The following is a 66,024-nucleotide window of genomic DNA, read 5'->3' as shown; positions in this document are numbered from 1 at the left end:
TCAGGAAACGAATCACCCAGAAATGCAGTATTAAAACGGATGATTATATTTCCTCACTTAAGGAAAAGCGTTGACTTTAACGCTGAGCCCCCGTACCCACCACCGCCGAGCGCCGGCTCCCAGCTCCCCGGCAGGAGCTTGCCCACAGCAACTTGCTGCTGGAGAGTAAATAGTGAGATGAGAAAAATCCCTCCTTGGGACGCGAGCCATCCGAGGCGCCTGGCAGGCTGCCGGCCCCAGACGTCCTCCTGTGCTCGGCCAGATCCCCCCGAGACCCCTCCGACACCCCGGCTCGGCCGCAGGCACCTCCTGGAAATATTCACATAATCCCGGTTTTCTGCTCTTCCCCATTCCCTGCCACACCTGATTGAATACCCAATATTACTAACGGCGTAAATCCAGGGCAATTCAGTCCGTCCCAGACCCAGTTATCTTCCCGAAGCTTATTGCAGATCTTTATGACACAGGAGGGGACAGAGCTGGGGACGAGACCTGCCAGGACACCAGGCAGTGCTGGCCCCGCCACAAGCCCTCGCCGGGGTCCCGGAGAGCAGCCACCTGCGTTGGGGTCGGTCTCAGGGGACCTCGTGCGATTCCTCGGCCACGGGGCTGCGATCGCCCCCGGGGACGGCTGCGGTTGTCCCCTCCCCGGCCAACTCAAGGCTCGGAGTAGCTTGGAGACACCTCCCTGGAGTCCCTGGGGGCTTGGTGTTACCCAGCTCTGTTGGGGTACACTGGCAGGACCCGGGGCAGCCACAGCCCCGTGGACGGGGTGGCAGCCGGGGCCGCCCATCCTGCTGCACCCCCCAGCCCTCCCCAGCTGCTCCCAGGGCCACGGGAGGAGGGTCCCCAGGGAGCGAACCGGGGCGGGGGACGGCAGCCATCTGCTCGGGAGCCCGGGGTCTGTGGGCTGTCGTGGCCGCGCCATGCCGCGCTGCGTCTGGAGACAGCCGAGTGACAAACGAGGTTAATGTCCCGCGAGCGGGAGCTGTCACTCCGCGTTAGGTCCCGGGTTTCACCCTCTGCAGCATCACGCTTCGGCATGCACAGCGCAGGGAAAGGTGCCGGCGAACCAGCATGGGGCCGCTGCGGATGCCGTGACCGAAGAGGCTGCTCGTGGTGACGAGGGGCATCATGGGCATCGGGAAGGGCTTGTCCCTCCCGGCCGTCGTGGTCTCTGCCCTGTGTGCCACGCGATGCCTGGGTCTGGTCCAGTGGGGATGGGAGGGCAGGGAGCAGAGCTGGGCCCTGGCAAACCACAGGGTCCCAGCGCGATGCGGCTCGGAGACCGGCACCGTGCCAGCGACCTGAGCCGCGCTCGCAGGAGCTGAGCTGCGGGGTGTTCATTTATTGAAGGCGAAGGCAGGGTTACCGGAGGGACCAAGTGTCGTGTTTCTGAAAGCACCAGCCCGGGAGCATCCAGCAGAGCCGGACGTGGCTCTGGGAAGACATCGAGCGTTGTGGACGCCCTTCGTCCTTCTCTTGTGGCCAGGATGTCACCGAGGACCGGGGTGGCCCCAACACGAGGGGATGCCACCCGCCTCGGCCCAAAGCCGCAGCTGCCGCGGGAGCAGCGCCCTGTGCCCCCCGCAGACGCACACACCAGCACATGCCGGGCACAGGCTCCAAAGTAAAAGCCAACTTTATTGTCGTATAAAGTAAGAAACACACATTGGGTCAGATGGTCCCGGGTGTCCCCGCACGCCGCGGGCACGAGAGCAGCCGCCCGGGGATGCCCACGGGGGAGCAGCGCCTGGGGCCGCGGTGCAGCCGCTCGCCGTGGCTCGGGCCGGTCCCCCCCCAGCCCCTTTTCTCTGCAGCCGGTTGTATGAGGGGGGAGCTGCCGTGGGGCTGCGGGCCCAGGGGACGCCTGGATTGGAGCTGGGATTGAGGCGCTTGTGCGTTGCAGAGCCCCTGGTCTGCGCTGGGAAGGTAGGCACTTGTGGAAGGGCGCGGGCGCCGCTCCCGGCCAGCTCCGTCCCACGGCTCCCGCCGGCACCAGGGCGTGGGAGGACAGGCAGCAGCCAGGGGCCGGAGCCCTGCCTGCGCTGAAACGCGCTGCCCGCACCAGGGTCCGAGGTCGGTCCCGGCAATAAGCCCCCGCTGCGCCGGGCTGGCCGGAGCCGGGGCTGGCCTGGCACAGAGGATGTTTTGGTTGGTGCTCTTGGTGAATTAAGGCAATTTAGCTTCAGTTGGTTTAAAAAAAGGGCAAAACCAGCAAAACCAGCTCTCTCAGGGACCAGACACTCGGTTGGAAGAGTCTGGGTCTGCTCTGGCTTTGCTCTGAGTTGCTGCTTGGACCCCGTGCGCCCAAAGGTGGGCACTGACCCCCACCCGCGCCGGCCCCCGGCGCCCCAGCCTCGCCTCTGCCTACCGACGCCAGGAACCTGCAGCCCAGTACTGGAAGTGTCAAGAAGGGACGTTGGGGCATTTTAGGGGAGATTCAGGCTCCTGCCAGCGGCACGGGAGTGGGGAGAGGGCGGAGGAGCCGCGGCGGCTCCCTCCTTCCCCACTTCCCATCACAGTGACCGGTCGGCAGCTCGTGAGTCCTTGAGTGAGAGGTGGGAGCTCTCCTCCGGCGCCAGATCGGAGCGGGCTGGTGAGGGGTGCTACACCCACCCGCGTGGTCCCCGGGGAGCACCGAGGGGAAACCCGCTCCCCCCGACATCCCGGCAGGGCTGGACCCACCGCCTGGACCCCTCGGTTCCCCTCCATCAGCACCTGCATCCCTTGGCGGCCCCGGAGGGCTCAGCCCCGGGGGAGCTCATTTCCCATTTGCTTCTTATTTCCCATTTGCTTCTTATAGGAACGGCGCGCTCTGAGGGGGAAGGTGCTGGCGTTGCCCACCAGCCGCCCCATCTCCGGGTAGGCCCCCCCATGCCCCTCGCTCCACCTGGCCCGGGGGTGTCGGGAAGGGAGCGGGGAGCAGCGGGGGCTGAGACGGGAGATGAGGCGGCACCGGCCGGCACGAGAGCCGGAGCGGGGCACCCCCGGACCTGCCTCTTGCCTTTCCCAACCAATGCGTCCCCACCTCCCGGCCTGTCCTTCGGTCCCGCCGGGCTGGGGGTCACAGCCCGTGACCCTCCCGGGGCCGGTGACCCGGCAGGGCACTGGCCTCGCAGCCGTACCGCTCCTCCCCGCGGCCCAGCCCCGCCCGTTGCCTGTCCAGGCAGGGAGCCAGGCCCAGGCTGCCCCGCGCTGCCGAGAACATCCCTCGGGCAGCCGAGGGTAAGCCGGGGAGGGATTAAAACACTGTTTCATTAATGCCCCAAGGGATCTCTGCAAAGGAAATAAAAAAGTTTTAAATGAAGTCTGAATGTCCAGGTCGGTCGGAGCAACGGCCGCGTGCCGGGGGGGATGCTCGGGGTCTCTCTGCTCCTTCATAACGCAGAGGCAGCGGGCGGCTGCCGCGGCTGCTCTGTGCTCGTTGCCGATAACCGTCCCCGGCCGCAGCCGCTTCGCCCCTCGCTGCGCCAGAGCCAGGCACTCGCCGGCCGTGGCTCCCGCTGCCAGACGCCACTTCCCCGAGGAGAACAGAAACAAATCCGTGGCTATTTCTGTGAGGTGACGGTGGCTCGTGACAGCTCCTGCAGCCATAGCAAGCCTGCGGAGCGGCCGATCCCCAGCTCCACGGGTCCCCGTGTCCTGCAGGGTGCCGGTGCCTCACACCACAGTGCTGATGGTGGACGACTCCTCCGACCTCCGCTGCTTGCTGGGCAGGGACTTGAGATACTCCAGGTGCCGCCGGGCATCCTCCTGATTCTGCCGCACGTAGTAGACCAGGTAGGAGATCACCATGGCGAACCAGCCGAACATGGTGACCAGCATGGCGATGTCCGTGGTCTTTTTGTACACGTTGCAGAAGTCCGTGTCGGCGATCACCTGCAGGAAAGCTTTGCCGACGTGCTCCTCCTGCGCGGAGGAGTCGCACACAATGCCGCCTGAGGAGCCGGCCGCCAGGTCCACTGTGCGGATCAGCTCCTGCAGCCGACAGTCACACAGCCAGGGGTTGTTGGAGAGGTTGACCTTGGCCTTCAGGTTGCTAAAGGCGTCTTTGCTGACCGACACCAGCCTGTTGGAAGACAAGTCCAGAGAGTGCAGGTGCTCTGCCAGGCCCCGGAAAGCCCCGCTCTCGACGCTGGCGATGGCGTTATGGGACAGATCCAGCTCCAGCAGGAGCGGCAGGTCCCAGAAGGCATCGCGGGGCAGGAAGGGGATTCGGTTTGAGTCCAGGTAGAGCTTGTTGGTGTCATTGGGTATGTCTCTGGGGACCTCAGTCAGCTGAGCGTTGCTGCAGCGGAAGGTCTTCAGCCCCTCCTCTTCCGAGGGGTAGCAGCCCTTGGGGAACGCGGCGGCCAAGCGGAGGCAGGAGGCCAGGAGGAGGAGGCTCTGCAGGAGCAGCCACATGGTCACCGAGCGGAGGAGGACCCTCCCTGCCGCAGGCATGGTGCCGTGCTGGTTTTATCACGTGGCCGCCGGCCCGGCGGCTCTCGCCCGTGGTGGTTTCGGCTGGACTCGGTGCATCTGAGACAGAGACAGCAAGGGGACAGCGTCAGACCGGGGGTGCCAAGAGGCAGAACCGCCGCTGTGCCATCTGCGAGCATCACGCCTGCCCCAGCGCAGCCTGGCCGTGGGACGGGGAAGGGGACAGGGACAGGGATGGGGACAGGGACGGGGACGGGAACAGGGCCAGCCAGCACAGCTCATGCATCCCCCCATCCTCTACCATCAGCAGCCTCGCTCAGGGTTCCTGCGCGGCAGGATCAGGCCCCAAGGGGCCGAGCGAAGGCTCATCTCCTGCGTGCCGGCAGCTGGGCTGTAGCAAACGGAGACGGCTCGGGCTGAGCCAGAGGCGGGGGTGAGCTCCCGCCCTGCCAAGGTCACCGGCTGTTTGATCGCTCGCTCGCAGAAGGCCGATACATCCTGCAGCGGCGGCCGGAGGGACGCGCCGGCGGGCTCCAGGCAAGCAGCCGCTGCAGGCAGCCCCTGGGGAATGCGATGGAAAACATGTGTGGGCAGAGGCAGAGCAGGTTCCCACTGGCCGGCTCCGCTCCCCGGCAGTGCCCGGGGCACACGCAGACACACGCCGGGTTTTTCCCTTTCGAGGGGACCGGCGCAGGTGGGTGGCTGGAGGCTGCTGTCCCCTGCCCGGTGCCACCCTGGCCGCAGGGCCAGGCTGCCCACACCACCCCGTAACCATGGTCCCCATCCAGCCCTTTATTCCGGAGGGGAAAAACGTCAGCAGGAAAGAAACAAAAACAGAAAAAGGAAATTCACTGGAGCTGAGCATGTAGCCAGTTCCCAGGGTGGTGGCAGCAGATAAGGGCCACGTCCGAGCCCTGCGAGCGCGCTGCCCGGCTTTCCCGGCCGTGGGTCCCGCCACGTCCAGGGGCCCCAGACCGTCCCCGGCAGGGCCGCGGCAGCGGAGCCATTGAGGCAGGATGCAGGTGCTCTCCCACCATCCCACAATTAAAGACACCGGTGTAAAAGGGCACCCCGTGGCACCCCGTCAGGCAAAGCTCTGTGCTGCGGAAAGCCCCGCGCTGTGCCGCCCTGGGCAAGCCTGCCTGCTGGTCCCACCATCCCCCCGCTCCCCGGAGCACCCTGCCACCGGCAAACCCGCTTCTGGGTGCCGACCGGGGCTCCCCAGCGAGAGGCAGAGGTGCCCGCCCAAGGGTGGCCCTGGTAGCGCAGCCTGGGCGAGCACCCTGACTACTGGGCACCGTAACGCAGCCCAACCGTGCCGAAACACCCCAAGGTCACACCAGTGCGGAGCCGACTGCGCTGCCAGTCCCCCTGGGCTCCTCGAGGTCCCTGAGTGGGCACCAGGGCTCAGAGCAGCCGAAGGGCACCAGGAACCCAGCCCCATGCTGGCACATCAGCGTGGCGGGGGGACCAGCCCCCCAGGTCTGCCAGAAGTAACCTGGGGCAAACGCTGCCCCTTGGGACCATCCTGTCGCTGCTCGGGGGCGAGTGCGGAGCCGGGCACGGCGGGAAACCCACCGGACTGAGCCGGGAGCCGGTGACCTGGGACAGGGGGTGCTTCGTCCGCGGGACCCGGGGGGCCGGGGCACCCCCGCGGGTGGGATGCAGCTCTCCAGGGCCCCACGGTGGGCTCGGATGGTCCCCTGCCACGGTGCTCCGGACCACGCACCGCAGCGAGGACGGGCACAACCAGCCCCCTGCCACAACGCCGGGGGTCCCCAGCCCACAGCAGGACACGGGGGTCGCCGGCCCGACCCCGGGGGTCGCCACCAGCCCCGGGGAGGGCGGTTGAGGTGCCCGGCGGCAGGACGGGCTGCCCGCGGCGGGGCTGTGCGGGCGCCAGGACCCGCCGTGCGCCCAGCGCAGCCGGGGATGCCCGGGGTTCCCCCCGGCCCCGCTCCAGCGCCAGCTCCGCTCGGCACCGGGGGCGTTGCGGGCGAGGGAAGCCCCGGTGCTTCCCCGGGGGAAGCTCAGCTCGGCGCGGCGCTGCCGGGGACCCTCCCCCCCCCCCCAGCCTCCCGTCCTGCCCGCTGCCGGCGCCGGGGTCCGGGGGGGGTCCCGGTGCGGACTCACCTGCCGTGCGCAGCCCCGCGGCGGCGGAGCGGCCCCGCGCCCCGGGCCGGAGCGGCCGCGCCCCGCACAGCGCGGCGGGCCCGGAGCCGGCGGCGGCGGCGGGGCCGGTGGGCGGGATCCTCCGCCCGGGCCTCCCCGGGGCTCCCCGCCCCCGGCCCGCCCCGCCGGGGGGGGCCGCGCAGCGCCGAGCACCCCCGGCCCCGCACCCGGGTCCTTTCCAGCCCCCCGCCCCGCGGGAGAGGCTTTGCCCCGGGTCCCCAGCCCGGGGCGGGGGGGGGGGAACCGGGGAGACCCGGCGGGGAGCTGCCGGGATCCCCGAGCCCGGGGCAGCCGGGGCCAGCGGCTCCCGGGGAGCTCCACGCCCCCCGCCCCGCCGCGTCCCCCCCCGAACCCTCGTGGGAGCACCCCCGGCACCCCCGGCCCCGACCCGCCCCCCCCCGGGCGCTCGGCGCTCTGCACCCCTCGGCTCTGCCCCCGCCGCCCCCCCCGCCCCCTCCCCAGCCCCTTGGGGAGAGCGGGACCCCCCACCCCCGCCCCGGCGGGGTCGAGGTGCCCCCTCCCGCCCGCAGCCTCCCCGCCCGGCACCGGCATCGATTACCCGGGGAAACCCGAGCCGCGGCGGGCAGCAGGGCGGGCGGGAGCCTTGCCTGCCCCGCCGGGGGGGCCGGAGCGGGCCCCCAGCCCAGCCCCGAGCTGCCCGGGCCGGGGATCGCTGGGCTGGGCAGGGGCTCGGTGCCGCGCGGGGCCCCGCCGCCCCGGGACACCGGCGGGGCCGGCTCAGGACCATGGAGAGCGGCCGCCGTTACCGGGCCGGGCCGGGCCCCGGTGCGCCCGGGACCGCCGAGCGGGGCGAGGGCTCCCGCTGCCACGGCCGGGCCCCCCCTCCCCCGGTGCTCGGGGCACGGCCGGGGCTGCTCCCCGCAGCCCGCCAGCACCCCGGGCTCGCCCCGGCGGGACAGCGGGCAGCGGGGCCGAGGGCCGCGCCCTTGCCGGGCCGCAGCAAGGACGGCGGCGGCCGCCCGCGCCCCGTCCCCGGTTCTCCTTGGAGGGAGAGCCCAGCCCTGCGCATTGACATTCTCCCGCTGCTCAGGGAGGATAAACCGTTTACGAGGCGCCTGGCCTGGATCTCGGCTCAATTAGGAGAACAAAACCTGACGGGAGAGGCGCAGCCGGGCAGGGCTGGAGCCAGACGCTCCCCCGGGACCCTCGCGCTCCCCGGGGAGACCCCCGCCCTCCAGCTGGGGCCAGGCAGAGAGGCCGGGGCCGGGGCTGGGACCGGGACCGAGCTGGCAGTGCAGTGGCCTCGATGTGCTGCAGCCAGTGAGGGTTTGCCGGGACGGAGGGTCGGCACATGCCGGGGCGGCCGCTGGATCGCCTCCCGCCCCTGCACCGGGGCCGGTGGTCCAGAGGGGCTCCGGGGCTGCCGACAAAGGCCCGCGCTCAGGATGGTCCAGCCAGTCTGTCCATCGCTGGGGCTGGGACCAGAGCCAAACCCGACGCCGGGCTGGGGCAGGGGGTCGCCCAGGCAGGGCTGGCCTGGGACACGGCCGGGAGCCCGGCAGGCGGCAGCCGGGGAGCCACGGTCAGTGCTCTTGGGCACCTTTGCTGGCATCTCTGCATTTGGCCGGGGACCAGAGAAGCCCTGCGCTGTCCGTCACCGGTCCCAGTGCCGCCGGGAGCTGTGCACGGAGCAGGAGCGGTGCTGGGGCTGCAGCAGCACGGGGCCGGCTCCGGATGACACAGCCGCCCGCCACAGGACGGGGCCTGCAGGCATCGAGGGCCGGGGCGGCAGGCAGGGGCTTGGGGGTGCTCAAGCTTTCGGCGAGTCCCAGCTCACGCTGGGACTTGGAGAGGTGAAGGGTCACAGCTGCTGCGGCAGCGGGCAGAGATGCCGGGAGCTGGAGCAGCACCAGGGCTGCGCCCCGCGGGGGTCCCACGTGCCAGGACACAGCACCCGCCAGCCCAAAAACCCAGCGCCTGCAGTGCAGCACGACCCCGCGTGGACCCTTCCCCGCCGCAGCCACGGCAGGGATGGCTAAAAATAGCTGGCACCAGCTCCTCGCTGCCATCACGGCGCTAAATATAGCCGGTATCGACTGGGCAGCGGGACCGGCAGCCCAGGAGAGCGGGAGGGGAGCACGGCCCCCCAGCACGGGGGGAGGCTGGGAGCGAGCGAGGCCTGGGAATCCATATGGGAACAGCCCCGCCGAGCACAGGGGAAACGCTGGTCCGGGCAGCTGCCGGCCTGGGCTGCGGATGCAGCCGGATCCCCCCCCCCGGGGAACCCCCCGCCCCCGGTGCTGGCGTTCCCTGGGCGGGTGAACCCGGTCTGGGGAGCCCAGGGAGTGGGTCCCCCCGTCCCCGCGCTCACACCGGCAGCGAGAGGCTGCCTGCTGCATCACTGAGAGGGATTAATATTTATGGGCGTTTAAAAATAGCTGTCGCATTGTGCTTCCCCCTCACGTGCGGAGTCAGCGGGGTGCGGGGAAGCTGCTAAATTAGATGTCACCGCGCAGAGGGAGCTGCTCAGTCAGGCAGGAGCGGGGATAAAAATAGAGCCTGCCGTGCGTGCGTGGCTCTCCTGCAAAGCAGGGCCAGCTCCCGTGGGATCCCCCGCCTCCGCACGCCGGCATCCCCGCACTTTGTCCTGCCGGCGAGGGCACCCCGGAGAAGCTGGGCAGGGACTGGGTTCTCCTGGCCGGCGGCCACAGCGCCCGTCGGCGGCCCTACGGCTGCTTTAACCGCGCGCGTGTGTCCCACCGTGCCCAAGGCCCTCCAGGAGCAGCCGCCGGGGAGCTCCGGCTGCAGGAAGCAACCCCGCGCCCTGCCAGCAGCACGGTGCCAGCGCGTGGCACCCAGGCAGCCCCGGCCCTGGCAGCCGGCGGGGTCTCCACGCCCTCGCCGTGCAGCCGGCACACAACCGCCCGCTGAGAGGCGGCTCAGGCCTGGAGCCGGATGCGCGGCTGGTGCCGAGGCCAGACGGATGCACACAGGGTCAGGAGGCAGAGCTCAGCCTGCGAGCCCTGCAGGGATGCTGGCGCAGGGGCACCCACCTCTGGGGAGCGCCGGGGGAACCCTCGATTTCTTCCGTGCAAAGCAGCGCTGCGAGCCCACCCGGGCCAAAACCGAAATCCCACAGATGGGCTTCGCCGAGTGGCCAGGGAGGGCCGGGAGCGGCCGTGCAAGGCTGGGGGCTGCAAGCGGCGCTGGCAGAGCAGCACGTGCAACGTGGGCAGCCGGGGAGCACCGCGCTGCCGGGTTCCGCACACGGGGCCGGGGTCTCTGCTCGGCCCGGGACCCCAGAGCAGCTCCGGGCAGGGGGTTTGCAGCACAAAGCGGCTTCGCCGTTGGGCGACGGCGCTGCACCCTCTGATGCTCCTGGGCGGAAGAGCTGGCGGCGGCCGGCGCGCACAAAGCCCTGCACAGATGGCTGCGCGCACCGAGGGGCCCCGGCAGCACCATGCTATTAGCTTTGATCGTTGTGCAAACAAAAGCAGGGCCAGATGGTCTCCCCCCGCGCCCCAGCGCAGGAATCCCGCGCTCCCAGCCCCTGACCTTGGCCGGGTGTCCCAGCAGCACGGCTGCTTGCACAACGCCCCGCTGCCGAGGTTTTCCACTGGGAGGAGCGGCAGGGGAAGGGAGCCGACCCTCCCCGAGCAGGGTGGAAGCACCCAGCTGGGTCTGGGCCCCCCCCCAGGGTGCAGAGCGGGGTGGCTACAGCCCCGAGCACTCTCCCGGGGCCGTTCCCCCCAGCTCAGGGAGGGCAGAGGTGGGACCCCCGTGGCCAGAGGAGCCACCGGCCACGAGCGCAGGGCAGTGGTGGAAGGGCAGAGGACCCTCCCTCGCCTCCCCAGGGTCTCACCCCGTCCCTCAAGCGCCTCCGCTCGCCCACCCTGCCGTGCGCGGTAAGCACGGCCCCGTCCCCGCCCCCGGGCCGGCCTCTCCCGGGGCGGGCGCCGGTGCTCGGCGCTGCCGGGACTACAGCTCCCGGCGTGCCGCGGCGGCGGGGCGGGCCGCGCCGAGGTGCCCGCCGGGAGCGCAGCCGGGGCGGCGGGGTGTGCGACGGAGAGGAGCCCCGGCCCCGCCGAGCCGAGCCGGGCCGGGCCGGGCCGAGCCGGGCAGAGCAGCGGTGAGTGCGGGCCGGGCGCGGGGGCTCTCCTCCGGCCTCCCCCGGGGGTACGGGGCCGGCCCGGAGGCCGGCGGGCCCAGGCGGGAGGCCTCGCCCCCTCCCCGGGAGCAGGCGGCGGCCGAGCCCCGCTCCCGGGCCCGCCGGGAGACGGGCGGGGAGCAGCGGGAGCGGGGGAAGGCGCCTCGCGTGGGCCCGTCCCGAAAGAAAAACACACACCCCCCCCCCCCCCCAAAAAAAAAAGAAGAAAAAAGAAAAAAAAAGCGGCTGCTGAGATGGAGCCCGAAAGCTCCGGGGGGGGGGGGGGTGGGGGGTGGGGTGTCCCCGCAGTCACGCTGTGCACGGCCAGGCTGGGTGGGGGGAAGGGGGGGAGCGGGTCCTGCCCCAGCACCCCAGGGCGCAGGTCCTTGCCGGGCCTTTGCGTCGAGGTAAGCGGGGTCCGGGACCCCGAGCCTGAGCACCCACGTGCGCCCGGAGAAACCCAACGCGCAGCGCTCCCCGCGCGTCAAAGCTTTCCCTCTAAATTTAGCAGAAATGGCTGAGGGGGGGGGGCAGAGCCCCAGCTGCTCCCGGTCCCCTCTGGGACGGCTCCCGCTTCTCCTCATCCCCGTGCCCGGAGCTGCACCGCAGCTCTGCGGCCCCCACCTCCTGCTCGCTGCTCTCCCCGTCGGCTCTGCCAGCTCCGGGCCCTGCCGGCCGCCCGAGGAGGAACCTGGGGGGCTCAGAGGCGTTGAATTCCGTCAGCGACTCCGGGCTGGACCGGGACACAAGGCAGCGCTGCCTCAGTCTAACCTATCGCTCAGCTCCCTCCCCTATCAGCTGCCTCTAAACACGGCCGCCTTTGCCAACATCTTTGATGTACTTGATGCTCTGGTTCAAGGCTGATGCCATCTTGCAAAGAAGGGTTTAAAATATGTATTTGCTTGGGAGACGGTGATTGCTGTTGCTGCCGGAGATAGGGATCTCGGCTCCTCGGTGGCTCCACGGGATCATAATCGCTTGCATTCCGGGAACGCTCAGGAAGATCGACCGAGATAAGCACCTGCAGCCCTCCTTCCCTCCGCCGGCCCAGATGAAGTGCCTGCAACGGGCCGAGGCAGAACGGGGTGCCGGGCCCGGGGTGCGATCCTGCGGCGCCCCGAGGAAGGGCTGTGGGAAGAACGCCGCCTCTGCCGAGCGCTGACGGGGCCGGAGCGCCGCGGAAGCGCGAGGGGACGGGAACAGACGGTGGTCACGCTCCTCTGGGGGCAAAGGAGCTGCGCCTTGGGGCGCTGGTCGCACGGCTGTAGTCGGAGGTTGTGGGTCCTCCAGCAGCTGATGGATGACAAAGCGAGCGGGGAAACTGCTGACGTCATTTTGTTTCCCCTTTCCTCAGAAGTGGGGAGACGCTGTGACACCAGACGCTGAGCTGGCAGCCCCGATGCTTGCTTTGAGCCCCAGGACGAGGGTCTTTCCCAACAGAGCCGCGGACAGGGAGCCGGCGCAGCGGCAGGCGGGAAGTCGGGAACAGGACGCGAAGGATCAGGCAGAGGAAGGGCTCGGCTTCATCACAGCCTGCTCTTTGCTTCTGACCACAGTTAACGACTTTTCCCCTCCTTGGATGGACGCCGTCCAACGTCAGCACAGTCCCAACCTTCACACTCAGTCCAGTGAAACATTAAAGCTTTTCTGTCCCAAAAAACCGCTGCACAAGTGGGAAAGCAGAGCTTCGCAGCCAGCTGCGCCGGGGCCGGGGGGGGGGGGGCTGGAATTCCTCCCGCTGTTGTGCTTTGCCTTGTTCTTCCTGCAGGTGAACAAATCCCCAGTGCAAAAATCAGAAAGCAAACAATGTGGGATCCGGGATGGGGGTAGGGATCGGAGCTTTGAGAACTCCCGCTCCCTCAGCCAGGCTTTTGCAACACTGCGCAGAGCTGTGTGTGCAATCTGAAGTGAGCACAGAGCTTGGGCAAGGGCTGCAAACACCAGTTGAGAAACGGGAAAGATTCGCAGATGAAGTATTTTTAAGGTGGGGAAAGACGGAATATGGAGAAGCACGCAGAATTGTCCTTGTCCTCATCGTAGGACCCAACGCTTGACATCTCCATATCTCTCTTGCAAGAATGAATTAACCTCTTGTATGTTCTAGCATTTCACCCCTCTAATCCTCATTTTTACAAGCAAGGAAACTGAGGCACGGGGAGCAGAATCGCTTCACGTACGGCTTCTAAGTTTGGCCCTTTGCCACCCAGCTGCAGGTTTGCAACTGCCCTCGTTCGCAGAGGGGACCAAGGAGAAGCTGCTTATTCGTTTTTGAAAATTACACTCGTGGTTGTCCTCAAATGGCAATCCCACTTTATTACTACACAGGCAGGGTGCACCTCTAGCTCTAGGCCTGCTAGCCTCTCTAGCCTTTGGACAACAGCATCGTTTCAAGAAAAGAGGGCCCTGAAGAGGCCACCTGGTCACCCCCCCGTTCCAAAGAGGAATCTTAATCTTTTAGCTGTTTATGAAACTTGATTTTAAAGCCTCTGGCGAGACCACCGATCACTGTCCGTGGGCAGTCCGTTCCGACATCAGTCCTTCTGCATTATCGAGTTGCTCCCAGTCCCAGTCGTGCAGTTAACTCCACTCACATTTGTCTCCCTTCCCAGCGCAGCTATCTGTTGGGCGTTTTGAGGACTATTCCTCATGCCTCTCTCCAGCATTCTCTAGACAAAACAAACCCGTTTCCTTCAATCTGTCCTTGCAGGTCATGTTTTTCCTACACCTCTGCTCATTCTCACTGCTCTCCCCTGGATCCCCTCCAGCTCCTCCCAGAACTGGACAGTATTCTAGCTGAGGCCTTACCAGTATCTAGGAGAATTATTTCCTATGTCTGGCAGACAGCGCTCCTGTTTATGCATTCCACAGGGGTGTTTGGGTTTTGTTGTTGTTGTTGTTGCAACAATATGACTTTTTTGACTCATGTTATGCTTCACTGCAGCCCCTAGATTTCCTTCTGAAAGCCCTTAGGAATTGCATCAGATTAAGGACGGAGCTGCTCCCCCTGCTAGGACTGATGTGCTGAACTCTGGCTCCGAGTCCTGCTTCCAGACCAAGCTCCAGGCTTTTCTCTGGAATATCCAGTAGCCGATGTCCTTTGACCCAGGAGAGGGGTGACAAGAAAACGAGCACTCCGCAGACCTGCGAGCCTCTTTTCTGGTAACAAAAACCTTCTCCAGATATAAGCCCCCGGCCTGACACCTGGGTAGCAGAGGCAGGCGAGCATCCGTTCAGCTCACCCAGCAGCCCTGCCTCACCGGATCTGCCTGCGACACCGAGCAACAGCCGTCTGCGCGGCTGGAAGAGGCTTGGCAGTTACAGCGAGCGTCCCAGGAGTCAAGCGTTCGCTTTGTGTCCTAGCCCTGGGCAGGAACAGGGGAGAGCGCCGGCTTCTGAAACAAGCCAGGCCCAGCACTCTGCGAGGGAACTCGGAACAGCTGGCAGCGACATACAGAGCGTAATGTTAGATCTGGCTCGGACTCGCCTCCTGAGACCGAAGGCTGCGGGAGCTAGAGAGAACGGCAACGCCGTCTTCCAGCTGTGGGAACCAAAGCAGCAAACACACAAGGCTAGACATCAGGAAACAGCCCTCGCCTTGGGGTCCTCCGTACAAGGAGGGACAGACCGTATTATCTAATGAAACTACATTTCCATGGGAAAATGGAACAGACAAAGATGACTTTACGCAAGAACTTCCCTGATCTCGGTGTAAAGATACTCAGCTTTACAGCGGTTCTAATTTGTGCTGTTTCCCGTAATCCCTGAAAACAGGTAAACCAGAGCTCTCGTCTTCCCAGAAAGCCTTAAAGCTGACCGATACCCGCTGCCGCTATCAGTGCGGCAGTCCAAAAAGCCACTCCGATACCTGCGCTGTCCGCAGGGCACCACTCCAAAGACTCGCTCTGAAAGGGTGACACTGTCTTGCTTCCTCACCTTTCTGGTATTGTTTAGAAAAACATTCCTCCTACGTGGCAGCTGTTCCTTCCAGGTAGGGGAAGAGCCATCTCCTCTGCAGCTCTTGCTGCTGAAATATCCTCCTAATGCACTTTTCCGTGTTATCTTTAACTTTTTATGTTCCTCAAGAAGAATCTCACTCCTTCCCTGCGGGGGAATTTTTTTGTTACTTTTTCCCCCCCCTCCTCGTAAGTCTTAAATTGGAGACCAGGAGACCAGCAAGCCTCTAGAGCCGCGCAGAACCCTGTTAATTTAGTTGAACTAATTAGGAGATCTGTTGATATAGAGCTGCCGTGCCTTTATTCTGCAAACACTTGTGTTCTCTTTTTGAGTTTAACGTATGCTGAACCCATAAACATGTAAGAAGCTTCACGTGCCAAGTGCTTCCATGATTAACACCGTAATGATGATTTTAAAAGCGCTTAAAAGTATTCGTTTGAGTCTTGTCAGGCAATCGCGGGATTGAACCTTGACTTCTTGGTTCCAGGAAAACGTTTCAGCAGATCACAAGTAGCTTCTGTCACAGACGGGCTTCCCACACATTATTCCCAAATCTCAACCGCTCCCGGATTTAGCTTCCCCTCAGAAACATCAGCTCTACAAATGGAAATAACGAGGTGCAGGGAAGTGAACTGACTTGTGATTTTTATAGCAAACAACAGATTTCTGGTTTGCTTAACAGCAAGACGGTGCTCGACCCCTGCTGTGCTCACCGGAGTAATTTAGAGGGAGGGCTACCGCGATCCGAGTACTGACCTGACTCTGCTTTAGTTTCAGGGGCGCCCGTTTGACACAAGAGCCAACATGAACGTGGGAACGGCACACAGCGAGGTGAATCCCAACACCCGTGTCATGAACAGCCGGGGCATCTGGTTGTCCTACGTCCTTGGAATCGGCCTGCTGCACGTCGTACTCCTGAGCATCCCCTTCTTCAGCGTCCCTGTGGTTTGGACTCTTACCAACATCATTCACAACATGGTAAGGGAAGAGCGTGGCTGGCTTGACTTCCTGGGGCACGGAGAGGTAATCTCTCAGCACCAGCTGTTCTTTTGAGAGCAATCTAGTAAGATTCTTTTTGAAACAATTCCTTTCTCTGTATTTCCAAAGATGCAGGGTAAGTTACTCAACCTCCACCCCTCAGACTGCACCTTTGCCTCTAGGTCATATATTTAAATCCAGCCTAGGTACTGATGAGACAGCAAACATCTGGTGAGGCTGCTCAGAGGGGACACTGAATTCATTTGCCTGCAGGGTAAGTCCCTTTGTCATGTCCCCCTTAACAGAGGAATAGCTGTGACAGGCCACAGAAACTGGCAGGACAGCTTTCCCTTTGGTTGATACAATCTGAATTGGCCTCATCGGAGTTAAGAAAACAAGATTAAAACCCAAACTTTGTTCTGCTTAAAGTAAAAGATTAGTCCAGGAACAGATTCTCCCCTTCCAAGGATCAGGTACCCAAACGAACGGGTACGTTCACACAGAGAGTGCTGTGCTAGGGGTGCAGAGGTAAGCAGAGCAGACAGACGCGCATGCAGACAGACGCAGGGCACCTGGGCTCTCTGCGATGCCAGAAGCTGCTGTGTTTGCACAGCGCTGTCCTGTGCTGTGCCCTGACAAAGCTGCGGCCACACAGTGACAACTTCCCTAGCGAGCAGGAGAAAACCATGCTCTGTTTAACTGCTCGCTTCCGTGCCTCCGCCATGCCACTGCGCAAGTCTTGGCATGCTTGGGTCCTAGAGCTGAGGAGCAGACCTCTCGGCAGCCGTTCACCCTCAGGCATAGGGGACAAAATACTCCAGAGAGGCAGCAATCGATTTTGTATCCTTTATTTTAAATAACATCTCAGCCCGAGAATATTCCAGAGACAAAAATGACACCCTCATGCTCATGTTATTGATGTCTCTAGTGGGGAAAAAAAAAACCACAAAACGACTGACTAGAGCTGCTCGGGGCTCAGTTCACAAGCTGCCTGCTCTTCATCCAGCTCCTTCCCCTTCTCTGGCAGCTTAAACGATTAGGTCCTGGGAAGAGTTTAAAGGCCAGCAATGGTATACTTAAAAACACGTGCTGTAGCCAGGCACTTGCTGTTTATCTGTGACTTGTGTTCCACTTCGAGAGGTTAACTCGCAATCGGAGCGGTAACAGACCCTCACGGCCTACGGCTCTACCAGCACTTTTTGAGAAAGCATTCAGCATTGCTGTTGCACAGTAGAGCGAGTCCACGCTAATCTCCTGATCCCAGATCTCTGAGCGCTGTAATCTTGCAACCACCTTCTTGGCTCACGCCCAGGAGTTGAACAAGAGGCCTCACATGTAACAGCCAAGCCTGAGCTAGCCCCGGCTAGCGGCCTTCCTCCCTAACCGTCGCTGCTTCGTTAGCCGCTGCGAGTTCCAGCGCATTTTCCAGCAGCGACGATGTGTCCCTCTAGCGGAACAGGGCGCTGGTGCAAGCTTGCACAACTGTGCTGTCCTTGCCAGGGCTGAACGTTTCTGGTGGTGTGGCGAAGGGCAGAGAGAACACTGTGTGCTTCACGCTGCGTTTGTATTTGCTACAGAGTATGTACATCTTCCTACATACCGTGAAAGGAACTCCTTTTGAGACTCCGGACCAGGGGAAGGCTCGGCTGCTCACGCACTGGGAGCAGATGGACTACGGCGTGCAGTTCACGGCATCGCGCAAGTTCCTGACCATCACGCCCATTGTCCTGTGAGTACTTCGGGGCAGCTGAGCTGCCTCACGCGCCTGTACCGATCAACGCTTCTGCTGCACGTGCTGTCCTGGGAAACAAAAACATGAAGGGCTATAATTCAGTTTCCCTCTCTCTCTCTTCCCCTCCTTTCCAGGTATTTTCTAACCAGCTTTTACACAAAGTATGACCGGATACACTTCATAATCAACACCATCTCCCTTATGAGCGTCCTGATCCCCAAACTGCCTCAGTTTCATGGAGTCCGGATCTTTGGGATCAATAAGTACTGAACCGCGTGGCTGGAGCGAATTGAAGAGGAGGCAGGGGAGAGGGGGAAGTTCCTTCTCTCTAGTCCTGTTTCTTCACCCCCACGCACACTGGGATATAATTTCACAGCGGCTGTTTAAATGCAGTATCCAATAGACATATACCGCATGCTGGATCCTCACGCCCAATAAATCTAAACAAGCTCCAGAGTAGAGTTTAGTGCGGAGCAGGATGCATGACGCTGGATTTCTTTTATTCCAGCGTCATAAATAGATGCAGATACACTGAGACTTCAAGGTACAAAGACGATGAATTCTGGGGAGATTTTCATCTATCCCGGACACTGAATGATGAGAACAGGGATGAGGGGAAAAGCTTTTAGTGCTGGTACTATTGCTGTGGTAAATGCACTTTAAAATATATTTTCCTTTCTGAAGCTAGGTGCTTTAGGCGATATGTGGGGGAAATTCAAAGGGATACAGCCAGACTTTCCCAATTGATTGTTTCAGGGTTTTAGTTCCATTTTTGGGTGGGGGAGTGGGAGGGGAAAGAGAACAACAGATTTTTATTTTGCAATCTTTTACGCCACTGAGAAAGGAAGTTCTTTTACTAAAAATGGTACAGGAAGGAATGACCTGCAATTTGACAAAGCTTTCAGTTTTCTACGGTACCATTCGTGTGGCTCAGGGAAAAGGTCAATAGATCCTAAATCATACTTGTTATTTTCAGCTTACACCAGAATCTGTCTGGGTAACTCTGCTCCCCACCCCAAACCGCTCATTTTTAAGGGCGCTCTGAGTGCTCAGGCAGTACAGCATTTGGATTAAGGGCTGGGGTGCAGCTCATTTTAATGGTCAACAACAAATGCCACTGAGCTAGTTGGTACACGGAGACTGCACAAGCATGGGAGAAGCTGAAGACTGATGGGTATAGGCCAAACGGGAGACGGAGGGCTGCTTGCTATAATCAGTTAGCGACTGTAATTGGAATTTTTCTCCTCAGTCCAGCTCCTCGGTCTCTTAAGTCTGTGTACGTCTTACTGGGATTTGCCAGTGGACTTAACTCAGTATCTGACTCGAGGCAAGCGAGTGTTTGATTTCTGGCTTACCTGGAAGTCCGTCACTTGGCTCCACGCACAAGTGCTGTGGCAGCATCCCCTGAGCCCTCAGGTGATCACTGGCAAGGGTGAGGGAGCTGCGGGAGAGCAATACTAACAAGCAGCACCGGCAGCAGACTGAACTGACCAACAGAAGGATGCAATGGTCGCTGGAGATGATAGATTTAGTATAGGAACAAAATTGAGCCTTTTTCCCCATAAAGTTACCACCTAAATAAAGTAGATTTGCAGGTTTAGACTTCCTGGCTGAGACAGCTTTCTACTGTTCGAAGCAATCGGTTTTTCTTTTGGGTTGTGTGCCAGATGAAACGTGGTTTTTTCCTCATGCTTCCCCCGTAAACTCATGAAAGCCTGTATTTTTGTTGTCTTAGTGCTTATATTGTCTCACACTTTTGACAATGGTAAAAACATTTTAAATATGCTATTTTTGTTCCTGCATTAGCCAATTCTAGCTTTAGAGGTCGTAGTGGATATTGCTGAGTTCTGTTTGATGGTCTGAGCATAGGACATGGGTAGGGGAACTTCAGGTTTGCGTATAAGATCTAGTACTACTCCATGCATGATTTTAGGCAAGCTGCTTTACTTCTCTATCTCAGACTTACTATCGGACTGCTGCAGAGAAGGGAAAAACATTTAGCGTACCTCAGAGGGCTGCTGGAATGCATAGAGAATCATTACCCCTAGTATGTTTGAAAAGTGGAAATATTTTAAGTGAAAAGGAAGTTTTCAAGAAGGTAGAAAGGGAAAAGAGTCCGGCTTGATACCCGATCGCTGTTCTCCAGCGAGGGAGTTTGACAGATGTGCAATTTACTTGATGGGGGGGTTAAACCTTTTAACCACCATGACATAAGGACTGCTGCTTTAGTTAAGGTACTATATACCCTAAAGCTAATATACTCTTTAAGCTACTAGACAATGACTTTGGAAAAAAAAAAAATACTGTTTTCAAAATAGAGTTTTTCCATCAATCAGCTAAGTACCTTTGAAATGACTAAGAAATCAACAGTGTCAATGCCCGGAATGCTTACGGGAAGACCGCTGCCCTCAGAGCTGTAGAGTCCTGTCCGTAACAGGACGGCTAAGGCTGTATCCGTAATGCAGACTGTATGCTGCTTAACAGACCTGAATGTCTGCCCGCAGACACAACTTACATGCCAATGGTAAATCTCCAGAGGAAAGAAAACTATTTACTTATTTTGGTAGAATAGGAGGGGAAAAACATCAACTTTTTTGCGACAGAAACAGTCACTATATGCTTAAAAACATTACTCCTATATAGACAGATATACTGATTATTTCTAAGTATTTGCACATTACACAAAGTCAAAGCAGTTTTGATATTTTTAGCGCAAGTATAAATTGAAGGTAGGGCTCAGCTCTTCTCGATGAAGTACAGCACTTCACACAGTTTCCTTGAAGGCCTTGGCATTATAGCAGCTGAGGGTTTGAACATGTTATTTGTGCTGTTAACTGACGCTATGGACATCCGATTCTGTTTTGTTAAATTAAAGATCAACTGTAAAACAGAATGGGATTGTCAACTTCTCAAAAAGGCAGTTTTTAAAGCCTAAAGTCTAAAACTTCTTGTTAGGCAAAGCCTTAATTATAATAGTAAGCTTTTCTGATTTACCTTGTTCAGACAAGCGATTAAAATAGCCATTACACAGATGTGTTACATGGCAAATGACATTCTTTACAACACAGGGATTGCATTTTTGCCACGGAATAACTGAAGTTAACTTGGACTTACACAGTTAATCCAATCAAGGGAAACATAAATGAAAACTGGAGAAGTATGGAAAGAAGCGAGAGAATTGAAGAAAGATTCACAATGTGGTGTGTTAAGTATCTACATAAGATTAGTAACTGCTTGAACAATTATACATCTGATAGTATCTTCCTTAAGATCCCATCTTAAGGGTAGGTATCAGAATTAATCAAAAATAGAGAAGAAACCGTAAGTTAATTGTAATTAAACCACAGTCGCTACTTGTTAGGTGTACCTGAGGCAGTTTTAAGTGAAAGGGGTTTGGGTACCGCTGGTCGAGCCACCCTCATACACCAGTTGTGTGGCTCCTTCTTGTCAGTGTCGCAGGAGCGAGCGGTACCCGACTTACGTTTCCGCTTGGAAACCACCACTGCAGTGGTGTGGAAGTAACTGACACAGTTCTGGGTCTCCTGGAACTCTGTACCAAAACCACTTCTGGTTTATTTGTGTGTGCTAAATTCATACAGGAGTAAGTTCAGCACTCAAAGGCTAATCTCGCACACAAACAAGTTAAAGAGTGTAGTCAAAACATTAACACCCTCATGGAATAACTCATTTCTGAGAAGAGGGAGATCAGGACAGCGTGGGCAGGATGAGGGACTTTCAGACATGTACTTGCAACTAACATAGCAGTGATCCAAGGGTGAAGCCTACCTTTTGCGTGGAGAACCAGAACGGGAGTGCAAAGACTGTCCATTCATTCTTTTAGACTGTAGAATTTTCTCCAAGTACCTGCGTGAAGGAGATAATAGATTGTTATTGATTTTAAATGGGATTTTGATCACATCACACTTGACAGATTTTCCTCTCAAACTTGTACTGGCTTTCTGTATAGTGACTAGGGCGAACGTCAGCTGGAGAATTAAAGGTGGGCTCCGTCCTGTGACTGAGAAACAATTGCTGGATAAGTAGGTACTTAAAATGCTTTTCTTTTTTGTTCTGCAATGAATGCCAAAGGAGGAAAGCTTTTGCAAACCACCACTTGAACTGGCAGAAGCCATCCCTCTGCCCCATCTTGTCCTGGGCAGAGCCTCTTCTAAGCCACTGCCAAGACCACGCGTGTATTCACACAGTATGGCAGTCACTGCACCAGGAAAGTCAGAAAACAATCAAGTACTAACAGCCTGATGCTTCTGAATTAGGGATCCTGTCTTGTGATTCGTTTAACATCGCTAACAGGATGTCATACAGTCCAACCCTTTGCAGGAAAAGTCTTTTTTTTTAAAAAAAAAAAAGCCTGAGATCTAGGGCTACTTAATTCCCGAATACTTTTTTTTAGTCATTGTTTAATTTGGTGTTTGTTTTAATAGAAGCATGGTACTGGCCCTTGAAAAGGGGACAGCAGCTGGTTACCATTGTTAACACATTAGTATTTCTCTTTGTGACTTATGTTGCTTTAACATTGCCTATAATATCTTTTAAGCATGCAAGCGTTTGTGTATACGTATCCTCCTTGGATCACTTTAAGTGAGCTAAATTAGTTGGTTTTGTTTTTTTTAAATGGAACATTCTGACATTGTACAAAGTTTTAGGGTTGTTTTTTTCTCCAGTAGCCCTTCTTTTTGTTGTGTATACAGAAGTCTCACGTAGAGAACTTTCTAAAATAAAGTGTGAATATTTTTATTACTCCTTTGTACAGTATTCTAAGAGAAACTAATAAAGTATTCATGTAAAAACTTGTGTTTGATTCCTTGAATTTTTACGTGGACAGGTTTTGCTTTTAAACAAGCATGGCAAATGAATACGATACGGCAATTCCAAGCCGAAGTGATGGATTGCAGCAAAGCAAAGAGCTTGCAGCCCACCGCATGGATCCCTTTGCAGGGTACCGCACCGGTGAGTCGCATAAACCCTCTGCTACTAACAACAAGCCGTAAAGCATGAAACACGTGTGCATTGCTGGTCAATATAAGTTAAGTGCCTCCAGAAACATAATATTGTCCCCTTGTCTACGCCACACCTAATGAGTTAGCTCTCTCACGGGTTTAGTGAAATCCTCCTAAACCAGAACACACTGTTCCTCATCCTAACAGATGAGAAGTATAAGTGAAAACCAGAACCACGCTAGAAATTAAATCTTACAGGAACGATACATCTAGAGGGTACATCTTGAGTAGGGATGTGATCGTGCCCCTGTACTCGGCACTGGTGAGGCCGCACCTCGAATACTGTGTTCAGTTTTGGGCCCCTCACTACAAGAAGGACGTTGAGGTGCTGGAGCGTGTCCAGAGAAGGGCAACGAGGCTGGTGAGGGGTCTGGAGAACAAGTCTGATGAGGAGCGGCTGAGGGAACTGGGGTTGTTTGGTCTGGAGAAAAGGAGGCTGAGGGGAGACCTCATCACTCTCTACAACTACCTGAGAGGAGGTTGTAGCGAGGTGGGGGTCGGTCTCTTCTCCCAAGTAACGAGAGATAGGACGAGAGGAAACGGCCTCAAGTTGCACCAGGGGAGGTTTAGATTGGACCTGAGGAAAAATTTCTTTACTGAAAGAGTGGTTAAACATTGGAACAGGCTGCCCAGGGAAGTGGTTGAGTCCCCATCCCTGGAAGTATTTAAAAGACGAGTAGATGAGGCACTTAGGGACATGGTTTAGTGGGTGGTGGTGTTGGGTCGATGGTTGGACTCGATGATCTTAGAGGTCTTTTCCAACCTCAATGATTCTATGATCTGTAGAACAAGTTAAAGTTATGCACAGCCCCTGTAACAGATCATGACAGGTTGACTCAGGGCAATGACTGAAACTTTTTGGAGGAAGAATTATGCAAGCAACAGGCTTTTTATGCCCTAATTTAGCAGATACTTCCGGATCTCTGAACGGAAAGGCGGGGAGAGAGCAGTTCCCCAGCCCCACTGCTTTAAAGAGGCCATTATCACTTCAGCAGCACAGCGGACTGCTCTGCACGCTGCCCACCGACAGTGCTTGAGAAGCCATTCGCTCCACAAACAGGCAAGTACATTTTTAAGAGCTTTCGGTATGGAAGAGGGGTGGAGCAAACTGTCTGTTAAGTGTTCTTGTTTAGTTTTTCTCTCTTTTTGAAGTCTCCCAAGGGAATGAGTCCTGTAGGTACTACTGATCCCACATTAAGCACACAAGACTATTTCCCCTCCCCAGCGCCATCGCATACAACACCCCATCCTTTGTGACGTGACAGTCTTCCTACTTTCTGGAAGAATCGGACTAAGTCAGTCTCTTTTTTCAGATTCCTGTGGGACATTAGGGAGAGGGAAGATATCCCCCCCAGATGATGAGCATCCGCTCATCTGAACTGTAAACAGGGATCAGCATCTCTTCTCTAACAAGACTTGATAAAGTAGGGTGCAGAAGAGGGGAAAGACCTGCACGCTTTTCTTCTTCTCAAAAAGTACAGGAAGTTTTTTCAATTGTAGATCAAAGTTTTCTTCATCACGTCTTACATACACCAGCTGAAGCAAGAAGCAAAACTGAAACTTTGGAGTAAAAACAAGCTGCAACAGGAAACCAACCATGATTTTGTTTCTGCCTCTCAAACACCCAGCTCTCCTCTGGAGGGATACAGGCAGAGAACCAGGGCATACCCAAGTAGCTGTGCTGGCATGATTTTTCTTATATTTTGGATGAGATATGCCATAGAACAAGCTCTCCTACTTCCTCCCTCAACCTAGTATTCACCTCTCAGCGCTTTCACTTCCTTGCAGTAAGACTTCGACAAAATCATTTTGCTAATGCTCTGTTTCGAAACAATGCTAAACCATTCCTGTCTGCCAGGCAACAAGATGCACGGGGAAAACACTGATGCAGTAAAAGACAGCAAGAGTTGTTCAAGCTTTTTTTTTTTTTAAACTTATGTCAGGGCAACGTATTAATTAAAGATTAAAGCATTTAGGACCATGATAGGTCCTAGGTTAAGGAGCAATGTCTAGTTTAGTAATGAAAATTATTATGGTATGTGCTGGTATATGCAACAAAACGTCTTAATTGAAAGAACAGTAACAGACTCCAGTGCTGAAGATCAGTACCCTCAGAAACTGCTAGCTGTGTTCTCAGCCTGCACGATGACTGGGAGTTCATCAGCAGAGGGGGCTGAGTCTAAACAAGCCTCATCAGCGAGCCACAGCTCGTACTACCTCTCCAAACGCTTCCCTATACACAATCCTGTGAAAGCTGTGTCCTCGTACTAACGTGGGCTTTTCTGGGTTATTACCGATTTTGAAAAGTTCTTAATAATTAAAGTAACATATTTTGTTACAACCTTCTGCTTGTATTTCAAGTAATTTTGCTTAACTTGTCTTGCCTTTTTCCTAAGGCACAAGTACGCTTCACTTTGGTTCAAAAATTCACCCATCCGCAGCAGAATGTTCAAAAAAGTCACCCAATCCATAGTAAATGAAATGGATCCAAGAGGAGACCTGGTCCCAGTTCACAGCGTCTTAGACCATGAACATTTCAGACCCCTCTGTCTAGTGAGAAGAAAAAGAAAAGCCTTATTCCGCCCATCTCCTGGCTACAAACAGACATGGTACAGACTCGACGACGTACTGCTGCCAGGAGAAGACGATAAAAGCACAGGTAAAGCCCACATTTATCAATCTTAAGTTCACAATTTCCACAGACAAAACATTTGGATCATTTGTGGCTGAACTCTACCACGTTCCATCTTTCTTGTGTGCGCAATAGTTATAATATTGAGCCTGTGCAATCATGCTTAAGCTAATACATCAAATTATTTCAGATTCCCTCTTTCCCAACGGAGGTGGTCAAGACTCAAGGCAATTTACAGTCAAAAAAAGCATCAGTGACAGAGTTGATGGGAGTCTAAGCCTTTGCGTTGAGCCTATAAGCGTAGAGCTGAAAGGAGCTACTTCCTTGTCCAAAGGGTGGTCCATCAAGCTGGAGAAGAACCACATACCCGTACCAAAACTTGAGGCACTGAAAACAGAAAGGTAAGGCAGACACAAAGGGAGAATGAGCCCTCCGGCCATCCTCCTCTACCCCACGCCAGGTCACGCAACGGTTTTTCAACAAACCAGGATTAAGACCCAAGAGCATGCATTCTCCCTAACTATGCATACTTCTGGAGGACAGGAAAGAGAGGTGATAAAGATTCCTTACACAGCTTTGTAATGCTTGTAGATTTCTTTGTAGTTCAGAAAGTGGGAACACCTCGATGTGGAGTCAAGCCAACTTTTCCTCACGGTTTGTACCCAGCGAGGAGCATACAGATCAGGACAGATCACCTGTATGACCTGCCAGGCCACGGCCTCGCTGCCCTGGTCCCCCTCAGACATAAAAGGGGAACACGTTGAGGACAGCAAGAATTACAGCCCATTTTCTGCCACCTTTTTTCCCCCCAGAAGTTCCTGACATTGTGATATTTACATGTACTCATGTAATGTGAGAAAGGACGCCAGCATAAGGCTTTTGGCTCTGGTAGACTACAGTACTTTTGTCATAACTCACAGAAAAACAGACACTTTTAGCCAGGATATTGCACCCTTTTTCTCCTTTAGAAAAATAAATGTGAATCACTCCTTCATTCAACAACTACAGAAAACAGACCAGAATTTATACATAGTTCACGAAACAGTAGAAACCTCAGAGGAGACCACCTTCGAGGAATTCACCACGGCAGAGGGGAGCTTCATGACCCAGCTTTACGCCAAGTTTCATGCAAAGGTTTGATTGCTCTTCGGCCTCGGCAGTCAGTCCTTCCCAAACATCCGCACGCCATCCAGGCCTAGTAACAGATGTTTTTCGTTGACCAGGGCACCAGAGAGAACAAACAAAGCATGACTATACCCAAGAGCTGCACAGTGGCGTTCAGGGCAATCCAGCTGGCCATTACAGACAGATCATGGGGTAAGTAACTTTCAGAAACTACCAACTCCTCCATTCAGGAAACATTTTCTGAAGTATCATTCAGCCTCATGGCCACCCTTAGCTCATTTGCAAGGACATGAACACATGCAATATGAGTGACAGAAATCACCTGGAAAAAGGCCGTACACAGTATGTAAGTTAAAAGAGCTACTTGGGAAAGAGATGCATTTTCAGGGGGCGGGGTTGGTAAGGAAATGAAAGAGGGATACTGGAAGTCTCAGCTCTGGATTTCAGGAACTGCAGAGCTCCTGTTGAAAAACAGCACAGAGGGCAGAGGTTTGTTTTGCTTCCTTTTCCTACTCAGAAGAAAGGAGCCGTGGAGAAAACAGGGCAGCTGACCCTTCAGTGGGAAGACTGGCGTAAAAGACGCTTATGCTGGATAAGTAGAGAAAGAGAGGACTGAGATCCACAAAACCTGCTGCAGGATTTGAGACCCCACATTTGGCTTGCTTCCCCTATGCTCTGTGCTTCCCACGTCTGCATGGATCTTGTTGAGTAGAAGTTGTCATTTTAATGTACTTGTATTTTAACACACATACGGGCCAACACAGACCCTAACATAAGGTACGTGACAGTAGGGAATGAGGTCTAGGAATAACGAGTTTTAAATGAACAGACAGAAGACAGATGCGCTGGAGAAGAGTGCAAACACCAGTCTACGACTAGCACGTGAGATTTCAGACCTGGGACACCAATATCTTCAGCCTTAAAAACAACCCTGGTAAAAACATATCTATCCAGCTTTCAGTATTTTTCTAAATCAGCAATGCCCTTTTTATCCTGTTGCAGGTCTTCAATATTTCCCAGAAGAACACAGATCAGTGTTCGTATCTGACGGTAAGCAATGTATTTCACTACTTCCACTTGCACTACTTTTACCCCCTTTCAGTAAGATGGAATCTCTCAGGTTAAACCCAAATCACCAAAAGCGGTGTGTTTACTGTAGAGTACTGCCTATTACCTGAGACATGACAACAGTCCAACTCAAAATTGCGCATCACTTTTGAAAATACTTATAGAAGTGTTTCAAATTTTAAGTTTAGGGGTGCCAGGGAACTTATTGTGGGGTTGCCTAGTTTACAAGTGACATATTTGGACTCTTTCTGGTTTTCAGGTTCCTCACAAGGAAAATTAGGAGCACTGAAGGTAGAAGTTAAAGAGAATTGTCAAATTCTCTCCAGCCTGTCTTCTGACCTGTTTGTCATATTTTTAAAAGCCATCAAAGCTGTGATGAGAGACAGGAACCTCTTTCAAGAACTGACCCAGAAAGTAAGCAAAGTTCTTCTTACTGCCAGGATTTACAAATACAGAGACATCCATGATCATATCTCTCACCCCAGAAGTCACCTCTCCCGTGCCACAACTGTCAATCCAAAAATCCTTCACTCAGCACATCTGTCTGGTCTTCGTCACCATACAGAGAAAGGAGGTGCTCAGGACAGAGTCAACTGCTGAAATATGTCCTGAATATAGCCTAGCAGATTTACCTGAAGGTATCAAACCATTTCAATTTCATATTCTGTCTTTAACTGGGGCCAGTGTGAATGCTAAAGCCTCAATTACAGCCTCATAAATAGCTTAGGGAGGAGAGACACATATTATATGACTGTTCGTATGCTTCTGTAGTTAGACTGCAAGGGACTATCAGCAGCCTCTTCTCTTAAATCATGACGTTTCTTTTTCTTATCCCCTTAGATGGAAGCAGTTCTTGATGAAACCAGTAGTTGTGAGCTGAAAACAGAAAGCCCAGACTTAAAAGACCTGTTGAGCAGCTTACAGTATTCTTCAAGACAACTTCTCCTTAAGCTGGCAGGAGCAATCACCTACACTCTTGACGCGTTAGATGGTAAGGCTTTCTGGCCATCTTAATAGAGAAATCCAGTAGCACCAGAATATATTAGGAGCATTCCTACCGGCAAGACTAGCAGAATATAGAAACCTTACAGAGCATGAGAGACTTGCAGAGGATTTACGTAAAATCGTTTCTTAGATTGTGGGAATGAAGGCGGTTTATGCTGAGAGCACAGACCAGTCCGTAGCAGCTGCTGTTCAGCAACAGTTGGAGAGTCACAGAGCAGCGACTGCCAGGAGCGTGACACCGAATTACCACTCGGTCCAGGAACAGCGTGCACAAAGGGATCCTTGAAAAGAGGGCTTGAAATCAGAATTAAAGTGTGGGTAAAGATGGCAAGATTACCTTACAGAAAGAGCAGTGCAAATTCCAGGGTTCTCTTCCCAAGGCTGCCACAAAACATGGTTTGAACCTCCCCTCAACCCCCTTGGTCTCTACACTCGATGTTACAGTCATCTGTACAGAGTAACAGCTGTATTCGTCTCACAGGGAGGCTGCACTAATATAGTTTAGAAAGTCTGAAGAACTTTTGACCAAACAGGCATTCCCTGCAAGACAGCTGATGGTCACCCTTTGCGTCTCGCCAGCTGTCTCCGAAACATTGGTGGTGGGTTTTTGGTACAAACCTGTTTTAATTCTGCAGAGCTAACGGAGGATCAGCTGCTGCTATTGCTAGAGTCTTTGGAAGAGAAGATTGTGTCCCAACAGCTTAAGCTGGTGAGAGAACATGCATCACATTTGGCTCAAAATGAAGGGGCGGGGGGTGTCTGTGTGTTATTTTAAGTAAAGCAACATTTAGATGATGATATAGGTAGCAGTATCACAGCTTAAGGTAACACTGGGAAGAAGGGCAGGAATAATTGCTTCAAACTTGGCAGGGATCAAAATACTCACTTTGAGAGAAATTACCCCAGGACACGAAGCCCTAAGATTTCTAACAACTGTTTTGCTGATAATAAACATTAAATTGGACACAGCTGACTACCATTTTTCTTGAAATGGCAGTCAGAATTTTCTGGCTTCTTTGGCCTCAGATTAAAAAAAAAAACCAACACAAAAACCACACTACAATTTTCATTTCTCGGACATAACTAATTCACAAGAAACTGGGAACTGAATACGTGAGCATGACAGTCTTTCAGGGTGAAAAGTCCCATATATAAATGTGGATTATTTAGTGCGCCTGTAAGACAGTAAAGCACTTCACAAGTTAAAGAGATCATTTACTTAACGACTTCCACAGATGGGAGTATTAAAATACTGATTTTGCTTTTTTTGTTGTTGCTGCGAAGGTTGAGAGCATCTTGGAACACGACATAGAACACGGGAAGGGGCATTTCAGTGTGGATGCCAGCTTGCTCTCCTTCTCACAAGAGAAGGAACAAAAATTAACCATTGCAATGGTTGAGATGAGTGGAGTGAAGCTCCAGAAAGACGGATCTGCTGTCTGTATGGAAAAAGCCTTCTCGGCCGTAGCAGCCCTGTACGCGTCTCTGTACGTTCTCGATCTTCTGAGTAACTCAGATTAGGCTTCACGTGTCCTCCCGTTAGGGATGACTTAAAGGGAATCACTTGACAATATATTTCAAAGTCTCTTACTGCAAGCCAGTTTCTCTCTCCAAACTTTACCCCTACACAGGTGAGGCATTCCTTATTCATGCTCGGTGCTGATTTGAAATGAGTAGGAAAAGCAGACTTAAGGCAAGACAACTCCTTATGGAAACCAGAAGCCAGATACCAAAACTGATTTTTCTCCCCCCCCATATGAATGCAGAGTGCCAACTGAAAAATCCACTGGCCCAGATAATCACTAGCCTGTCAGCTGTGCTTCATGTGATCCTGGTTTTCCTAAAAGACGCTAGCACACAGCCACTCACGCAATCAGTAGGGCACAAAGGAATGAATCAGCAATAATTCACTCACCCTGGTCACACCTGCGATTCACGTGCGACTCGGCAAGCTGCGGGATCTCAGAGCATTTTAATGACGGACGCCTGGTAAAACGGCACCTCCACCACACCGTTACGCACTCCACCAGCGGCAGCAAGGAATAAGTTACAAGATTTCAGAACCGCGCTACAAATACTTTGATGGCTGCTTTATAAATAGAGAATAATTTCTTACTGAGTAACCGGATGTTCTTAAAGGTACTTTTTTAATCTGCAGGTATTTTCAGTCACCCAGCAGCGCTGCCTGCCCGGAGGCCCGGCTCCCCTGAGGCTCGAGGCCTGGGAGGGTCCCTCAGGCTCCCGGGGGAAGGGGGTGCCCTCAGCAAGGGGCAGCTTACCTAGGCGGTCACCGATGGCTCTGGGGGCACTACCGGCACGAGTGGCTCTGCACCAGCTATGAGGGGAGCCAAGCCCCAGCCCCGAGCCCCTCAAAGGCGGCGGGGGGGGGGGGGGGGGGGAGGGGGAACGGCGGCCGCTCCCCGGGGCAGAGGCCGCAGCCGAGCCCGGGCAGCGCCGAGGCCTCGCACCTCGCCTCAGCGCGGCAGGCGAGAAGCGTCCGCGCATGCGCCGCCAAACGGGCGAGAACAGCCGAGCGGCGGAGCGGAAATACCCGAGCATCCGCCGGACACACCCGAGAGCGTGGCGGAAATACCCGAGCGCCGGTCGGAAACACCCGAGGGCGTGACGGAAACGCCCGAGCGGGCGCGGCGGAAGGATCCGAACGGTGTCGCGCTCGGCGCTCGACCGCGCGGGTCTGGCGGTGAGGCCGGTGCGGCCGGTCGGGCCTGGCGACTCCCGGCGTGCCCCGCGGTTGTTGCAGTGTCACGGCCGGCCCGGCGCGCCCGGCCATGAAGCAGGAGGGCGCGTCCCGCCGCCGCGGCGACAAGGCCAAGGTCCCCCCCGACGGGCCGCCGCCCGCCCCCCCCGACGTGGAGATGCAGGAGGAAGCGGCGGCGGCCGAAGCGGCTGGGGAGCGGCAGCCGCAGCGAGAGCTTGACGCCGTCACGTTGGAGGGTGAGGGCGGGGGGGGGGGGGGGGGGGGGGTAGCGGAGAGGGGTCTCTGTGGGGGGAGGTGGCTGAGAGGGGTCCCTGTAACGGGGATCGGGGGGGGGGGGGGGGGGGGGGTGTCGGCTGGGGGGTCGTGGGGGAGAGAGGGACCGGGGCCAGCCCGGGGGAGCCTGCGTGAGGAACCCCGGGAGGGGGCTGGGGGGGCTGTAGGGAGCCCCGGGGGGGGGGGGGGGTCCTTGTAGAGGTGGGGGTGCCTGCGGGGGAAGGAAGGTGGGCGGGGGTGTATGTGGGGGAGAGGCGCTGGAAAGCGTGTCGGAGGAGGGGAACGGGGAAGGGGAGTTGGGGGGGGCCCCGTGAGGGAAAGGGAGGTGGGAGGCGTGTTTTTGGGGGACCCCCTGGGAGGGTCCCCGTGAGGACGGGCTGCGAGGGGCAGGCGAGGGCAGGGGGAGCCGCAGAGATGCCGTGGTGGGACCCCACGGGGCTGCAGAGGGAGTCTGGAGCCCGCAGGGGGGACAAAGGGGGAAGGGGCCTCTGGAGGGGTCTTCTCCAGCCCCCTGCTCCGAGCAGGGACGGCCGCGGGACGCCGAGGTCACGCAGGACACCGAGGCCACGCAGCCCCGGTGCCACGAGCGGACAGAGGAACCCAACGGCAGCAGGACGGGGCACCTCGTACCTGGAGGGATCCCGGTGCCGGCTTCGCCCTGGTGCGTCCTTCGGCAGAGGCCTCTGGGAGACGCCTGCTGACGGCACGTCCCCTCTGCTCCCGCAGATATCAAAGAGCATGTGAAGCAGCTGGAGAAGGCTGTCTCGGGGAAGGAGCCGCGCTACGTCCTGCGCGCCTTGCGGGCTCTGCCCTCCACCTCCCGCCGACTCAACTCCAACGTGCTTCACAAAGCCATCAATGGCTTCTTCACTTCCAACAGCACCATGCGGGACTTCCTCCTCGGCTTCCTGGAGGAGGTACGGCGGCAGGGGATGGGGAGAGACGACCGGCTGCGGAGGGGACACTTTTCCTGCACCGAGGGGCCTCTGGAGTGCCGCTGCGCAGGGTGGGAGGGCACTGGGAACAGCAAGGGCTTGGGGATGCTTGGGACAGGCAGCCCGGCTGCTCGGGAGCGCGCGTGAGATGCGATGGGTCGCTGCAGCTCTTGGCAGGGATGGGACTGTAGTGCCGGCAGCCTGGGCTGGCTCTCTTGTCACACCTCAAGCAGAGCTGTCACCGGGCTGGGGACGGGCCTCGCTGCAGGCGGAGGCATGAGGAGCGCTGGGCGGGCGGTAGCGACGCCGGCGGGCCGGGAGGGACGGGGGTCCAGCACGTCTCTCCCCCCGCCCCCAGTCCATGGACACAGAAGCAGAGCTGCAGTTTCGCCCGCGGATGGGGAAGGCGGCCTCAGCCCCTCTCTTGCCAGAAGTGGAGACCTACCTCCAGCTGCTTCTCGTCATCTACCTGATGAACAGCAAGCGATACCCGGAGGTGAGGTTCCCTGAGCTGCCAGCTCCGAAGCCGAGCTCTTCGTGTGGTGCTCCTGCGCCAGGCAGGGTCTGGAGAGCCTCAGGGACCTGCCTCTCCGTGGCCCCACGCTTTCCCCTTTGTTTCAGCTGTGTTTGGAGGCAGCCCCCGGGCTCAGTCCCGTGGCCCTGGCAGTCTCTCTTCCCGGGCAGCGGTTCCTCTCCTCTGACCTCCGTTCCCCTCCTGCAGGCTCAGAAAGTGTCCGACGACCTGATGCAGAAGATCAGTTCCCAAAACCGCCGGGCCCTTGACCTGGTGGTGGCAAAATGTTATTACTACCACTCCCGCATCTACGAATTCCTGAATAAACTCGACGTGGTCAGGAGGTAGGGTGGATCCCGCGTGCCGGCTCTCCCTGAGCTTGGTCCCGCGCGCCCCGGTGAGCGGGGCTGTTTCTTTCCTCCTCCCGGACACGCTCTCTCCCTTTCCTGTAGCTTCCTGCACGCCCGGCTACGGACGGCCACGCTGCGCCACGATGCGGACGGGCAGGCCACCCTCCTGAACCTGCTGCTGAGGAACTATCTCCACTACAACCTCTATGACCAAGCAGAAAAGCTCGTCTCCAAGTCCGTGTTTCCCGAGCAGGCCAACAACAATGAGTGGGCTCGGTACCTCTATTACACAGGTGAGGCGCAGAGGGTCCCGCACAGCGCTGGCGGCTCGGGCTGCACCCGAGATCGAGGGCTCTGGTTCCTCAGAGAACCTGTTTGAGCAGCGGGAGATGGGGCTTCCAGGCAGGATTGGAGGCTCCATCCGGGTGGATCCTGTTGGATTCACTCGGTGGCTTTTCCAAACGCCTTCTGCCCCGTGTGAACGCAGGGCGCATCAAGGCCATCCAGCTGGAGTACTCGGAGGCACGGAGGACCATGACGAACGCCCTGCGGAAGGCACCGCAGCACACGGCTGTTGGCTTCAAGCAGACGGTGAGTGGGGACGGGAAGAACGAGCGCTTGCGGGGTCCGGTACCTCCCGGGTCCCCAGGGAAGCTGCCTCCGGGGTCGGGCCCCGCAGGGGGACTCACGGCCTCTTTCTGCTCAAGGTGCACAAGCTGCTCATCGTGGTGGAACTGCTGCTCGGGGAGATCCCGGACAGGCTCCAGTTCAGACAACCCTCCCTCAAGCGGTCGCTCATGCCCTACTTCCTCCTGACTCAGGGTAGGACAGGCCGCTCCTGCCCGCGCTCCGTCCCTCTCCGGTGTCTCGGCACAATGTCCCCGTGCTTCGAGGGAGCGGGAAGCCCTGGGTGGGGGAGCAGCAGGGGTTTCTCTCCCCTCCCCTTGGCGGGACCCAGCTGCAGACTCCACTTGGTGCCAGCCTTCAGCAGTCGCTGAAGGGCTGCCTTCCCCTGGCAGCCCCTAAGAGGAGGGGATGGCCGGCCTGGGAGTCAGCTCTGCCCTCGCGTTCCCCACCGCCTCCCGGCCCTTGCTCCTTCCCCGATTAACACATTCTCTCCTCCAGCCGTCAGGACCGGGAACCTGGCCAAGTTCAACCAAGTCCTCGATCAGTTTGGGGACAAGTTCCAGGCCGACGGCACCTACACCCTGATCATTCGTCTGAGGCACAACGTCATCAAGACGGGTAGGAGACTGCCGCTGTGATGTTCGGGGGACCCCATCGTGGCTGGTGCCACGGGCTTGGTGGGCCCGGGACTGCCTGGCCCGGGGGGCTCCACTCTCGTTCCTCCCCCGCAGGCGTCCGTATGATCAGCCTCTCCTATTCCCGCATCTCCCTGGCCGATATTGCCCAGAAGCTGCAGCTGGACAGTCCGGAGGATGCGGAGTTCATTGTCGCCAAGGTAGCTGCCCGTGACGTCCTGTCCCTCTGGGTCCTGGGCTGCCCACAGCCCCCCGTTCCTCGCTCCCCTGCCAGGCTGCCTCTGCCCTGTCCCTGCAGCGCTCCCTCCCTGGGGCAGTCGCTGGTTTTAGGTTGAGTCCCCTCCGGGGGATGCTGGGGACACTCAGGGCACCAAGTCCCCTCTCTGTGCGCTGCGTCCTGAGCCCACCGCTCCTGTCACAGCAGCCAGCTCCTCCCTTCACTCTAAACTGCTGCCTCAGCCCTCGGAGACAGCGGCTGCCCTGACCGCGTGCCCTCCGGCTTGCAGGCCATTCGGGATGGCGTGATCGAGGCCAGCATTAACCACGAGAAGGGCTACGTCCAGTCGAAGGAAATGATCGATATCTACTCCACCCGGGAGCCCCAGCTGGCGTTTCACCAGCGTATCTCTTTCTGCCTCGACATCCACAACATGTCCGTCAAGGTGAGCGCGGCAGGTCCCCGGGCGAGAGGCTGGCAGGGCCCGGCTGGAGAGGACAGCGGGGCAGAGTTGAGGCGTCTCTCAGCTCAGAGCTTCTCCTCCCTTCTTTTTTCCAGGCCATGAGGTTCCCACCCAAATCTTACAACAAGGACTTGGAATCTGCAGAGGTGAGATCTCATCTGGGTCTCTGCAGCCTGCTGCCAGAAACGGCTCGGGCTGCGGCTCAGCGGCCACCGAGGCCACGGGAAGGACGCGGCTCCTGTCCCCCAGCTGCCACCAACCTCTGCCTTTGCCTTCCAGGAGCGCCGGGAGCGCGAGCAGCAGGACCTGGAGTTCGCAAAGGAGATGGCAGAGGACGATGACGATGGTTTTCCGTGACCCTCCGGCCTGGCTCTATTTTTTTTTTTTTTTATTTGTCCCTAGGGAAGATGCTGTCTCAGCGGAGCTCCCCCACGCAGCCCCGGTCCCCCGTCTGCCTTTCTTTTATAAACGCCTGCATGTCTGTACGGTGGGAGGGGGACAGGGGGGTTCCCTGGGCCCGCAGCCACAGGCCCTGCTCTGCCGAACCCCTGCCACCCACGGCGGGAAGCCCCTTGCCCAATAAACGAACATTCTTTTAAGGTTGCTTGTGGTCACGGTCGTTGCTGAGCCCGGCGGAGGCGCAGACAAGCCCATGAATTGGGAGCTTCTGGGGAAGCGGGGCCAGGGCAGGCGGGCGGCAGGAGCGCGGCTCCGCAGGGACCGCCGGTGCCCCCAGCTCTCGCAACAATAATGGGGTCAAACTTTGTTAAGCTGCAATTATGACTTTTAAAATAAAAGTTGGAAAAACACCAGCCTGGCCTGCCTCTGCTGTGGGCTTCTTGTTGTGACTGTGAGCGTACGTGGGGCTGACTTCTGTTACCTGCTCCCCTCCCCAGGGTTGGGGACCGGAGCTGGGGCCCCGACCGCCCCCGGGGGCTGGAGCTGACATCTCGGCTGTGCTGGGACCGGCCCCAGGAGCGCAGGGACGGGGTGCCGGGGGCTCTGGGGGCCAGCCCGGAGCTGAGCCAGGGGCACGCGGGGCTCGACGGCAGCAGCAAGGCCGGACAGGGAGCGCTGCAGACAGACACCGTCTGCTCCAGCCCGCGGATCCTCTTTCCCAACAAACCGCTCTGTTCTGCTGCTGCTGCAGACAAAGGCCGGAGCAGGGATTACCGGGACCAGCACCGTGAGAGCGGGTTTGTGCATGGGGGGAAAGGGCTGAGCCCTGCCACCCCCTCACCCTGCTGGGAAAGGCGCAGGGGTCAGGCTGTGCCCTCCTTGTGCCCACCAGCCCTGGGGAGTGATGGGGACGTGCAGCCGCCCTGGGGAGTGATGGGGACATGCAGCCACCCTGGGTGGGTCCCACCAGCATCTGGGACCAGCTGGGCTCATCCTCTGGGGAAATTTAGGAATCTCCCAACACACCCATGCTGGGCCGAGGGTCAAGTGTGGGGCTGCCCCAAGGCGATGAACGCAGCCTGTCCCTGCTCTAAGACCACCCCTGGGGTCCCTGGGCCAGACCCCAGCGGCCAGGGCGGTGCAGGGAAGGCAAGAGCCCAGCCAGAGCCGGGGGTTGCCTCATCCGGCACAGGGGACGCAGGGACACCCTGGAAGGGCTCGCTTCTTGGCAGATGCCGGCAAGGGGCTGAGGGTGCCCGGCTCAGGCCCTGTGGAGAGGAAGAGTGGCCACGAGGCAGAACCGCAGCAGGGTGTGCACCCGGGACAGTCCTGCCAGGCCAGGCAGCGCTGGTGCCGGGGGCGTTGTGCTGGGCCAGCTCCCCCACCCACACCCCAACACCCACGGGGTTTTGGGTCTGACCACCACTTCCTTCCTTGGAAAGCTGACGGGGGCTTTGGGCCCCACCAGGCGCTGATTCACGTCCTCCCCATCCCGATTCCTGAAAGCACTGAACTGACCTGCTGAGACGGCAGCTCCGCTATGGGGAACAGGGTGATCCCCCAGGCGCTCGGGCACACCATGCAAAGCCCCCTCGGCGGCCACCCGCTCCGGAAGAGCCCTAGCTTCCCCCGGCTCTGGGGAGGGCAAAGGCAGAGCCGGGGAGGGGGGGGGTTTCTCCCAGGAAATCCCATGAACAGGCTCCGCTGCCGAGGTCCTTTCGCGCAGCCTGAGGGCAGAACACTTAGTGCTGCCAGGTCCTGGGAAGGGAAGTCGTCATTAGGTTTCAGAGCTAACACCTGCCTCGTGCAGGGCGAGGCCCTGGGTGGTGCTCACGGATTGGCTGCAGCCGCCGGGGGTTCCTTTCCCCAGCTGGAGGCGGGAGCAGCTCCCAGGGCTTGGGGCTCTCTGCCAGCTGTACCCCGTGGGCTGCACCCCGCCGCGCGTGCGGCCCATCCCGGTGCACACCGAGGTCTGCAACGTGCGAGGACGGGGGTCCCGTCCCCATCCCTGTCCCCGTGCCCTGCAGGAGGGCACTGATGGGACCCAGGCCGGGGGTTGGTGGTGCAGAGTGAGACCACCGGCTCAGCGCTGCCCTGGGGTCACCCTGCCCAGACCCCCTCCCCCCCAGGCCCTGGGGCTATGGGTTGAGCGGGCGCTTCCTGCGCCCCGGGCGGCCCGTGCCAGGCAGGAGCTGGCCCAGCTGGCACCAGCCCAGCAGATCATCCTGGAAGCACTTGCGGGAACTGGCACGAGCCAAAATTCCCACGTCAGCGCGGCGTGGTGGGGCAGGGAGCAGCCGGCCCTGCTCCCAGGGCTGCCCTGGCAGCCGCTTCCCGGAAGGGGCAGGCAGAGACGGCCCCTCACCGGCCCCTCCAGCTGGTCCCACCACCGTGAAGGTCACACCACCGGTGCCCGCCCTGATGCCGGGGTGAGGGGCTCAGGCAGCTGGCAGGGGAGATGTCCACATGGGCTGGGGATGGCGATGATCCCGGAGGGACGCCAGCTGTGAAAAGCCACTGTCCCCTTGCCCGGTCACCCACGAGTGACCCTGCGGCGCTGGACAGTGGCCAGGCCGGCTGGCAAGGCAGGACCCTGTCAGTGGGTTAATGAGTCACCAAGCCACCACCAGCACCATCCCAGCACCCGGCACGCGCCCTGGTGCCGGGGCTCCGCTGGGCACCTGCCGCCGCACCGAGGGCACCGCTGCCCGCCAACCCTGGGAAAGCCCCACAGGCAGCGAGGTGTGGGCAGTGGCCGGGAGCACCCGGCTCCCAGGATTTGCATGTTGGTGATTAAGACAATGAGGCAATCGTCACTGTTGCCACATCAGTGTGAATCCCCGGAGCCCGCTATAAATGCCCTAATCGATGAGGCCGCCCAGAGCTGGGGCAGGAGCGAGCTGTGCTGGGCCGGGCCGCGCTTGCAGAGAGGAGAGACGCCGAGCCGGGCACCATGTGCTCCCTCACCCGTGAGTACCCGCAGCCCCAGCACCCGCTGCATCCACTGCTCCCACTGCCCCTACAGCACCCATTGCACCCACAGCACCCGCTGCACCCACTGCACCCACTGCCCCCAGAGCACCTGTAAAAACCCACTCTACCTGTAGCACCTGCTGCACCCGAGCACCCACAGCGCTTGCTGCACCCGCTGTACCTGCACACCCAGAGCCCCCAGCCCGCTGCCCCGTGGCCCCGGCACCGAGGGGCTGGTGGGATGCAGGGAGCACCCGGTCCCTCTCTCCCCTTTCAGGGAGTCTCTGCCCCTTCCCCAGGCTGCGTTGGTGCCGCCATTCCCGGGGGGCATCTGGTTGCTGCACCCAGACCCCGGCACTGGGTTGGGGACAAGGGTCTCCCTGGGGCGGGCGCTGAGCCGCTGTCCCCGCAGGCATGCTGGCGCTGCTGCTGGGCACGCTGCTGTGGGCGCCCTGGCAGGCGCTGCACGGGGCGCCGCTGGTCGAGCTCTCGGGGGACCAGGACTTCCAGCTCTTCCTGCACAAGAACCTCGAGTTCACCCGCAAGATCAAGGGGGACGTGGCCGTGCTGCAGCGCGTGGTGGTGAGTCCCGGGTGCTGCGGCAGGGGGGACGGTGGCCATGGGCGCTGCAGGGTCGCAGATAAGGTGACCTTCCCCTCCCCAGCCTTATCGGCACGGTGAGGCCGGGAGCCAGTGGCGTCCCCTGCGCCTCGGTCTCCTGCAGCGCTGCTCAGCCCCAGGGCCCCCGGACACCCGCAGGGGCTGTGACCATGCACAGCCCCGCTGCTCCCTCGGGGATGCGTGGGGACCTTCCTGGGGCACGCACCGGCCGGGGGCAGCCGTGCCGCAGTTTGCTCTTGTCCAGTCCCCATCTCACCGGGCAGCGGGTTCACCCCATCCCCTCCCTCCTCATGGCTGGGCTGTGGGGGGATCCCGCACCCCAGGGACGGGGTGTCAGGGGGTGGTGGGATCCTCCGGCCACCCTGACCCCGTCCCCCTCGGCCGCAGTGCGACACCTTCCAGCTGTGCAAGGAGGAAGAGCTGCTGCTGGTGCGGCAGGACCTGGGCATCGTGCAGGTGCCGCTGGAGCAGTGCCACAGCCGCAACTTCCAGGCAGTGAGTACGGGCAGCCCACCCCTGCCACGAGCTGGCCGGTCTCAGCCCCACTGGCTTCGCCGCTCCTTGGGGCAGCCCAAAGCTCGCCATGGCTCGGGGCGCGGTGGCCGGGCTGTGCCGAGTCCCGCTGACTATGCCGTGCCCGCCCGCAGGAGGCCTGCTTCAGCCAGATCCACGACGGCCTCCGCGCCTACCATGGCTCCCTCGCCGCCGTCCTGGAGCTGCTGCCTGGGCACACCAGCCTGGTGGAGACCCTGCAGCTGGACGCTGCCAACCTCTCCTCCAACATCCAGCAGCAGGTGAGGGGGGAACGGGGTGAGCACGCGCGGGGCCGGCATCCCCGGGGAGATGGGGAGGGCACACGGGGTCTGCATCCCTGGGGGGACGGGGAGGGCACGGCAGGGACACGGGGGCTCTGCATCCCGGGGCTCGCACCAGCTCCGCAGGCACCGCCAGGATGCTGCCGCGCTCCTGGGGTGTCTCTGGGTCTGGAGCTGATGCCTCTGCCTCTGTCCGGCTGCAGATGGAGGACCTGGGCCTGGCCACGGTGACGTACCCCACGGAGGGCCCGGGCCCCCTCCCCACCTTCTCCTCCAGTTTCCACCACCAGGTCGGCGGCTTCTTCATCCTGGCCAACTTCCAGCGGTTCCTGGAGACGGCGTACCGGGCGCTGCGGCACCTCGCCCGCCTCTGACACCCGGTCCCCGCACCACTGCACCCTATTTATTTATGTCCCAGCCTGAGCGACCTTCCCCAGAAGCGCCCAGCTTTTCCGCTTATTTAATATTTATCGCTATTTAATATTTATGTGGCTGGGGGTGCTCCCCCGCCCATCGGCCCCCGAGCAGGGCAGCCGGCCCTGCGGTGGCATCCGTGCACGGGTATCTGTGCGCAGCATCACCCTTGTTTAATATTTAAACAAAAGCGTATCTCTGCTACGAGGTTCGGGAGCTGGGCTGAGCCCCCGCAGCTGCCGTGGGCACCACGTGTGCCTCGGTTTCCCCACGGCTCGCACAGGGCACTGCGGGCACCCCTGCAGCATCCCACCTGGCCAAGGGGAAACCATCTTCATCCGTGGATGAAGATGCTTCAGAGCAGCATCTCCCTGCCTGGGCTGCAGCCTGCAGGGACAGATCTGAGAGGTGTTACTTCTATTAGGCATAGTTATATTAATTAATATTTATTAGGCATTAGGTAAGGAGGAGGGAGAGGAGGACGGAGGTGCCGTAGGGATACAGCAGCCTCCCAGGATGAGGCTTTTCCAGGGGAGCCCCAGCGCCTTTGGGGGGCTGCGGCTTCGCTCTGCCAGCGCCCGTCCCCCTTCTCTGCTAAACTCAGTGTATTTATTGCAGTTTAACTTATTTGCACCCATCTCCTGGCCCGGGGGAGCAGCTCCACGCTGCCGCAGCGAGCGGGGCCCGGCGGGACGCAGTCCTTTCCGCCCCGAGCCTGGCACAGCCCCGGCGCAGCCCCCGGTCTCGTGGCTGTGCCGGCAGCTCCCACCGGCCCACGCAGCCGTATTTGTGTATCGGAAATTTCACAGCCTGCCCCGGCAGGGGCTCTCGAGCGGTGTGTTTTGTACTGTATTTATTGCTGCAGCTGGGTGAGCTCCAGAGAAATACATGCTATTTTTTTTTATATGCAGTAAAAATGGAAATAAACTCTATTTTTGCTCCAGAGTCCGGGCTGTCTGCCTTTCCTCCCGTCTCCCACCTGCGCGGGGGGGGATGCTGCGTGGCCGGGGCGTGGGGACACGGGGACAGAGAGATGGGACACAGGGGAACGGGCTCATTTCCACCGTGGTTGCTGGCACCGGCTCAGCAACGCCCAGCCCGGGTGAAAACCAGCACCCCCAGCCCTCCTGCCCCTGCAACGTGGCACAAGCCCCCCGAGGGCCGGGAAGGACCTGCGGGGTGGCCGGGTGCGGCCGCCCGGCTGCCTGGGGGTGGCAGCTTCCTCCTGCACCCGGCAGCACTGCTTGGGCAAGAGCCGATTCCTAGAAAGCACCGGAGCCGCCCGCGCCGGCAGCGCCGAGCCGAGGGCGGCAGCCTGGGGCCATGGGGAGCAGCCCTGCGGCACCATGTCAGGACCTGCCGGCAGCTGGTGTGGGGGCTCACCCCCACTCCCGGCAGCGCAGAGCATCCCCGTCCCGGGCAGGGATGGCCGGGAGGGTGAGCGCAGGCGTGACAAGCGCTCAAGGGTTCTGCTGCGGCAGCGGAGCCGACCTGGGCGCTGTGCCCTCAGCGCAGGCCCTGGCGTTGGTGGCAGTTGGGGGGGGGGGGGCACGGCCATCCCTCTTTTGCTGCTGCCGCGAGGGGAATCTGCTCCAGAGCTGCCCGGGGACGCGCCTGGAGCCCTCCCGGAGCCGCCACGATGGGACGGGACTTCCAGCAGTGAGAAAGGCAAGGTGGACGGACAAACGGATGTGCCCGAGTGAAACCAGCAGAGCCAGGAGACCTGGGCATCTCCCCTCGCCCTGGCAAGCCCCCACGGCCGTCCCCAGCCGGCCCACGGCCTCTCCCCGCTCCCCCGTGGGTGTTTGGCGACTGCGGGCTGTCCCTGCGTTCCCAGGCTTGCACCAGCCCCGCTTCCTCCCACTGGTCCTGCGCTCACGTCCTGTGACCGCCGGCATCCCCGCATTGCGCCCAGCCCTGCCACGGCGGAGACGGCAACCGAGCCCCGATGGGCGCCAGGAGGTCCCTGTTCCTGCCTTCCCCCAATTTCCCAGCCCCAGGAAGGGGACAGGCATGAGGCCGGAGCCCCACAGCCGCCCACCGCCCCGTCCCAGACCATCGCCGCCATTCTGCCGCAGGGAAGCCGCCGCTGCCCGTGCTCGTTTGGCCACACACCCTGCCTGCAGCGGCTCCCAGGAGAGCAACCGGCGAGAGCCATTGCTCCTTCCTCCCTCGGCTTATCAGCATTTACAGGAAACCCCTTTCCCGCTCCAGCCCTTTCCTGGAAGGTGAAGTGCCGGGTACCAATGCCAAGTGTGGGGCTGCCACCGGCAAATATTGACAGAGGTGGGAAGGCCGAGAGCACCGGGTCCTGCTCTTTGCTCTGAGCTAACGGTAAAGAGCTGCCCCTGGGCGAGCAGGCGCTGCCGCCGGAGCGGGGCAGAGGTGCCTGGGCAGGTCAGTGCCAGCTCAGCGCAGGACTCATGCCCGAGTCAGGCCCGGTAGGGAGCGGCGCTGGCCCCGAGCCTTCCGGGGGGGCAGCCCTCGCCCCGCTCGCCCTCCACCCCGCGTCCCACCCCGGTGCGTGCTGCAGCTCCGCTAGCCGCTCCACCTAGCCCTGCGACCCGCTTTCCGTCTGCCCTCGTACCGGGGGCCGGTGTGTGCCAGCTCGGGGCTGGACTCATGGGAGGCAGGGGGAAGGGGCAGGATGCTCAGGGTGTGCGATAGCCGAGGACCAACCGCTCCCTGGGCCCCCGGACAAGCACCTGCAGCCACCCCGAGCACGGCAAGGCTCCTCCGCCAACCACATCGGGGTCTCTCCCTCCAGCAAAGCCTGTGAGCAGCCAAGAGCTGAGATCATCCCGAGGAGCAGGCAGGGGTCAGGCAGGCCCCGAGTCACCATCCGGCTGCCTTTTCCCCAGCCAGCATTGACCCAAACCCTGCGGCACAGCTCTGGGGCCTCCCCGCGCTGCCTCTCCCCCGGCACCACCAAAGCACTCGCTTTGGAGCCCCCAGAACAGGGGCTGTGAACCCCGCTAATGCCAAGGGGGGGTAGGAGGCACAGCCCAGCCCCGGGGATGCGGCAGGGACCAGGCTCTGAGCCGAGGCAGCCCGAGGGGAAGGCTGGCACCCGGCTACCCCAGGCACCGCTTCCCCCTTTCTCATGAGTCAAGCAGAAAACATAAATGAAAGGAGCAGAGGCGAAGCCGTCCCGGCCCTGCCACCCCCTCAGGGTCGGGGTTTCGTGACAGTTACAGGTGGATTCACCGCCAAAGCAGCTGACTGGGCGCCGGGACAGCCCCGCGGAGGAGCCTCTCCCAGCACGAGGCCGGCGTGGTGCTGGCGAGGCCGCGGTTACTCACCGGCCGCTGGGTGCCCTGCTCACAGCCAGGGACGCGGGGTGAACTCATGCTCACGTGGAGGAATTTCCAACAAGAATTTGCTTGCAGCTTACAGCACAGCAGGAAAGCATCACCGCTCCACCCAGCCGCACATCTGCAGCTGGCCGGCCGCAGGCACCCACTCCCCAAACGGAGCATGACGGGCAGCCCACCGCCCTCCCGGGCTTCTCCGGGGTCAGGGCAGGCGGGTTAGGGACAGAGCGAGTGTGATTTCCCTCCCCTGCCCAGCACAGGTCTTGGCCACCTACTCTCCCATCACCCCCACCATCAAGCTCACCCTGAGATGAGGGGTTTGGGGAGCCCCAGGGCCCTGGGCTGCAGTCAGGAAACCAACCAGAAATGAAGCAAAGCCTGGTTCTACAAAAGGACTGAATTAATTATAGAAAAAAAAGCAGGGGGTTTGTCTCAGTCTCTGAAAGCCCATCGCGAGGCAGCAAGGGGATGCCTCTGGGAGGCCGAACGCAGAGGGAAGCAGCCCCCCGGGCAGGGCCAGGCCGAGCCCGCAGCGACAGAGAGGCTGTCCCAGGCACCCCAGTCCCAGCCCCAGCATCCAGGTTCTCGTGGAGTTCCCAGCGGCTGCCCGGCAGCCCTCTCCTGCGCAGCAGAAGGGAGGTGCCCCACTCACAGCGCAGCGATGGCCTTGGCAGCGACACGGCGGCCCAAGGGCAGGCTGAGATCCGTGATGGCCAGGACAATTTTGGGACTGGACATGGTGGACACTTTCACCAGCTCCGAAACCTGCCCGGAGAGAGGAGAAACACAGCTGACTCACAACAGCGCTAGAGACACGAGAGCCGGGCAGCGGGACTCCCCTGGAAGTGCCTGTCTGTCCCGTGGGACCAGCGCCCCAGAGCACCCTGCGACCAGGGAGAAGGATGTCACGGCCGCGGGACTCACCATGGTGAAGGGCATGAACTGGAGGATGCTGCCGCGGCTGCCCTGCTCCAGGCAGTCCACGCACTCCTCCATGAACCACTGGACAAACTGGGTGTGGGTGCCGGCCGTCTTGGCCCCCAGGATGGAAGAGATGAGCAGGAAGAGGTTTGCTGTGGAGACAGGGAAATATCGAAAGCCAGGCCAGTTCAGGGAGGCCGGGGGTGGCCCAAGCCTCCTGCACAGGGGACAGGTCCCCGCCAGTGTCTCGGCACGGTTGGATCTGACCCCACGGCCAAGCCTCGCCGCTGGGTACCCCCACTGAGATCCGGCCCCGCCATTACCTAGCACCCTGTTCAGCGGGTCCCTCATGCTGACGGTGTGGAGCTGGGAGGCGGAGAGCGAGCTGCTCATCGAGCGATCTGTTGGGGAGGAGAACATGCGTCGGGAACAGCCTCTTGGCCCCCTCAGCCATGCCAACATGCCCACCCTGGCCAGCTCTGGCCATTCCAGCTCACCCAGCCCTTGGGTTCCAGAAGGGGCTTTGCCATGAGCTCCCCCATGGCGTGGGAGAGGTTTGGACCATGGTCCTTGGCGCCCTCCATACCCAAACGAGGAGAGCCTTTGCTGCTCGGGCACACCAGAGACACGCAGCAGGCAGACGGTCTGCCTCGGTCACTGTCCCTCTCTTGCCGGGCTGTGGGCAGCCCTGGCAGGCAGCACGGGACCCCACATGCCCCAGGCATGACGGAGCACAGCAGCCCGGGGAGGGCTCCACACGCTGCCACTGCTGCTCTTGGAGTGTGACACTTCACTCTTGCACAAGCCAGATTTATTCTGAGTCTGACCAAGTTTAATGACATCTCCAAAGGGTAAGCATGAGTGAGACCGTGAGTGTGCCTCCCTGCTACTCCCCGTTCGGTTTTAATTGCAGTAGTGACTCGTCCCTGACGCTCCGCGAGGGCACAAGCAATGTAACGCAATGTCACGATCAGGAGAGGAGAAGAATAGCGCTCTGCCGAGGCGAAGCAACGCGCACGCTACACATCCTGTGCGCGCTGCCTGCAGCGCAGCCGGCTGGGCGGAGCGAGCCAGATGTTCGACAGCTGCACAGCAGCACTCAAATCTCATTCTCGGTACAATTTAGCTACCAGAGCTGAGGCGTGTCCAACGGACTAGCAGCGAATCTTGGGACAGACCAAAGGGGATTGATCTGACCCAAACTGTGAAGCACTGCTGGGTGCTCCTGCTGGAGAGGAACTGAGCCATCCCCGGTCCAACGGGACGGGAATCTCCTGGGAAGGCTCTTGTGCAGACCCCATAGTACTGCCAAAACCAGCAGGACCCACCTTGTGCTACTTTGAGGATGCTCACCAAAAAAAGAAAGCCCTCCCACACTTTTCTCATGGAATCACATGAGTTACGTGGCTACTGCAGGAAGCAGCATTTCCACATCACTGCAGCAAACAGCCCAAAAAAGTCCTGAATGTCACTGGAAAGAGGTGGAACTGCCTTAAAAGTTAAAAAAAGATAGTGAAATAAAGGGAAAACCCCGTATTTCAACAGTAATGAAACCAACAAAAACCACAGGTTGATGGATGTGTTGAAAACTAATAAAGAAAGAGTAACTTAGGATAAGGGCATCAGGAGAAACAATGACCAAGGAACATGCTGACTCACTGCCCAGGAGTTCAGAGAACATATGTGGGAGCCGTGACAGCACCCGCCGCGGCAGGAGGGCACAGAGACTCCCCCCGGCATGTCCTGCCGGAGCTGTCGCAACCCGCGGCACCGCGCTACAGGGAGAGACGTGACTGTAAGGACTCATCAGCTCCGCTCGCTGCCTTGTTAACACCAGTGGAATTTCAGGATTTAGCCACAGACATCAGGAATGTCACCTCCTGCCGTTCTTGCTGCAGCACATCAGCTCTTCGGTCCCACGCAGACTGGCTGGGGGTGACAAGGCCAGTCAAACAAAACCTCCCTGAGCCCCTTGTGCGTGACGCACTGGGTTGGGTGGCAACATCACGGAGGGAAGGTGCAACCTCATCCCCTTTCCTAAGTTCTTCTGATCAGAGAAATAAAGAGCTTGACCTTTTCTAAGTGCAAAAGCTCCAGGGTAACTCAGCAAAACAAACCTGAGTGCTCGAAAATCTTCACCTGGCCAGCTTGGGAAGAGAAGCGTTTTCGTGCCAATACACATTTCACACCCAGAAACGAGCAGCGAGGCAGGACGGTGCCTTCCCCAGGAGCCGCCCTCCCTGCCCGCACTTACTGGGGCTGGAGAGGATGTTGGCGTCTTCCTCGTTGGAGCTCAGCAGGCGCATGAGCTTGGAGGGCTGCGTGTCGTCCAGCGGGAACAGGCTGATGTAATCCTGGGGGGGCAGAGGGAGTTCAGCCCCACCAGCCCCTCTCTGAGGGGGGATTCTGGCCCCCCTCCCCGGGCCTGATGACCCACCCTGGGCTCTACACAGCCCCATGGCCCAGGACTACGATCTCCGTTCACCCAGAGCATCTCAGCCTGGGCCAACCACATACAGCCCCCCTTCCCCAGAAAAGAGAAAGGAAAACCCCGCATTTTAAGGTCAAAGGACCTCAGGCAGCCCAGAGAACCTGGGTAGGGAGTCCGGTCTCAGCTACCCACTCCTCCCGTCACCATCACCTCCCGCAGACACTGCCCGCTCTTGCGCAGAGAGCCTCCAACCAAACCCCACTCCACGCCGGACGCACCTCAATATCCTCTCGGTGCCTCTTCTTCTGCCTGGCAGATGCCTGGCCCTTGTTGTGGGAGGAGTAGGAGCTCAGGGCACACCAGACGGAGAGCCTGGGGACAGAGCAGGGACACTGCAAGGTGCTGCCAGCCCACCCGGATGACGGCGCACGAGCAAGGGAAGACGGCAGAGCCCAGAGCGTGCGCTGGGACGGGACACAGCAGGTCCCTCCTCGGTGAGAGGCAGCAGGGAACAGGGCCCAGGACACCAGCGTGTCTGCTCCTGTCGGCACCGTGCCAGGGCCAGAGTGGGAACCGGGCGGCTGGGACCCCCGTCCCAGCACAGAGCATCTCCCCATCTCCACAAACAGGCCCACCCGCCCCAAAGGAGAGGGTGCCCGCGGGTCCGGGGTCTTACTTGGCCAGGGCCTTTCCCGGCGGGTCCATGAGGGTGTGCCACTTGGAGGAGTCCGTGAGCAGGTTGGGCAGGATGTGGCCCAGCAGGGTCAGCGTCAGCTGCTGCATGTCCAAGCAGAAGATGGCATACAGCAGCTCCACGGCCCGCAGCGTGTGCTCCTTCCGCGTCTCCTTCAGCAGCTCCTGCAAGGCGGAGGGCAGGGATGAGGGAGGCATGGGCATGGCTGAGCCTGCCCCGCTCGCCTCCAGCGCCCGGCACTGTCACAGCAGCCAGCCCAGCCACAACTAGGACTCCTGGGCACTAAGAGCATGGGCTAGACCCAGCAGTCCTGGGCTCGACACCCAGCCACGGCGCTGGGGGGTCGCAGCCACCTCCCTCCTCCACCCCGTACCTTGACCAGGTTGTTGCAGAACCAGTAGACGCCCCCCATGTGCAGCAGGGTGTCGAAGATGTGGATTGAGCGGCTGTCGACCCAGCCCTTCTCCAGCACCTTGGTGAACACGCTCGTCAGCACCTCCTTGATGGGCTTCTTGGGGGGCAGCAGGTTCCAGTAGGGGATGGTGTCCATGCCCGTGGAGGGGAACTTGATCTGCGTGGCTGTCTGCTGTAGGACGTCCGCGCACATGTGCTCCAGGATGGAGCTCATGATCACCACGCTGCGGTGGAGAGAGATGGGGTCACGCAGGCCCCGGGAAGTAGAAGAAGGGCAGGAGACGGCACAGCACGGGGCCTGGTGCACTGGAGCTCACCGCTCATTGTAGAACTGCAGCGTGTTCTCGCCGTACAGGGGGGTGGCCAGCTGCCGGATCATCTGCAGGGACTTCTCCCGCTCATCCAAGCCCAGCATGCGGACATGGGCCACCAGCCAGGCCACCGCGCACACCGCCATGCTGCACACCTTCCCCTTGATGTTGTCTGTGATTTTCTAGGAGAGGAGGTGGGAGTGGAGGTGGATGAGCACAGACGTGTGGATGCACAGGCTTTATCTCAGCATCACCTCCCAGGGCTGTGGGCCCTGATTGCCGGGTCCAAGCCCTTCTCTCCTCCATGGGGTGAACCTGCCCCTGCCAGCCCTACTGCCACCAACGGGGCAGCATCAAGGAGCCGGAGCCACATCGGTTCCCCACCCAAGTCATGAAGGAGCCAGCGAGCTCCACAGCGGCTGCAGGAGCATTCAGGGAAGGAGGACAGGAGACCCCTGCCCTGCTCAAGCCTTGGCCCCTCCTCAGGACACAGCGCAGTGCCGGTGCCCCAGCTCTGCCTGACACCACCCCCCCACCAGGCCCACCTGGATCGACTCAAAGGTGAGGACGCTGTTCTCCCAGGCGTTGAGGATCTCCAGGATGGCGGCTGAGATGCTCAGACATGCCTCATGCCACTTCATCTGCCTGCCAGGGAAGAGAGAGGCGGGGGGTTCAGGCACTCGTTCAGAGCAGCCACGGGGCCAGGGAAGATGGGGTGGGTGCTCCCCTCCCGGTCTGCCCCAGCCCGGCAGGGTGGGCACGCAGGCTGAGCTCTTACACCAGCTTCATCTCAGAGGAGTTGTTGAGGAGGGCGACCAGGGACTCCACCTTGGTGGAGTCGGGACGGAAGCAGGGGTGGTCGGGGTTGAGGATCTTCCCCTCCTCGGGCATGCAGGTCAGCATCCAGGTCTCGAAGAAGGGCACCTCGCCCGCCGGGCTCGACTCCGACAGGATCACCTGGGAGGGAACCCCCAGGCACAGGGTCTGCCACGCGGCCTGCACCCCGCAGGGACCCTGCTGGGGACCCCCACCCTGGGGTGGGACCCCCCCCACCCTGGGGAGCTCATGGCTGGGGGAACAGCGCCGCCCTGTGGCCTGCAGGGAGACGCAGGCACCAGTCAGCCCCCAGTAAGGCACCCGTCAGCCCCCAGTAAGGCACCCGTCAGCCCCCAGTAAGGCACCGGTTTCCAGCCTGTGGGCTGTGGTTCCCCCCCAGAGGACTCCCCGGGGGACCAGGGCCCATCTCAGAGCAGCACTCCGACGGCTCCCCTCGGGGAGATGTCAGGACAGGACCAGTCCCAGGGGGCTGCAAGCGGTGCAGCGGGGTCACCACGTCCTGCCCGGAAAGGGCCACTTGTCCCCTGCCCGCCGAGCTGTGCTCAGGGTCCCCAGCACCGGGGCCGGCTGGCCCACGGCTCCGCGGGGTCGGGGCACACAGCCCAGAGTCGGGGTGCACAGCCCAGCTGGCAGCCAGCTGGGAGGGCTCCCAGAGAGGGGAGGGGGACGACACACGAGCTGGGAATCCCGCACGCCGCTTCCTCCCTTCAGTCCGCCATCGCCCAAGGGACACTATTTTTGTCAAAAACGTTTTGCACATCTGTTCAACAGCAGCTGGTCAGGAAAGTCGCTCTGGGCCGGGCCGGGGGATAAGGCCTCATCCGACAGCCCCGGGCACGTCCGCTCCAAGCTGCCTCCAGCCAGGACTCCCCCTCCCCGCTCCCCAGGGCCAGCCAGGCAGGCCCCCTCCCACCCGCCTTTCGCTCCCTCTCCGTGTTCCCGGTGTTTCGGTATCGTTTCGCCTCCCAACACACACAGATGTCGAAACCTGGAAAATTTTCATGCAACCAAAGTGCTGTTTCCTGAGTGGGGCTGCAAGTTCCTCCTCTCATGGGGGAGGGCTGACGCTCAGCCTGGCTGCACGGGTCCCCCCGGCCAGCCAGTGCCAAACCCGAGGGGCAATGCTGGGAAAAGTCCAGTGAGATCAGAGCCAGCCCAGAGAAGGTGCGGAGGCAGCGTTCCCACCGATACCACGGTACCGTAAAGGGAGCACAACCAAAGCCCTCAGGAAGGCTGCAGCCACCCCTGCTCCATCGCCCAGCACTGACAGACCCTGCAGGGACGGATTTCTACCCGCACGAGGCAAAAGAAACTGGGTGCTTTTACCCCACATGGAGGGATGGCTGCAGGGACGGTGGGGACGGTGACAGGCTGGCCACTAGAGGAGGCTGGCAGGCTGCAGTGCACGGGCTGCACTCGCCAAGGTCAGAGCCCCATCCCCTCGGAGGATGCTTACCTCCGAGCCGTAGGTCTGGGCCACATGGCACAGCATGAGGAAAGAGATGTCGAAGAGCAGGGCCCGAACCGAGGCTGCTTTGGCTGAGGAAGGAGAAACAAAGACCTTGGGGATCTCCAGCCTCGGCACAAGGAGGCAGGCAGGAACCCTGTGAGCTCGGGGGCCGGGACCCTGCTTCCTCCAGGCAGCTTTTCTAACCCCCCAAGTGCTTGAGTGCGAACAAGGGCTCCAGGGGATGTGCCAAGTGCCTCCCTCCACCCCGTCTGCCTCTGCTTGAGCCCCCAAAGCAGCTTTGGCCTCCCGTTCGGCAGCCCCAGCCCATCCCCGGGCTCCCCCCGCACCATGGAAGGTCAGAGCACTCAGCAAGTTTCATCACACGCAAATGCAGTCAGAGTCCTTATCTCGGGCTCTGTGCTGACACATCACCCCTTCCAGGGAGGGAGCCGGGGCAGGGCCGGCCCCGAGGGGCCCCGCGGGCTGGGCTGGGGAGAAGGAGCTCTTCCCCTGCAAGCAGGGAACACCCCACATTCAGGATGGACACGCATGTGCCACGCATGAGGGCAGCAGGTCCCCAGGAGCCCAGATCCCCACTGGCACCCAGCCATGTGCCCCTGTGCTGGGCACCCTGCCGGCAGCCCCCAGCCGGGCCCGGCACAACTCGGCTCGCTCTGGCGCCGCAGCCAGTCCCAGCTTAATCCGGCCGGGCCCCGCAGCATCCCAGCACGTGGCAGCGGGGGGGAGCACAGCTCGAACCACCCCACACACGGACACGCACGCACTTACAGCCTTCTCCGCTGATGTGCTTCGTGAATTCGTTCAGCCTAGAGGGGGCAGAGAGCCGCAGTGAAGCGTTATCATCACGTGAAACAAGCCTCTTCCCATCCCCAAGACAGGCAGGGGGCTGCCCCTGCCTGCAGACCCCTTCCTGCGCCCCATCCCAGCACCCAGCTCTGTGCCCCACATGGAGGAGCGGGGTGGGCAGGGACCGAAGTGGGGCCCGGCTCTGCAGACACCCCTCCGGCACAGCAGGGGTGAGCCGCCTCCTCCCTCTGTTCCCCTGCAGCAAAACAGGTCCAGCGACGCTGCTTTTCCCCACACCCACTTGGCCCGGCATTTGAGTGCATCCTCTCCAGAGCCGGCTCTGCCCAGCTGCGTGGGGATTTCTGAGCACGGCCCTCTCCATATCGCAGCGGCACGAACCCCCAGATGGAGCGAGCACAGCAGGGCCGCGCACCCAGCCCGGGCTGGCGTGGTTCGAGCTGCCCCAGGCCTCCCTGCCCAAGGAAACGCGTCACGCAGCCCCACGCGTGCTGGTGCATGTGCTCTAACCAGGACACAGGCGTCTGGGGACTGAAGGCGCACACACGGCGAGCGCCCTGGATCTGAGGCTGTCCCGGCGCTTTCAGTTTAATACCCTTAAACCAACCTGACTTCGATTCTCTGCCCCGTTCAAGCAGAAGTGAAGGAGATGGGGTGCTGCAGGGTGCAGTCTCCCCGAGATCCCAGCCCTCCCCAGGGCTCTGCTGGATCCAGTGCTGCACAGACACTGGGCCAGAGGCACATCCAGCCCCGTCACACGGAGAGCTTGGGGGGCTGCCCGCTCACCCCAGCCCCGCTGGTCACCAGGGACAGCGCAGTCCAGGTGGACACTCACTTGATGAACTTCCGAGCAAAGGATTTCAGCTTGCCCGTCGCTGCTGCCGCTGCCAGCAGCAAGTCCAGGCTCTTCCCAGACAGCATGTGACCCAAGACCCCCAGCAGGCCCTCAGGGGACTTGGAATGATCCGCATCCATGGTCTACAAAAAAAAAAACAGAGGAAAGAGAAGTCACGGGGAATGTGTGCTACAGAACAGCAGTAAAACTCCAGCCACGGGGGCAGAGTTGATCGGCTGCCAGAGCTGTCCTGTGAGGCCTCAGTGAGCAGGGACCCGCAGGGCTCGGGCGGTTGGGGATGGAGCCCTCTGTGCCCCAGGCACCGCAGGGCACGGCAGTGCAGGGAAGAGCCGCAGCACACCGGGGCAGCATGACCGGCAGCAACACATCCTCTAGTGCTCAGCAGCAGTGAGGCAACCACAGTGACGCAGGGATGGGGGTAGCCCCTGGGGACCGGGGGAGATGCACGCAGGGAAGCGGCTGAGAGCAGGACAGAGCTGGCTGGGCTCAGGCTGCTGCCACTGACAACAACGTGCTGCCTGACGGCTCCTCCGGCTTCCTGGGAAGGCGCAGGGGAGCTCCTGCTCTCCATGGCAGAGTGGCAAGGCTGGGAGCGATTCTTCCATTCCTCCACCCCAGCGCAGGGGGAGATCAGGCACCTCCCAACCACCCCGGCTGCCTGGTGAGACCGGTGCTGCTGGAAATCGGCTCCGGGGCCGAGACCAGCCTGCCCAGCACGGATGCAGGAGGGGACTCACCTTCAGGATGTTGGTGACAGTCGGCTCGGCCCTCAGGATGAGCCCCGGGTTTGGCTGGATGTTGGCGTTTTCTGCCGATTTCAAGCGCGGAGCGTGTTCTCTGTCCGCCGTCCTGGGGGATCCGCACAGAAGGGCCAGTGAGCTGGAATTCATCACCCTGCCTCACTCCTCCCCACGCTCAGCCACCTCCCACCCACCTCCACCATCAGCACCCTCGAGGGAAGGCCACCACCTCAGGCCACCACCAGCTGCCACTCCAAGAGGACAGACTTTGACTGTACTCAACCTGTCACTGAAAGCAAAGCCCCGTCCCTCCAGGCCACGGTGTCCCAGCTGCAGGACAGCCAGCGGCATCACACCTGGTCCTTTATGCTCCCCCCCACAAGGACAGCAAGACGAGGTGCTCCAACCCCACTTGGTTACCCAGACTTTTGAGGGAGCTGTACCGTTTGGTAATCAGGTTGGTCATGTTGGCCTCCGAAAGCAGCCCCTGCTTGCTGCACTCCTGCAGGAGTAGACTCGTGCAGTCGCAGCTGAAAGAGAGAGGAGAGCGCTAGCCCGAGGGACAGTATTCCTGCTGCCCCAGGCAGTGCCACAGGGCAGGGGGACTCCTGGGTTGCCCTCCTGGCCCTGCTCCCACCCCTCTGAGGATGCTGCAGGGCCAAAAGCAGCTCCAGATATCACACAGCACCGCCAACACGTGAATCAGCTGTCAGACACTCACTGCCTTGCTCGTTTGGCAGCGTCAGGTCCTCAGAAAGAAGGAATTGGATCAGAAACTAAAAAAGCCTTGCCAGGAGCTGCCCCAGCACCCCGTACCGTGGCTCCCTGCAGAGGGGACAGGGTTGTTGTGGCGCAGACTGGCCACAGGCTCACAGTGCTGCAGGGTCAGCCCCAGACACGGCGAGCACTCACTTGCATCGCTGATCTGCTTTGTCGAGCAGCGGGGTCAGCTTCAGCAGGAACTCGAAGGCACAGTTCACATCCTCAGTGAAGTCCTGCCGTACACAAAGCCAAGCGCTCAGCTCGGAGCGCTGCCAACACAAGCCCACCTTCCCCTCCCATGCCGCCTTGTCTGTTAGAGGAAGGTTGTTGGGACATAGCCCGTTTCCTACCCCAGCCACCCCCGCGCAAATTTGGCCAGGCACCAGCACCATCATGACAAACACAGCTCGCTTGTGCGCACAACGCGGCAAACAGCTCCAATCGACGGCCCTCGAGACTCACCTTCTCCCCCTGGGGATACTTCTTGAGTTTAACCAGGACCTGGGGGATCTGAAAGACACGGGGCACAGATGTGACTGACAGAGGCAGACCCCATTCTGCACTCAGGACCTCCCAGCAACACAGGCAGCAGGAGCCCACATGAAACACGCCTGCAAGCAGCTGCTCTCCCAGCCCCGGGGAAAGGAGCATTTCTGGAGCAGCCCGCGCGCCCAGGAGACTTTGTCCCCCCGCCTCCCCTCTGCAGGGTCCTTCCACCGTCACAAGGAGCCGCAGAGCATGGCCACCTCTCAACAGCCAGGCAGAGGACTGAGGCTGCGGAGGAGCCCAGCGCAGGCCAGAGCATGTGTCAGGCCTGAAATTACACACAGATCCCTTTTGTCTGGTACAAAGAAAGGAGGTGAAGCAGACTGCTCCGGGGCTGCCCACCGCTGAGCTGTGGGAGCGCAGGCCCCGAAGCTGCTGTGGCATCCTTCAAAGGCCACAATTTCCCCCACAACATGCCAGGAAAGCCACTCTGCAAAATAAAGTGGGGCTGGGCTGAAAAGAAGCCCTGGACAGCAAAGCTGATGCTCAGCGGGTTGCAGGAGGGCTGCTGCGGGCTCAGCCAGGGCATGGGGGGACCCCAGGGGCCCGCTACGGGACAGGAGAACTAATTGGTCTGCCAGGGTTCGGTGCTCGGCAGGGACCGGGCGTGCGGGGAAAAGGCAGCGGCAGGGCCGGGGCTCGGGAGTGTTGTGCTTGTGGCAGAGCTAGGTCCTACCTTCAGGAAGGTGAAGGCTGTCCACTTCAGCTCCTCCGTGCCCTCCGGGGACTCGATGAGGCCCACAAAACAGGCCTTCCAGATCTCCAGCACAAAGAGCGGGGAGGGGATGCGCTGTGGGGCACACAGACAAAACCCTCCAGTGCTGGAAAGGCAATAAAGTGACTCCCCCAACCACAGCCAAACCCTGACCCCCCTGCGAAGGTGTTGATGGGCTCACACTGCTCCCTGCAGCTGCGCCCACCCCCTTGGACCAGGACCAGCACAGGGAGGTACACAGCACAGAGCTGCAGCAAGGCCCTGGTCCCGCAGCCCCCAGGCCACCCTGAGCAGCAGAACAAGGTGCCACTTCTGTACCTGCATCCTCTTCACCATCATCAGCTGCTCCACCAGTGGCTGGGTCTCTCCTGTGAGGTTCATGGTCCCCTCCAGCAGCACCACGGCATGCACGGTGGGGAAGCCGGTCTTGTTCAGCTGCTCGGAGTGGACTGAGAGCATGGTGGGGATGCTGGGTGGGAGACGACAGCACAGGGTCACTGGAGCCTTGCAGGGACGGATCCTTGCTCCTCCTGTCCCATCCTCCCTTTCCGGCCAAGCCCCTGACCTTTGCTGTCCTGCATCTCTCTGGGGCAGGACAGCTTGTAGCTCCTGTGCCCTGCAGAGGAGCCCTTGGGCACAGCCAAGCCCCCGCGCCACAGCCCAGGCCCTGGGAGCAGCTCCGGGGGGATCCAGAGCAGGGCCGGCAGCTCTGGTGTGGCCCTGAGCAGCTGAGGGATGGCGAGAGGCCCCAGGGCCGCCAGCGGAGCAACCCCTGGGTAAGACTCCTTTGCAGCAAGTCACCACTAGCCCTGTCCCCTCTCCTACCCCAGGGCCTCTCGCCAGCCCCAGCCCGCTGCTGGTGCAGGGTTCCAAGCCGGGAAGGGACAGGAAAGCAGGGAGCCAGCGTGGAGGGAGGCAGGAGGCTCTCGGCCCCCAGAGCAGGGCTCAGACCCGTTTTACCCTCCGAGCCCGCAGAGACAGCGGTACAAAGCTACCTCTTGATGAGGGAGATGCAGTCATCAGCCTGGCTTCGCAGCGGGGAGTTGCTGAGGCTGTTCAGGCTCTCCCCCAGCTTGACGAGGGACTGCTCCACAGCGCTCCAGGAGGCTGGGGAGGGAGGGCAGGCGTTCAGTGGAGGGGACAGCGACAGGCTGAGAAGCCGGGCAGGCTGCCTCCAAGGCCCATGGCAGCATAGAGGGCCTGCTGAGGCTGGGGCTCCCGCACCGGGCCCCGTGGTGAGCAGGAGTCGGCACACCTCTGCGAACTCAGGGGATGAAGTTCCTGCTTCAGGCTCGGCCTGGCACAGCCTCTTGGCCAGACGCAGGCACCAACCGAAAGTGCAGGGCTGTGCCAAGCACGCTGGCGGAGCACAGGACCTGCCACGCGCCCAGGAACAGCTCACGCAGCCTTCACATTAATTCTGCTCCTCTTCCAAGGGCAGCATGGAGGGGAGGGGGGGCAGAGGGTGGCACGGAGCCAGGGAGGAGACGGTTACAGCAACAGGGCTGGAAGATGGATGGGCTTGGAGCCGCAGGGACAATGCAGCAGGAGCCAGGCAGGGGGAAGGGAGAGGTGGCAATGACGTCTCCCCAGGGCCACCAGCGACGTGGAGGAAGCCCTGGCAGCAGCCATGGGCAGAGCGTGCCGTGGGGCAGGGCAGGGGCAGTGACATACACGTCTCCTCCAGCTTCGCGATGTGGATCAGGGCGCGGTTCTTGGTGCTGCCGAGCATCTTCTCCAGCCGCTCCAGACACATCTTCAGCTGGCTCTCAGCTGCCACCTGCTCCAGCGTCTCCTTCACCTTGTCGGCGTAGAAGGCCGCGCAGCGCAGGAGCCAGTTGAGGGCACTCATCAGCGCCCGGCAGAGGCCGATGCACTCCTCTGCTTTGCCGTGGCAGCTGGGAAGGGGAGAGAAATGGGACCGTGCTCACCGTTTCCCACCCCAGGGAAACTGAGGCACAGACACAGGGCAGCCTGGGGATCCAAACCCACATCCCGTGCTCCCAGCCCAGCGTGCCCGCTGGCTCCTGGCTCCTGTGCCGCAGATCCCAACCTGCTCAGCCCACGAGCATCCCCGCTGTGCCAGGGGAAATAACGTCTCCCCAGTGCAGCCTCCTCTCTGGCCACTCTACTACAGGGAAACTTTCCAAGCCTCTAATCAAATTATCTTGCTAAGAGAGGCTCAGCATTGATCAATGTGCTGCGAGAGGTGAACGCTTTCCTCTCCTGATGCACAAATCATTGGGGCCAGAAGTTTTGATCGAATTAAGCAGAGGATCAGATTAGGCAGGGACCGGATTAAGTGGCTGGCTCTGCAGTTGGCCAGCAACAGCTCCTTGTCAACATCTGTGACTGATGCATATTCATTGCTGCTGCTTCATTGCATGTAATTGAAGAGCTGCTACCTTCAGCCTTCCTCCTCCCGCTGCCCCCCGCCGCATGCTCTCCGCTCCGGCCTCCCAGAAGAGGCTGTCAGGGGTTAACAGGAAGATTTCTGAGCTTTCTAAAAAAGTTTTTGTGGCCTGAATGGTCTGGACTCCCCTGGGTCCTGCAACACCAGCGGAAGAGCACGAAGCAAAACAAGGCAGCTGCCTGGAATGCCTGGGACAGAGCAGGCAGGACCGAGACCACTGCTAGACAGGGACAGACAGGGACACGTAGCCGGGGCCCTGGGAAGCTGCAGAGGCTACACAAGAGAAACGAAACGCTCTGAGGAGACAGACACCCTCAGGCCACAGGGCTTACGCCCAGCCCTATCTACCTGATAGGCAGGAATATCACGGCAGAGGCGTTTATCCCAGAAGAGGTGGGTTTCTTGCAGCTTCCCACAAAGCTGGTGGGTTTTGGACTCCCTCTGCTCTCCCCATGCTGGCACTCGCGTGGGAGCCCAGCCTGAGGCAGCCGGAGGGGAACGGCAACTCAGGAATGGACACGGAGCTGGAGGGGGAACCTGCCTCCCTCTGCCATGGCAAGTATCCTGGGCTCAGCCGGGCCCCACCGGCTCCCGGTACTGCCCACGGTACAGCCTGGGGCCGAGGCGGCAGGGCTGGAAGGGCCACACCATACCTGAGGCGGTCACAGAACATGTCCATGATCTCCAGCAGCGACTGGACACACAGGTCCCGGGAGAAGTCGTCAAACTAGAGCAGGAGAACAAGGAAGGATTTCAGATGGGGGCTGCAGGGCTCCAGCGGCTCCAAAAACAAACGCAACCCCTTCCTCCGGGGGCTGGGGCGGGCGCTGCCGGCTGCAGGATGCTCGCCCTGGCAGCTGCCCAGCAGCCACTCGAATGAGAACTAGGTCAGGGCTGTCCGACGGCTGGGTCGTGCCCTCCCAGGGTTGCAGGAGGCAACCGGGCCACGGCAGCGGGGACGAGGCTGGGTTTTCTCAGCAGCCTCCCTGAGACAGCGGCGGGGGCCTGAGCTCCACTCCCCACCGGCTGCCTTGACGCGGCGGTGGCTCAGCGCCAGCCCGCGTGCCTACCCCCAGCTCGGCGGGGCTGGCAGCGCGCGCCAACAGCCCGGCTGGCCGCGGGGCCGGGAGGACGGTGGGCAGCAGAAGCGCAGCTCCCTGCCTCCTCACGGAGCAGATGGGGCCGCCCCGCCGGGCCGGAGCTAGCCCACAGGTCTGCTCTCAGCCCACGCTGATCTGAAGGAGGAAGCCTCAGCTGTCAAGGTCAGCTCTCTGCCCGCCCTGCCGGAACAGGCAGCAACGTGCAACCAGGGGACCGGCGACGAGCCTGCGCCATTTGGAGCAGACCCGCCACTATGCTCGGTGTCAGCCAGCCGTACGCTGGCTCTACCTTCCCCTGGGAACATGCCCACCACCCCGGATCGGTGCTGAGCCCCACTGGAGGGGTCCCCGCCCTCGACAGGGCTCTGCAGCAAGCTTCAAGCTCAGCCTGTGGCACCCCAAAACAACACCGGCATTGCGTGACTACCAACGCCTTTCTCCTCCCATCCCCCAGTAACCACAAGGAGGTGGGAGGAGAGAAATACTCTCCTTTAGATTATTCTTCCTTCAGATCAGAGGTCGCCCTGACAAGGCTAGTGCCCGGGGAGGGCGGGGGTCCTGACGCAGCCTGCGAGGGGCTATTGCTCCCCACGGAGCAGCCCCAAACGCTGAGCAGAGGCAGCCACAGAGGGCTCGTCCTCATCAAAGAGGCACAGGAACGCTGAGCACCCGTGGGAAGCCAGCCAGCTGAGCAGGGTGGGCAGCCGCAGCCGCGTGGCTTGGGTGCTGGCAGCCCTCCCTTGTGAGCGGCGCCGCTTTTCCATCGCCAGCTCCGGATCCCCACGGTGCTGCCAGCACCGCCGGCCACAGAGGGATGTGGTTTCCGGCAGCCGAGGCGTGGTTTACACGCAGGGCGCTGCGGGGCAGGAGCCTGCCAGGCCCCACAGGACGGAGGGACGAGGCTTTCACACCCGCCGCTGTCCCCGAAACCAGAGCGGGACCCGCCAGGCACGGCGGCAGCCTGTCCCCAGTGGGACAGGGAAGGACTCGGGCGCTAATCTGCACTGTCTGACTGCTGCTGATTCAGCAGGGGATGTCGTTTTCCACTTGACCTATATTTGGCGAGAGTTGTGGGGAGGGAAATGGATACGTGGGTCATAGGTAAAGGGGAAAACCTCAGACAGCACCTGTCAGAGCCGTACCTTGCTGATGGCCGTCAGGACCGTGGAGTAAGACACCATCTACAAACAAAACCAAAACAAACCCGGTGCAGTGTCGTGTTAGCGGGTGATGTTTGCCAGCGCGGTGCTCGTTGCTGAGGAACGGCAAGGTCAGGGCCTCGCCTGTCACCGCAGACGGGGCTGGGGCGCTGAGCCGGCACAAATCCAAACAGACATTTTTAGGTGATAGCTGATTTGTTTCACACAAACTTTAGACGATATTAAATGCCGCGCTAAGAAAGCGCAGAGCTTACAGCAAGCGCAAAGGCTCTCGGAGGGCAAGGATTCCCACCCCGCGTGCAGCCAGGCGATGGGCAGAGGCTATTTACAGAAACATCCCTGCCTCAAGCACGCGCTGAGCCCTCCACCGCCTGCCCAAGCCCAGGGGAGGCACAGACGGGAGATTTGGGGTGTCTGCCCACCACCGACTTCGCAGCCCGGTTTCTTTGCCCACCTGCTAATTGGGGCTGCGAAGCGACACCCAGCAGTGTCTGCGGCGCGGGGAGTGTCATTACCTGGGAGCTGATAGCGTATTTCAGGTAGGACAAGATGAGAGGGTTCGGTGACGGCCCGATCATGGCCTGCTCGAGAAGAGCCTCTGCAAGCAAAGGAGAGGGGCCGGGAGGTCCCAGGTCAGCGCGTACACGGTGTGGGGACACACAGACACACACACGCTCTGCCCTCATCCCACAGGAAAGGTGGCAAAGGCAAATTGTGCTAACCACAGCGACTCTGCACCGCTCTTCCCTGAAATTAACTGAATCCCACAACTTTCTAATCCCCGACGGCAAAAGCCGGTAAATAATTCAGGCAGTGCAAGCAGCCTGCTGCTAACTCAGCTCTCCCCAGGCACCCTGGCCCTGAAACAGCGCCTGCTGCTCTCCAAACACGTTCCCCTCCCTCCCACGTCCTGCCCAGGAGGGTCTCGCATCCTCCGCTGAGTGACTTTTGCTCCGGCACCTGGGGCTGAACTCCGGGCAGACAGCCCCTCTCAGCTGGGACCAGCCCTGCACATCTGACCCTCCCTGCCGCCGGCTGCCTGCCAGCGCCGGCCCGTGGACGCTGGAGGGGCTCTGCCCGTCCTATCTGCTCAGTCAAGCCTTTAATTGACCATTTGAACTACGGCAGAGCACAGAAAACACCTCCCAAAAGCAGGCCCCGGGCTGCGGCACGGGCTGTAAGTAGGTCAAAGCACCCAGATGCAAGAAGGGGCAGCAGCCATTTGGGAAGTCGCCGCCCCAAAGACGACGAGGAGCAGCAGCCGTCACCGGATCCTGACCGCGGGAGCAGGAGACTCCCTGGGTCTCGCTCGAAGGCTGAGATCTCGGCCAAAAGCATCTCAGCTCCAGGACAGAAGGCTAATGGCAGCCCTCCCTTCCCCATCTAATCAGGGAGTGTCAACACGAGCCAGCCACATGCTGTTACCCACTGCAGACGTGTCAGCATAGATTTGCTGGGCACCGCCGTGATCCCGGCAGCTCGTGCCAGCTCTTCCTCCTTTGTAGTTTAAATCTGAAAGGCACGAGCTTGGGAAAGGACGGCTCTAGGGCTGCGGCGAGGGAGGCAGCAAGTGCTCCAGAGGCAGCGGTTGTTACAACTGTCGGGGCCTCGGGAACAGCCTCCCTGCACACCCACAACACTTGCGCTGCCCAGGACGGCGTCGGTGTCAGCATCCTCCCTTTTGCAGCGGGGGGAAAAAGGGACCCGGCTCCCTCCCGCTCCTTGCGGAGGAGGGAAAGCTGGGGCTAACGAGCCTTTCCCCAGCAGAGGGACTAAGAGTTGGCCAGGAGAAACCTGTTTCTGCAGAAATCGTAGGGACTGATTATCTCTGGCCCTGCTTTTGGGGCTACGCAGACGGGCCCACGCCAAGCGCCCCCCGGGCCTCACTGCCTCAGCAGGAGCCGGTCCCTCCGGGCCGGGAACGGGCACCAGCAAGCCCCGGGGACCAGCTGGCCAGCGGCAGGGCTGGCCCTCGAGCCAACCGCCCCCCACGTCCCCCAGCGCTGAGCTCACAGCCCCCACTCGCCCAGCCGTGCCAGCCCCCCCCTAGCAAATCCATCTCCCCGCTGCCACAGCCAGGCCCCACAGCTCCAGCTCGGCTCCTCCAGCCCCACATCGCCGTGGGGCTGGGCACGTCCATGCGCTAACCCCACCACGGGCCAGAGCGGGAGGGGGACAAACCCGGCCTGAGGAGCTCAGCTGTGAGAACGTGGTTTGACAAAACCCACCATCACGGGCCAGACGCTGCCAGAAAAAAACACCGGTAGGACGGAGGGAGGAAAAAAAAACACCCAACGGGGAAAGGTCCCCCCCCTCGGTGGGGCGAGGAGCGCTGCTGCCTGCACCGGGGCTATTCCCCTTTAAATCCCCCGGTGCAGCAATCCTCGAGCAGCGCTCTGTTTGTTTATCCAGGGCTTGCAAACACGAGCTTGCTGCACAGGAAAGAAAAAACAAACAAACAAAAAAAAAAAAAACTAGCAACAAGTTTCTATAATTGGCATAAAAGCTTGGCAAATCTTTAAACCATGGAGCTCAGCAGGTACCAGCATTTGGCAGGATTTGTGTCAAACGCCCTTGAATAGGGACGAGAAAAGAAATCCTAATAACCGGGGGTGGGAAGCGGCCTTTGGAGCAGCACCTGGCTCCTTTGCAGCGCTTTTCACTCCCTTGGCTAGACGCGTTGATGAGGCAGATGGGGTCATTATCCCCTCTCAGTGGGGGGAAACTGAGGCAGCTAGCGGGAACCTGCGTGCAGCCGGGTGGTGAGCGGTGTTGGGGCAGAGCGGTGCGTTTCGGCACGTGTCGCTGCAGCCAGCGGCCAGCCCAGCCCCGCCTGGGTGTCCTTCCAGGCCCGCCCTCCACCACAGGCCAGCTTAACTGCGGGTCCATCTCTGGGCCAGGTTAACAGGACCACCCTGGGCAGCACCGGAGCAAGTAGCCCCGAAGCAGAAAGCCCCATCCACCCCACTCCTGCGCCCCTGCTCTGCCCCCCACCCCACCCTGCGGTTCCCCCAGCCCCACGTCCCCGGACCTGCCAGGTTGAGGATGTCCCAGGTGGCTCCACGGGGGAAGAACCGCTTCATATTTATGGCCCACTGATAGTCGCTCCATCGCTCCTTCCAGGCCTGCAGGATGGCCTGCTTCAGGTTCACCACCTTCATGGCCGCGCTCTGCGGAGGGAGGGTGTCAGGGCAGGGCTGACAGGTTTTTTTGGGGAGGGGGGAAGGATTCCTGGGGGTTACGGGGGGGGGGGGGGCAGCAGGGCCCGGTGGTGAGCGGGGCCCGGCGGCGAAGGGGAGGCCGCGGCTGGGGGCCTGGCACCCCCCCGGGGCGGGAAGGGGGGGGACTCCGGGGCCGGCCCCCGCACCGGAGGGCCCCGGAGCCCCCGTCCCCCGTCCCCGCTGGTCCCGCCCGTCCCCGCCGCCCCTCACCTTCGTCCCGCACCGCGGCGGCCGGCGAACGCTTCCCTCAGCGCCTGGGCACCGCCATGGTGGCACCCGCCAGCAAGCCGGGCGCTGATTGGGCGGCGGGGGAGCGGCGCGGCGCGGGGGCTGCTGGGAGGTGTAGTTCGGAGACGGGGGGAGGCGAGTGTGGGGGTGCAAAGCCCGCGGGAGCGGGGGGGTGCGAGCAGGGTGTGTGCGAAGGTGTGGGGGTGCAAATGCATGGGTGTGCAAACGTGGTGGGTGCAAAGGCGCGGGGGTGCAAAGGCGTGGGGGTGCAAGTGCAGGGGTGTGCAAAGGCATGGGTGTGCAAACGTGGTGTGTGCAAAGGTGTGGGCGTGCAAGCAAGGGGCGTGCAAAGGCGTGGGTGTGCAAACATGGTGCATGCAAAGGCGTGGGCGTGCAAAGGCGTGGGCGTGCAAATGCATGGGTGTGCAAAGGCATGGGCGTGCAAGCATGGTGCATGCAAAGGCGTGGGGGTACCAACACGGGGGTCCGAGCATGGAGGTGTGCATGTGCGGGTGTGCAAATGTGTGTGCATACACGGGAATGTGCGTGTATGCAGACGGGGGTGTGCATGCACATGTCTGAGTGTGCACATAGATGCACGTGTGTGTATGCGCATGCACGTGTGCGAGCGCAGGTGTGCATACAGGCACGTGCGTGTGCGAGCATGGGAGCGTGCAAACATGGGTGTGCAAACGGGAATGGGTATGCATGCAAACGGGGGTGTGCACGCATGTGCCGGGGTGTGTGCACAGATGCATAGGTGTACATACGTGCACGCACGTGTGTGAGCGCAGGTGTGCATAACAGGCACGCACGTGTGAGCACGGAGGTGTGCACATGTGAGCATGCAAACAGGGGCATGCACTCAGGACCACGCGTGCGTGCAGGCGGGTGTCTGCACGCGTGTGCCTGGGTGTGTGCGCGCGTGTAGACGCGCAGGTGCGCGTGTGTGCCTGCACGCGCGTGAGCGCAGGTGTGTGTGCAGGCACGTCTGTGCTCGTGCGCGCGCGCGCGCGCAGACACGGATGCCCACGGGCAGGTGTGCACAGGTACCTGCGCGTGGGTGGGAACACGCCCACAGGTGTGCGCAGGTGTGCCCGCAGACACGCGTGTGCGTGCACACGTGCAGGCAGCCGTGGGGCTGGGCCGCCCCCCTCCCCCCCCCCACTGCGGTACCAGCAGCTAAAAATATCCCCGATGGCTGCCTCCAGCCATCGCCATGGCAACAGGAGGATGGGGAGCGGGGCCGGGGGGGGGGGGGGGGGGGACGACCCCCCACCCACGGGCACAGGAGCCCCGTGCGGCTCAGGAGCGGGGTGAGGCCCCCCGGGGTGCAGGGGTGCCCGGAGGTGCTGCCGTGGGGTGGGGGCCCTGGCTGCCCGCTGCCCCCCCCAGCCCTCCCGGCTCCGCTCGGGGCTGGGGTGGGGGGGGGGGGGGCTCCGAGGCCCCTTAATTCCCCGGTTAATCATTCATGGGGCCGGGGCGCTGCAAATCCCCCCCGCGCCGGGGCCGGGATTAGGCGGGCGAGCGGCTGCCCAGCCGGCGAGGGGCCCCGGCAGCCGGGGGGGGCCCGGCCCCTATTCATGAGGAGGGATTTCCTGTGCCGGGGGGGGGGGGGTCCCCCGCTCCCCGCAGCTGGCGGGGTTGAGGGGGGGGGGGGGACCGGAGACCGCGGGGGCCAGCCCCTGTTCCCCGGGCGGGAAGGGACCAGAGGACAACACCACCCCCCCCCAATGACAAAGCCACCCCCAAAACAGGCCCTGGGGCGGGGTGGGGGGGGTGGGGGGGGGCCGTGGGATGCGCTAAGGGGGTCCCAGCCCCCCGGCCCAGCGCGGGGGCGGCCGGCGCTGGGGGAAGGCGTCGAGGCCTCGGCCCAGCGCCCCAGCCTTGGCAGGGCGCCCCGGCCCAGCTGCCTCCAGCCCCGGGGCCGGGGGGCGGGGGGGGGGGGGGGGGGGGCGGCCGGAAGGGGCCGGGGCCGTTCCCAGCACCGGGGGCAGGCGGGGGGCAAGCGGGGGCCGGCGCGGGGGGCTTCCCCTTCCCGCGGGGTAACCAGGATAGCCAGGACCCCCCGATGCCGGTCCCTGCCAGGGGGCACATGGCCGGTTCCCACCCGCCTGCGCCGGCGTTTGATGGGGTGTGAAGGATTTGATTCCCGGGAGGGGCTCCCAGCGGGAAGGCTGGGGGGGGGGGGGACACACGCCACGCCACACACAGCCTGGGATGGGGGACAGCCCCACGGGGCCACCCGGACCCGCGGCCAGAGGGTGGGTGCTGCCCCACGGGGGCCTCCAATGATGGGGATGCAGGCGCCCGGGCTGCGCCCAGCGTCACCCCCTTCCCGGGGGGCCTGGGGGGGGCCCAGCTTGGCCGTGCCGCCGGGCTCGGGCTATATATAGCGGCTCTGCGCCGCAGAGCAGCAGGATGAATTTTAATGAGCTTGTTCCGGCCGACTGCGTCGTGCCCTGAGAGCAACGCGGCCCCTCCATGTCCCTCGTCGTCCCCCCCCCGGCTCGGGGTCTGCCGCAGGGCGTGGGGTCCCCACCCTGCCTGGGGGGGGGGACGGGACCAGAGGGATTCAGGGGGTGGCGCTGGGGGCAACTTCGCAGGCTCATCGCAGGGGACGGGGGGCTGGCGATGGGTGGGAGAGGCGCCCGTCCACGCCCTGGGGGGTTTGCAGGCGAACCCCAGCCCTGCCTCAGTTTCCCCCTTGGGACGGAGGGTGCTGGGTGGCCGCAGGCGGGGGGATCTGGGGACGTGGCGTTGTGCTGAGGTGGCCGAGCCCAGCGGGCCAGGGGCAGACGAGCTCAGCCCCAGCCGTGGCCTTATCGCGGGCAGACGGCGTTGGGGGGGGCGGCCACAGACACACCGTGTTTGCCGAGGATAAAGTGTACGGTACAGGCGGGGGCCGGGCCGG

The 66,024-nt window shown here is 60.8% G+C and overlaps 6 protein-coding genes across 6 annotated transcripts; 4 read left to right on the top strand and 2 right to left on the bottom strand.

The window, feature by feature from the left end:
• Nucleotides 1–3,663: 3,663 nt before the first annotated feature.
• LRRC3C (leucine rich repeat containing 3C) lies at nucleotides 3,664–4,446 on the bottom strand. Its single transcript, XM_076356995.1, has one exon. The coding sequence runs from the start codon at nucleotides 4,444–4,446 to the stop codon at nucleotides 3,664–3,666; it is 783 nt and encodes a 260-aa protein (XP_076213110.1).
• Nucleotides 4,447–10,623: 6,177 nt separating this feature from the next.
• Nucleotides 10,624–22,181, top strand: ORMDL3 (ORMDL sphingolipid biosynthesis regulator 3). The gene is made up of 4 exons (XM_076356996.1): nucleotides 10,624–10,687; nucleotides 15,431–15,637; nucleotides 17,215–17,366; nucleotides 17,504–22,181. Exons 2-4 carry the CDS (start codon nucleotides 15,464–15,466, stop codon nucleotides 17,637–17,639), a joined length of 462 nt encoding a protein of 153 aa, XP_076213111.1. The 5' UTR covers nucleotides 10,624–10,687; nucleotides 15,431–15,463; the 3' UTR covers nucleotides 17,640–22,181.
• A 1,199-nt stretch (nucleotides 22,182–23,380) lies between these two features.
• GSDMA (gasdermin A) lies at nucleotides 23,381–30,334 on the top strand. The gene is made up of 10 exons (XM_076356994.1): nucleotides 23,381–23,447; nucleotides 24,784–25,046; nucleotides 25,210–25,420; nucleotides 25,988–26,153; nucleotides 26,243–26,336; nucleotides 27,147–27,194; nucleotides 27,472–27,626; nucleotides 28,053–28,203; nucleotides 28,853–28,926; nucleotides 29,502–30,334. The coding sequence occupies exons 2-10, from the start codon at nucleotides 24,833–24,835 to the stop codon at nucleotides 29,736–29,738; spliced, it is 1,350 nt and encodes a 449-aa protein (XP_076213109.1). The 5' UTR covers nucleotides 23,381–23,447; nucleotides 24,784–24,832; the 3' UTR covers nucleotides 29,739–30,334.
• Nucleotides 30,335–30,979: 645 nt separating this feature from the next.
• Nucleotides 30,980–35,762, top strand: PSMD3 (proteasome 26S subunit, non-ATPase 3). The gene is made up of 12 exons (XM_076356747.1): nucleotides 30,980–31,172; nucleotides 31,936–32,126; nucleotides 32,503–32,640; nucleotides 32,866–33,002; nucleotides 33,111–33,301; nucleotides 33,496–33,599; nucleotides 33,716–33,830; nucleotides 34,134–34,253; nucleotides 34,367–34,470; nucleotides 34,777–34,932; nucleotides 35,046–35,096; nucleotides 35,230–35,762. The coding sequence occupies exons 1-12, from the start codon at nucleotides 31,007–31,009 to the stop codon at nucleotides 35,305–35,307; spliced, it is 1,551 nt and encodes a 516-aa protein (XP_076212862.1). The 5' UTR covers nucleotides 30,980–31,006; the 3' UTR covers nucleotides 35,308–35,762.
• Nucleotides 35,763–38,302: 2,540 nt separating this feature from the next.
• CSF3 (colony stimulating factor 3) lies at nucleotides 38,303–40,132 on the top strand. Its single transcript, XM_076356930.1, has 5 exons — nucleotides 38,303–38,318; nucleotides 38,735–38,904; nucleotides 39,331–39,438; nucleotides 39,591–39,737; nucleotides 39,962–40,132. Exons 1-5 carry the CDS (start codon nucleotides 38,303–38,305, stop codon nucleotides 40,130–40,132), a joined length of 612 nt encoding a protein of 203 aa, XP_076213045.1.
• Nucleotides 40,133–43,868: 3,736 nt separating this feature from the next.
• On the bottom strand, nucleotides 43,869–63,144 carry MED24 (mediator complex subunit 24). Its single transcript, XM_076356748.1, has 26 exons — nucleotides 63,093–63,144; nucleotides 62,693–62,831; nucleotides 60,177–60,259; nucleotides 59,644–59,682; nucleotides 58,055–58,128; nucleotides 56,663–56,886; nucleotides 55,984–56,095; nucleotides 55,307–55,457; nucleotides 54,950–55,063; nucleotides 54,190–54,237; nucleotides 53,878–53,960; nucleotides 53,409–53,495; nucleotides 52,963–53,074; nucleotides 52,205–52,347; nucleotides 51,334–51,371; nucleotides 50,551–50,633; nucleotides 49,036–49,214; nucleotides 48,803–48,902; nucleotides 48,264–48,439; nucleotides 47,906–48,170; nucleotides 47,515–47,696; nucleotides 47,117–47,210; nucleotides 46,662–46,761; nucleotides 44,731–44,808; nucleotides 44,411–44,559; nucleotides 43,869–44,251 (listed from the first exon to the last, which is right to left on the bottom strand). The coding sequence occupies exons 2-26, from the start codon at nucleotides 62,820–62,822 to the stop codon at nucleotides 44,135–44,137; spliced, it is 2,961 nt and encodes a 986-aa protein (XP_076212863.1). The 5' UTR covers nucleotides 62,823–62,831; nucleotides 63,093–63,144; the 3' UTR covers nucleotides 43,869–44,134.
• Nucleotides 63,145–66,024: the final 2,880 nt, after the last annotated feature.

Source organism: Aptenodytes patagonicus, chromosome 20 (genome assembly GCF_965638725.1).
Source record: "Aptenodytes patagonicus chromosome 20, bAptPat1.pri.cur, whole genome shotgun sequence".
In the NCBI taxonomy this organism is placed as follows: domain Eukaryota; kingdom Metazoa; phylum Chordata; class Aves; order Sphenisciformes; family Spheniscidae; genus Aptenodytes; species Aptenodytes patagonicus.
The sequence above is the reverse complement of the archived record's forward strand: the minus strand, read 5'-3'. Positions and strand labels throughout refer to the sequence as shown.

What these genes read in the sequence shown, in the direction of transcription:
- LRRC3C (XM_076356995.1), bottom strand. Translation starts at nt 4,446, where the DNA reads ATGCCTGCGGCAGGGAGGGTCCTCCTCCGCTCGGTGACCATGTGGCTG.
- ORMDL3 (XM_076356996.1), top strand. Translation starts at nt 15,464, where the DNA reads ATGAACGTGGGAACGGCACACAGCGAGGTGAATCCCAACACCCGTGTC. An exon ending in CCAACATCATTCACAACATG is followed by an intron (nt 15,638 to 17,214) that starts GTAAGGGAAGAG and finishes TATTTGCTACAG; the next exon opens with AGTATGTACATCTTCCTACA. An exon ending in ACCATCACGCCCATTGTCCT is followed by an intron (nt 17,367 to 17,503) that starts GTGAGTACTTCG and finishes CCTCCTTTCCAG; the next exon opens with GTATTTTCTAACCAGCTTTT.
- GSDMA (XM_076356994.1), top strand. Translation starts at nt 24,833, where the DNA reads ATGTTCAAAAAAGTCACCCAATCCATAGTAAATGAAATGGATCCAAGA. An exon ending in ACGCCAAGTTTCATGCAAAG is followed by an intron (nt 26,154 to 26,242) that starts GTTTGATTGCTC and finishes TTCGTTGACCAG; the next exon opens with GGCACCAGAGAGAACAAACA. An exon ending in CATTACAGACAGATCATGGG is followed by an intron (nt 26,337 to 27,146) that starts GTAAGTAACTTT and finishes ATCCTGTTGCAG; the next exon opens with GTCTTCAATATTTCCCAGAA.
- PSMD3 (XM_076356747.1), top strand. Translation starts at nt 31,007, where the DNA reads ATGAAGCAGGAGGGCGCGTCCCGCCGCCGCGGCGACAAGGCCAAGGTC. An exon ending in TGACGCCGTCACGTTGGAGG is followed by an intron (nt 31,173 to 31,935) that starts GTGAGGGCGGGG and finishes CTGCTCCCGCAG; the next exon opens with ATATCAAAGAGCATGTGAAG. An exon ending in CTGTTGGCTTCAAGCAGACG is followed by an intron (nt 33,600 to 33,715) that starts GTGAGTGGGGAC and finishes TTTCTGCTCAAG; the next exon opens with GTGCACAAGCTGCTCATCGT.
- CSF3 (XM_076356930.1), top strand. An exon ending in ACAGCCGCAACTTCCAGGCA is followed by an intron (nt 39,439 to 39,590) that starts GTGAGTACGGGC and finishes GCCCGCCCGCAG; the next exon opens with GAGGCCTGCTTCAGCCAGAT. An exon ending in CCTCCAACATCCAGCAGCAG is followed by an intron (nt 39,738 to 39,961) that starts GTGAGGGGGGAA and finishes GTCCGGCTGCAG; the next exon opens with ATGGAGGACCTGGGCCTGGC.
- MED24 (XM_076356748.1), bottom strand. Translation starts at nt 62,822, where the DNA reads ATGAAGGTGGTGAACCTGAAGCAGGCCATCCTGCAGGCCTGGAAGGAG. An exon ending in TCTGCAACAACCTGGTCAAG is followed by an intron (nt 47,697 to 47,905) that starts GTACGGGGTGGA and finishes TCCGCCTTGCAG; the next exon opens with GAGCTGCTGAAGGAGACGCG. An exon ending in CAACATCCTCTCCAGCCCCA is followed by an intron (nt 44,809 to 46,661) that starts GTAAGTGCGGGC and finishes CCTCCCCAACAG; the next exon opens with ATCGCTCGATGAGCAGCTCG.